Source organism: Notolepis coatsorum, assembly GCF_963971535.1.
Source record: "Notolepis coatsorum genome assembly, chromosome: 5".
Lineage (NCBI taxonomy): Eukaryota > Metazoa > Chordata > Actinopteri > Aulopiformes > Paralepididae > Notolepis > Notolepis coatsorum.
In genome coordinates, this window is record NC_140169.1 from 54,570,117 (window position 1) to 54,642,205 (window position 72,089).

Below are 72,089 nucleotides of genomic sequence, written 5' to 3' on the forward strand. Positions count from 1 at the left end.
CTAGAGAACACTTATAAATTCACACACTTTAATGAAGCAAACAAATGCCTTAATAATCAAACTTTATTTGTATAGAACCTTTCATACAAGAGTTGCAGCTCAAAGTGCTTCACAGCAGTAAAAAAAAGACAGGCATAAAATTTGCACAAAATTGGCCGATCAAGAGCAATGCATAACGTGCAGACATAAAATAAGCATAGATTAGTTGATTAATCTAAACCATTAATTTACCAGAAAAATCAACTACAATTGATTATATTTGCAATTGAATATTTCAAAATGTTTAATGAGTAACACAGCCTAGGGTGTAGGCAATGGAGTCAGAGTTCAGAGTTTGTATGGTTGCAGACGAGCGCAAAGTGCCCATATAGTGTGTATCTATGTTCTATCTATGATCATCTGTCTTTGTTCAGGTTCCATCAGGAGAGACCAGTCTCCCCTGTACCTAGCTGTGTGTTCATAAAGAGTGACTGGTCCATGGATAAACCAACTTCAAAGATGGACACCAGTCACAAGAGAGGTCAGATCTCATGACATATTTAGTCTCTCAGTTCCAGATGTATTTCTATAAGGGACCAGTGCTCTGCATGCTGTACTGTTTACCATGTATGTTTTCTGAGAGTTTCACATCTGTGATTGAATTGACACTTTCCTCAGATGTTGTTGATATAGTGTATTAGTAGTAGGGGTGTAACGGTACGTGTATTCGTCATGTGAATTTACGGTATGGGCGTTACGGTACATTCAGGCATACGAAGAATACGTCTCATACCACTAGGTGAAACTAGGGTTGCACATTTGACAAATGTATGCTCAATGGGCCTCATTCAACAATACTCTTATTATTTTTCTTATATTCTTGCTTACCTGTCTGTTAACACTTTGAATGCCAGGAGGTGGCGCCAGAGGTATCGCTTCAATGCCACCATCGGCGCCAATGTTACGCTTAATATCGCCTAATCTATGTTTTAAATTATGGCTATGTGTCTAATCTGCCCGTCGCTTATCAAAGAATACTTTTCCAGTCAGTGCTGTCAAGGCAGATTGGTTTTTTATCGCTTCATTTCCATTTGAGAGCATTTTGAAAAGCACCCGTTTTGAGGTAAAAAAACAGTTCATTCTGGGCCATTCTATGATAATCGTCTTTTACTGGAATATTCCAGAACGTTGATATTCGTCGGCCTATTTATGAATCGTTTTCAAATAAACGCTAGATGATCAATATTATACGTGCGGATAATCGCCGTGTTCATTTCCTCTTGGACTTTTACAGTGAAACCGAAAGAGCCCATTTCACAAAACAGCCTATATCTTCATCAAAATTAGTCTGATTATCCTAACACTGATAACATAGATTCTAGAGCCATATGAAATCCGTTTTATTATTTTCCAAATTCCATTTTATTTTTTCCCAAATTCAGTTTTTTCCGTTTTAATATTTCAGATTCTGTATTTTGCTTTTTATGCTCATTTTACCATCAGAAATAGTGTCTAATAAGTGGGAATGAATAAATGTCCACAATTGAATAAGATATAACAGTCCATTTAATGTTTTTAAGTGCTGCAACTCAGAAATACAGTTCAATTTTACACAATATTTTTCAATTAATATTGTGACAAAATAAAAATACACATTTCAAGTGTAAACAATAGATACAGCTAGCTACTACTGACATTATCACAATGACAATGTTAGCCTATCTATTATATTGTGATGAAATATAGTAATGCATCATTTAGGCACCTTTAGTTTAGTTTATTTCGTTTATAAAGGACAGTGTATAATGACAATCGTTTGCATTAAACAAATGAATGGGTGCACTAGAATTAGCAAGAAGCTATCATTTCCATCTATAGTCCTATGTACTGTAACGTTTCATAGCTATTTAAGTTTATTTAGATTATAAAGGGCAGTGTATAATGACAATCGTTTGCATTAAACAAATGGATGAGTGCACCAGATTTAGCAAGAAGCTATCATTTCCATCTATAGTCCTATGTACTGTAACTGTTACAAAGGGTCAGATTAAACCGAATATATGTATTTACTGATTGATATATATTGCATAATATTTGTATATCGTTTGATATCCCTTGTATATTCTTTGTACATATACACTGAATATCCCTTTAGTCTACTACAGCCCAGAATAGTTCATTCTCTCATTGGACAAGAACCTGGCGCCAGCAGACAGGCCCCTTGAGTCAAGTTCAATAGTGCCGACGAACATGTCCCAACTAGCCCCGGTTCCGCGTAGGAATACGGCTACCGAAATACGAATGGTACTATTTGTTCACCGTGCATATAAATAGGGCGCAAGAAATGTAGAATTCCTCTTAGTCCCTTGTCCCGTTCAGTCTCGTTCAGTTCCAGTTATCCAAGTGACGTCTCTCCCCACTACGCAACGTGGGCAGAGTAGGGCTCGCATCGCCCCAAGATAGAGTCTCGTGTTTATCCTACTACGTTTGTTTAACGTATCGTTCGCTCCCTACTAGTAAAAGCCTTCATTACGAGTCAAAGACCACGTGAAGTGGGTAATTGTGTGTCTACATAGAGCACTTATTGCCGCGTGCTAATAAGGATAGTAACGTCAAGTTCAACTGTGAACTACCGTGCACCACGGAGGATACCTACACCGGTGATTGCAGAGCCACCTTCCGGCAGGATTATTGCTTTGACTGTGGCTGCTGGAGCAGAGAACCACCTACCCCGCTGCTACTGTGGGATCTACACAGGCCCTGGTAGGGATGCTGGGGTCCCAAAAGGAAAAGGGTATCTACGAACTGTACGCTAACTCCAACGTAGAGAGGATATTAGAGAAGCTCCCTCCCGCCCGACAAGAGCGCTTCAGGCGACAGAGAGACTACCGCGACCCCAACGGTCCAGAGGCATCCCTCCTAGACCTATCTGAGTTCCTCGCCAGGGAGGTCAGTAGCCTACGACTCGACACGTTCGTATGGAGTGGACCAAGCCCAAGACTCGGACCTCGGGGACAAACGGATAACCGCCGGTTGGTGACCGTTATGCACCAAGCCGAATCAGTACCACACAAGAACCACAACACCCCCTCGACGAAAGAGGACCAGTGGAAGATTGAGTGCCAGTACTGTGAGGGAGAACATCGGCTGTATCAGTGCGAAGATTTCAAGAAGCTGACCACGGATGATGTGAGTCAGTGGGTCAAGGACCACCGCCGCTGCTTCCGCTGCGCGCGCAGCCACCTAGCAGCTGAGTGCCGCCTGAAAAAGAAGTGCAGCAGGTGCGGTGGCACCCACTTGGAGGTCCTGCATGACATCAACAGGCGTCAGCCAGGACAACAGAGTGGGCCCGTCGCAGTAATGTACCATGCCGAGGCGGTGGCACCAGCACCGAAGAGCCACCAGACCGCTCCCTACTGTACCTACTGCGACGGCGGACACTGGCTGGCACAGTGTGCCGAATATAAGACACTGAACCCCGTCCAAGTGGACCAGTGGCGTGAGGCGGCCCAGGCGGGCGCCGCTTACCACGCAGGGGAGGCCCAGGCGGGCGCCGCTTACCGCGCAGCACAGTGCGGAGCCCACCAGAAGGTCCAAGGCAACCAACCAACAGGAGTGCTCCACATGGACCAGCATAGCGGGACCCCCCGTGTGCTTCTCAAAGTGGTCAGAGTGCTCCTGAGCTACGAGGACAAGGTCCTGGACACTTACGCCGTCCTGGACGATGGGTCTGAAAAGACTCTCCTCCTCGCTTCCGCAGCAGCCCAGTTCGGCCTGCGAGGTGTCAAAGATACAATGACCATACGCACCATCAGAAGGGACCAGAAGACCATAAAGGGTGAAAAGGTCTCCTTCAAGATGGCAGCGGTGGACCAGCCCGAGAAGCAGTATAGTATAACGAACGTCTTCACCAGCCACGACATAGGCCTGTCTCAGTACACCTACCCCATCCCACAGCTGATGGAGAAGTATGTGCACCTACGTCAACTACCTATACCGCTTATCGACGGCGCCGCACCGACCCTGCTCATCGGCTCCGACCACGCAGACCTCATTCTCCCAATTGAGGCGGCCCACGTCGGACCCAAAGGATGCCCAGTCGCGGTTCAGACCCGACTGGGATGGACGCTCCAGGGCCCCCTCTACGGACTTGACAGTCAACCCACGGCTACACGCTGCCTACACACAGAGGCGAGCGACACCGGCCTCTCCCCCGTACAGCAGAGGCTATTGACATTAAGCGAGAGGCCCGTGAGAGAACCGTGGGTACCAGAGGGAGTTCGGAACTCCACCCCCCTCAGCTGCGCTCCAGACGTAGCTGACCTCGAACCCAGCACCCCAAGCGACTCCTTGACGGGGCGGCCGGGACCGGCCCCTCCTCAGATGGGGTACAGAGCAAACAAGAGAAACAGACGGAGGAGGAGAAAGCACAGCCAAGCACAGATCAAAGCAGTTTCAGGCCCGCTCCCTCCTAAGCCCCCCTTCATCCCGTCCAGTCGTCATGACCATAGACCAGTCACTACCCCGAGCTGCGTGGCCGGCCGGCCGCGTAAGCAAAGTGACTACTGGTGCCGACGGAAAGGTCAGAGTGGCAGAAGTGCTCGGCCAAGGGCGGACCTACAACCGACCCGTGGCGAAGCTGATAGAGTCGCCAAGGCTCCCCGACTCGCTTAATGACGACCATGACCCCCTGACTTTGTGAACTGACCGACCCCTCACAACGGACATTGAGTAGTGGACAGTGCGGTTAATCTGTCTCTGCTTAGCTAATTAGGTGGGACTAATTAGGGGGCGGCTGTTACAAAGGGTCAGATTAAACCGAATATATGTATTTACTGATTGATATATATTGCATAATATTTGTATGTCGTTTGATATCCCTTGTATATTCTTTGTACATATACACTGAATATCCCTTTAGTCTACTACAGCCCATAATAGTTCATTCTCTCATTGGACAAGAACCTGGCGCCAGCAGACAGGCCCCTTGAGTCAAGTTCAATAGTGCCGACGAACATGTCCCAACTAGCCCCGGTTCCGCGTAGGAATACGGCTACCGAAATACGAATGGTACTATTTGTTCACCGTGCATATAAATAGGGCGCAAGAAATGTAGAATTCCTCTTAGTCCCTTGTCCCGTTCAGTCTCGTTCAGTTCCAGTTATCCAAGTGACGTCTCTCCCCACTACGCAACGTGGGCAGAGTAGGGCTCGCATCGCCCCAAGATAGAGTCTCGTGTTTATCCTACTACGTTTGTTTAACGTATCGTTCACTCCCTACTAGTAAAAGCCTTCATTACGAGTCAAAGACCACGTGAAGTGGGTAATTGTGTGTCTACATAGAGCACTTATTGCCGCGTGCTAATAAGGATAGTAACGTCAAGTTCAACTGTGAACTACCGTGCACCACGGAGGATACCTACACCGGTGATTGCAGAGCCACCTTCCGGCAGGATTATTGCTTTGACTGTGGCTGCTGGAGCAGAGAACCGCCTACCCCGCTGCTACTGTGGGATCTACACAGGCCCGTGAGGACATCACTCGAGCCCGTCTCTGTCGGAGCAGAGACTCCACGGCTTCATCTGCGGCGCGCACCCTAGGATTACAGCTGCTGCTTTCCCCGCTGACACAGGGGTGATATCGCCTCCGTGGACCCTTGACTTTGTATAGAGCATTGCCTCCCCCTGCTGGCTTACAACCGGTAGTACCCCCCTTTCAGTATCTCCAGTATCTCTCCTGAGTACCATAGATAATTACTAATATTCATTATTGATTTGCCTATGCACATTCTATTTGCCTTATAAGCGCAATTAAAGTATTGTTATAATATCCTTTGCTGTAATAAATATTCTAAACGAGTATTTGTGTGGAAACCGTGTTATTGTGGAGAAGTTCTCATCATATACCTGTGTACGGTATTGGCCAGTAATGTACATAAGACGGTAGTAGTTTAATGATACTAATACTTGATTAATACAGTCAGGGAATTGTACCCCTCAGTTACAGTAACGTTTCATAGCTATTTAAGTTTATTTAGATTATAAAGGCAGTGTATAATGACAATCGTCTGCATTAAACAAATGGATGGGTGCACCAGATTTAGCAAGAAGCTATCATGTCCTAACGACGTTATAGCTATTTAATCACAATAGTGTCGCAAGTGTTTTTGCGGGTCCAGTCCAGGGAACGTTGACAGAATTAGCAAAACACCTTATCACCGGAGGCATAAAAGTCATTAGGATACTGCTCTGCTCTGAATTGAGGGCTTATTGCAGAATTTCTTAGCTTCTTGACGATGTTAACACTGAAGCAGCCAGACGCTTGGAGACTGCTGTGTTGTGTGTAACGCGCTATAGCGTCCCCGCCTCCCCGGTCGCGTGTGCACCACAACGTTCCACCCAAAAACGGAATTTCAGTCCAGATTAGGCCAAATTCTGCAATATTCCACGTTTTGCAGTTGATTCCATTTTTATTGCTTAATTCCGCGATTCCGTCCGCGATTCCGTGAACGTGGATTTCATATGGCTCTAATAGATTCCTTACCTGACATCAGATGGTATCCAACTGGTATATTCCAATTCCTGATCACCATTCGAAAGAATCGATAAGTGTATGGATCCAACATGATACAGTAGTACACATGATTCCGCGGGGCTGAGAGGCTCCAGAATGAACTGTGGTAACCCCGGCTGGATCAGTGGACTGGAAAATGTGGAGTATCGGATTTTTTTCCCCATCCATTTTCATTGAGTCCATTCCAAAATCCCTTATGTCATCTGGGAGACGATAGGGGGCGCTTTTTTCCACATATGATCGCCGGCGGCGCTCGGGTATACTCGGGTAGGCTCGCGTGATGCAATATGATTTCAGATCGCTAAAAAAAAAAAAATCAGAGAAATCTCGTGAGTGGCTTTCAACATTCATCAAGCCGTTCTTAACGTCGAAATCTGTGCGTACCCAGGAGATTTGCATGATGAATCCCACTCATTCTTAAACTCAAAAGCGCGTTCGCGCTAAATTCATTTGCATACAGACACGCCCACATATCTCCTTATAAGGCGAATGAGGCTGGTGTAAAACAGTCGAGTTTCGCCATCTGATCCCTGTCTGATATATTCAACAGGAAGCGCTTTGCGATCTCAAAATGACACACACACACATGTCTCACGACTTGCAACTCAGTGCATGTGTGTGTGTTCCTGTGGGTCACTCATCGCATGTGTGTGTGTTAATCTGATGACAAATAAAGACTTATACTTGTACTTATACGTACTGTATAGTGCGAAATAAATCTGTCAAAAGTAGGCTTTGTCAATACTGAACGACTGGCTGCGCGCTTGTCAAGAACCAATCGCGGCGCACAGTATACTGATATATATATGCCGCTGATCCATATGCTCTCTCCTTTCAGAGAGAGATGTCATCTCTCTCTGAAATGTCCGTGGCTAAAACTCAGAGTGCGCTCAGAACTTTAGGTGTGGAGTGGAGCAGAGTTTTGATTGATTGAACATTTTATTAACAGATTGCAGAATTGGTACAATACAGTACAGCTCAATACACACAATTGTTAAGGGGATGCAGACCAGAGAAAGACTTTTGTCTTGTTTACATCGGGGTCCCCCATTTTCAATTCATCATAACATATATGACATACATGCCATACAGATAGACGGTACTGCTACATCTTCATCTATACAGAGAAGAGGAGAGGTTGTAAATATGCGTTCTGTATCGTTAGTGGCTTAGCTTGGCTTCGCCTTCTGCACTATCTCGCGTACGTGCACGCGTACTGAATAAACCACAAATGTACCTCTAATACCAGTATTAGTCTGACCACACCCCTCATCAGCTTACCTTCATAAGCAGGTGTGTGGTCACCTGCTCTCCTCCTTCTCGCTTTCACCACAAGGAAGAGGTGCCTCGGTAGATCCCCACACTTGACACCATGATGGAAGAAATTGGATTAGGAACAGCTTGGGAAACAAGGATACGTTGACATCATATCTTTATTTTCTCTCTCACTATTTTCGAGAAAATACGGCGATATTGTCTTCGTACTGGAGTGTCTAGAAGATGATGATCATTCTACAAACCCTCCACCGGTTTTCGTATTGGGAGCACGCCGCTGCATGCTTCTCAACTGCAGTTCCTTGCTGTGTTTGTTGGGGTGAAACCTGTCAGGCCACAGCTGAACTGTCGGACATGCCGCTGTTGTGAGGAGCGGTGCGTTCCAGGTTGGGTGAGTAGTGTTTGCTGGCGGGCTCCACTTGTCTGTTAGTGCTATGGGGGCTACTAGACAAAGTTTATGGAAACCGGCCCCAGGCTAGGGTCCTTTGTTTAGCCGTCTAGGCGACAGAAGGCCTTGGTCTGGCGACCATTATAGTTTTAACTAGTGGGCCGCGACCATTGACACTGGTGATCCCTGTGTGTTCTGGACGAGTGGATTCTCTCTGTCACCGTGTTAAGACCCCATCTTTCATATCCAAATGAGAGTATTCCTTCACGAGGGGATATGTGCATGTAATGTGCGATAGCGGCAGATTCATGTTCAAAGTCAGCTATACAGGCCAGTTGGTACTGTGCTGATTCCGCCGGACGTGTTAATGTCACCGTTGTGAAGCGGTGTTGACGTCTTGTTTTCTCTTTTCTCTTAAAAAGTGAGGAGGGTTCAGAACGGCGGCCTGTCTGGGTGAGTGTTATGTCATTGTTTACATGTTCATAGCTTACGGTTAGCCGGTCGGTGGCCTGGCGCGGGGTAGCTTAGGCTTCTCGCGCGCCGCCGGGAGCTCGCTCCTGATCGCGTGCGTCGTAGATCGGCGTCTCGCGAGCGGAAGCGATAGCACCAGAACGGTTGGAGCAGCCGTTAGCTTGATGCTATTCTGTTGAACGTGCTTTGATTTTTAACATGTTTTACACTCTTGACCGCGACGTCATCTTTGACAGGGGATGTTCGTCAACCCTGCCTGAGCCTAGACGGGGATTGCGTCAACAAAGAGGGCTGTGTTCTACGGTGGCTTATGACTGCACTTCGCTGATCTGCGTTCCGGGCAGGTACGGGGTTGGCCAGACCCTCATAACACGTCTTCTGGTTTTACCTTGCTAAATGTATTGTGAATGACGGTGTTTTTTCCCAAAACGTGTGTTGTTGCAATGCATTTGAGATACGTTGCGGGTTGTGTGTGAGCTGTTTTTGTCACTGGCAGTAGCTTCTCCGTGCAGGTCGTGATGTATTGATCTGGTTGTTGTGTGAGAAACATCATGGTGTTTATGTGTACCGTGTACTCACTACTAAGGCAACTAACCTATGAAGCTATGCTTGGTGACGAGTGAGTAAAAGAATGTTCTTTCTCAGACTGTAATGACAATGGACAGTGAGTTCACACATTAACAGGTTTTCCTGTTTTAACTGGCCGTGTTGAGGGTAAAATAGGAGGATTGTGTTTTTCCCCCCCCGGTTCCCTGGGGACTTTATCACCTCCTATCAGACATGTTGTGCATTAATTGTGTCTTTTGTGTGGTAGGGATACGATGTAACTCTCAGCTTGATTGCTGAGGTTGTGCTAAATCTGCTGGAGAAACTTATTTCCTAAAGGGAAATTGGTTTGGTTGCTGTCGTGTGCTTAGCAAGGCCTGTGGTCGATACTAATCGAGAATGATGTATTCTCTCATTGTGATGATGATGGGTTGTGTGTGTCATGTGACCTACAACTGGGTTGTACTGGCCACAGAAGCACATGTGTATGTTGGACCGGGGTTCTTAGAGCCCTCTCTATTCTGTGTTTTTACTTAGTAAAAATCAGATAGCAGGTTAGCTCGTGCGCTGTGTGGAGCTGTGAAACGCTTCATAGAGCTGACTATGACTGTGTCATATTCTCTTTTTGTCGTTACGTCGTATCATGGGTGTGGGGTCGTAAAGGGGTGAACTGGTAACCTTTCCTCTCCCCATTGTTCTGTCGGTCAGGGGTACACCCCCTGTCCTTCAAGGTTCCCGTCACGTGGCGGTTCGGCACGTTACGGGGGGGGGGGGGGGGGGGGGGGAGGGAGTTCCTGGTCCCACGGCCTGGTATATTGGGCGTGTGCACCGCAGGAATTCCCCCGCCATAGAGTACGTCACCGTGCGCGTCTCTGTTGGTAGGACTTCCGTGTGCTGTTCAGGTCCATGTGATGGATCTGTTTTCAGGGGGGGTGGTCAGGGCTCCTCCTCACCAAGCGCCTACTCAGGCCTTCTGTGAGTTCGGACTCCTTCTTCCATGTGATCCATGTGAGGAAGCCTCCATCAGAGTACAGAGCCTTCCTCCTCAGATTGTCAAAGTGAGTGGACCCTCTAGAAGGGTCCTTTTCTATTGTATGTATATTCGATTCAATTCGTTTATTGAGTGTGTATGGGTTCGGTGCCTCTTCCCCGGAGGCCCTAAAACCAGTTTTTTACATGGCTCAAGGTGCAATATATTCTTTTCAATCTGTACAGCTCGCGTGGGAAGTCTCTCTGGGGATCCCCGTCTCTTTCCTATGGGAGGGTGGTGGGATGTAAAAATGTGAAATTTTTTTACCCCGGCTGTGTAGACTGGGATACATACTGTTGATGCTTCCTTCTTTCTATTCCAGAAGTGTTGGAGTTAGGGAGTGTCACACCCCTCTTGTCGTTCCCCTGGGCGCCTTGGGGATTCAATGGCAGGTCTAAATAGCCTGTTCATTGATGGGGGTGTGTCCCGACGCACGTATAGTGCTAGCTCGCTGTAAACAGGCGATTGACTGGCACGCCTTAGTTGCTTGTGGTTGAAACAGCGTTTTTATAAAGCAACTGAGATGGGGGTTTTTCCTCTTCCGGCGACCACATCCCATGACCTGGGTGGGTTGTCGACGGATCCTCGTTCATGTCTGGGGGATGATGACGGGATGGATCTGAACATATGTAGTGGGGTCTCACGCCCTTGGGGTGGGCCACCAGGCGCGGTTCGTCCCGACGTCTGGGTGGCGCCTTCTTTTCATGTTAAGATCAACACGCATATCTGCCCTTTTCCTGGGGCATGTCGGCGTGGTTAGGGCACGGGACTGGTTCTGGTCACGCTGGTCCAGATCAGTTGAACCCGTTGTCCGCCGGGGATGCAGATCTGCTGTTCTGGTACCCTGAGGGACTTGGGCTTTTTTCAGGGGGAAAAATGCCAGGTCGGTCTGGGTGTCACAGGGTTAAGCGCTATGGAGACCCTGGTTGGGTATGTTTTTTACTCAGCACTGTCGTCATGGCTTACAGCCATGCCATTCTGTACGCGCTCGATCTCGTCGGATCTCGGCCGCTACACAGGTTGGTCCTGGTTAGTACTTGGTTGGGAGACCGCCGGGGAATACCAGGTACGGTGTGCTTAGGGGCTGGTTCTCCATTGTTTTTCGCTCCTCTCTCACGCATGGCGAAGAGGGGCCTGTGGGGGTGGTTTTTTGACCTCCTCTGGTGACCCTGTGCTTCCCGTACCGCCAGGCCCGGTCCGAAGTGATGTTTGCGACCCGTAGGCCTGGGTTAACCCTTTTTGGAAACTGAAACACTTGTACTGCGGTATAGCCGGTGTATACCCGCAGGTGTGTTTTGGAGTTTTTTCTTGAGGGGTTATAGGAACAACCACCGCATTGGGTAACACCGAGGTGGTTGGTTCCCTGGTGTGTTGGAGCAGTGTCAACTCCCGGGTTCACCGGTTGAGGGTGCCCCTGCACGTTCATGACGTCTGCCAATCGTGTCAGCCTTCTCTGCCTCGACCCCTCTGGGTGGGGGTTGTTAAATGGAGGCTTGGTCATGCAACACCGCCAGCTTACGCTCCTTCCGCCGGGGCGGCTGTGTTCAGCTGTCCCCTCTGGCGCCTGTCTCGTCCGCAGTCTCCAGGCTAGGGTTAACAGCCTGTTGCCTGGTTTTTCCCCGGTGCGCTGCCTGCTTCCGTTGGTTAACCTTTTTTGTGTGCTTACGGCCATGCTGACTGCCTATTCTGCAGGGTCAGTGTGCCAGGCGGTGTACTATTGGGGGGACGGGGCCCGCTCGGCTTACTGGCCTGGTTGGTTCCGCCTGGGAATACCAGGTGCGGTAACTGAGGGGCCTTTGTCCGAATACGCTGGCGATGTGGGGGGCGGGGCACTACGTGCCCACCTGGTGGGGTCTTGATGCTGGCATCATGGACTTCTCCGGGCCCCCATTCCAGGGAGTCCAGTCCTTTTGGTGGGTCTGGGTCTTCCTTCGTGCTCCGCTGCTACGGCCTTGCCACGGGGTTGGGTTTGCCCTTGACCCCGTGATTCTGGGGGCAGTAACGAGGTTGTTCCTCCGTTCGTTCCCGGGTGGCATGCGGGTTGTGCGTGTGTGTAGTCGTGGGTCAAGCCACGGTCTGCTCACCCTGTGCGTTGAGTTGCTTGAGTGCCTCTTCGCACGGTCGGGTCCGTCGCCCTCCCGTGACGTCCCTAATAGGGGGGCTACCCTCCATTAGGGGGGGTCGGGGGGGCTCGGCCCTCCCTGTTCTGATGGTTTTGGGGGGCTGTCAGCGGGGTGTATTTGTCAGCCAAGTGGCTCCGCTTGGCCTCCCTTGTGCAGAAGGCGAAGCCAAGCTAAGCCACTAACGATACAGAACGTTAGGTTATGACTATAACCAAGTTCTGTTAGTTAGGGGCGATGCTTGGCTTCGGACGGCCGCTGCAGCCCTTGACCTCACCTTGTGGTGAAAGCTTGGGAAGGAGGAGAGCAGGTGACCACACACCTGCTTATGAAGGTAAGCTGATGAGGGGTGTGGTCAGACTAATACTGGTATTAGAGGTACATTTGTGGTTTATTCAGTACGCGTGCACGTACGCGAGATAGTGCAGAAGGCGAAGCCAAGCATCGCCCCTAACTAACAGAACTTGGTTATAGTCATAACCTAACGTTATATGCGTACGGCCTGGGCAGCCAGCATCTAACTGTTCTAACAGCAATATATAATCCATTTCAGAAGCAGAACGTTATAAGTAATAATAAGTTAATAATTAATATAATAATAAGTTATAATAATAATAATTATTGAAAAGTTCAGCATGGGTTTATAAAGTCGTATTTGGGGGCAATTGACCAATGGTTTGCTTTCAACCCATGAACTCCTTCCTCTCACCATTTTATATATATTTTTTTATTGTATCTACTAAAACTGTTGTATTATATTGTTTGTTTTGTAAAGTGTCTTTGAGAATTAGGAAAAGCGATATATAAATCTTATGTATGTATTATTATTATGAATGTTAGGCTTTTTTAAATGTTACTCATCTGGGTAAGAATTTCTTGCTCTCGACCACTCTTATAATTTGTTCTTGCCTGAGAAAAAAGCAACAATAAGAAAACGTTGCTGAATCCAAGAGGAAATGCTAGTTAACCCTTTTCTCGCCAATGACGTGTTACCACGTCATTCCTCCCCATGCGTAATCTGCCAATCACATTTTACAGCGTCTTTGAGATCAATATTAAAAATTTCTGTCATGGTATTCATATTTCACCCACGAATCCTTGACTGGTGCTGTAGATCTCCGCTCAACTCTCCAACTCTTCAATAGCGCCACCTGGTGGCCGATCGGCGAGTTGCCAAAACCGGAAGTGCTTGGTGTTTCCCCTATGCCGTCCGGCCACTCGCTAGCGCTCGCGGGACTCCATCTTGACACACTGGATAGCGATCCGTTGCCATAACTCAATAAACAACATTATTTGGACGTATATAGTATTATACAACCTGGAAATGGATCGCATAGATCAACATCCCATAATAGCGATTTTTTTGCTCCACGCTCATCACCCAACAGTAAGAGGAGACCGGGGTGAGTTTCAGCGTTTTTGTTTACCATTTTCGATACAAACTGCTCTGATCTATATATCACCCATACTACATAAATGCTTTAACGTGGGCCACGGAATTATAAACGACCCCCCCCCCCCCCCCCCCCCCCGGTCAACATCAGATGATAAGTCATAACGTCTAGGACCATGTACAGTTGACATTTTTAATCTGGCGTCAATCGGTATCAAACTGCATTTGATGATCTAATATATGCATTATTGCTATAACTCACGTTCTATGAAATACTGCAGAAAACAATAAAAACATATTTATACTCTAGACCGTATTTTTGTATGAATGTGTGAATGAAAAAGTAAAACGTTCCTACATCCTGAACGATAGATAATTGATGTTGAATGGGCCATAGTAATGTCAATTTAGCAATACAATTTAAAAAGTTATAGCCCTGCAAAGAAGGTGAACATCTCCATAGACAAGTAGAGCTGGCAGAGAGGCTACAAGGATGAGAATAAGCTCCGGCAGATAAAGGGTTAAGAACAAAATCTGTTCTTATATCGCTTCATGCATGAGGCCCAATATCTTTACTTTACTTTACACTGGCTTACTAACAGTCTTAACACAGAAGGTCATTCATTTAACGTTGAATATCAAGCTTGTATTGCCACATTTAGATGATGAATAAAACGTTGAAGCTTGTAAAGGCAGGATGACAAGCCGACATAACAAATTAACCGCACACTCTGCACTGGGCTGTTTCCTCCACTCCCCCCCCCCCCTTACTACAGGTGTCGCTGAAAATAAAACCATGAATAGGGTTGGGCACCGAAAACCGGTTCTAATAGGAACCGGTTCCTAACTTCCGGTTCTTGTTATTTGCATTTCGATTCTTAATTTTGATTATTTATTTTTTTTACTTTGTTAATTAATACCCTAGTTACACTACATCAACCAAATTAAACTGTATCAAGTCAACTGAAAATGTGAATAGTATGAAAACAATTTAAAATGTTAAATTTTTTTTGAATTCTCCTGCGAAATAAGCTGTGACCTGTTTTGACCTGCACCTCAAAGAATCGGAATCGAGAATCGGTTAGAACAGGAATCGATATGGAGAATCGGAACCGGAATTGTTCAAATCCAAGCGATGCCCAACCCTAACCATGAATGAATGATATGTTTGTAATGTAACACAGCAGCAGGGTCATTACACAAGGCTGAAAATTCATTATTTTCTTGTTCGCCTAATAATGTTAACCAATGGAAAGACACACACGCATGCGCACACACACTAACGTGTGCCAATGCTACTTTCCCTTCACAGTTGATTCGAGCGAGAAAAAAACGCAAACATGCTTTTTCTGATCTGGACTGGTCCTCTGAGCTCCTCCAGTTAAGCTGCAGTGTTTAAATCCAAAATATTGATAAATCCTCTGCCATTGTTGTGTAACAAGGTCTCTGCTTCACGTGAAGTAAAATGTACTCTAGAAGTGAAAGTATAGACCAGTGGGGGGGGGGGGGGGCACTAGGCAATTAATTTACTCAAGTGGATTCCTGAACACAAGAATGACACCGTTATCACTGACTGACTACCGCGGCAAGCCTAGGTGGAACTAAGTATAACTTAATACAAAAATATTATATTTAATAATAATAATAATAATAATTATAAATATATAATAATCATTCTTTTTTCTTCCTGTTGTACCGAACAGTGACCCCAAAACCGAGGTACATACCGAACCGTGGCTTCTGTGTACCGTTACACCCCTAATTAGTAGTGTAATAGAATAAACATGGTCTTAATAATAAACTGAATCTTAAATTAGATTCAAATGTATTGTCATTATACAGCACAAGTAGAGTACAACAAAAAGAAGTTTGTCATCCAACCAGAGTGCAAATGTAACAGTACAGTGCAATATACAATGTACAGGTGATTAAACTTGGTAGAAAATATATAATTTAGTTCTACTGCGTGTTGTACTAATCGGATGTATGTACAGAGTTGTAGTATTAATATGTACAGTGATACAGGTATAAAGACGGTATATTAGTAGTAGGGATGGGACTTTCTAGCAAAAGTGCTATTCGAAAATCACTGGGCACTATTCGAATTATCTTCAAAATTCGCCCACACGCACACAGAGCAGGCATTTTCTGCCCCCCTCAGTTTTGTATGTACCTTATTGTTCTGTGGCTGCGGATGTCGCTGCCCCAACGTTGGTGTCTGCTGGGTGTTTGGCCCTCAGATGCGTGTGCATAGTAGGGGTGGGCGTGAGTAATCGATTGATCGATTACTTGCGGCTACGAGAACTCGAGCCAGCTTGTGAAAATTCGTTGTAGCCAGCTAGCGTTGATGCTATTCAATGCTATCATCAACATTAGCTAAATAGCTAACCAACTAAATACAATGACAGTACCCAACTAACGTTAATGCCATTCAGAATGTATAACATAGCTACAACACACAATAACGTTAATACAATTACATCCATCATTGTTTGCAGTCGAAAGGACTTGCAGGGCTCCAGACTAACTTTTTACATTGGTTGCACCAGCACATCATTTGGGTGCACCAAAAAAATTTCACTGCGCCTTTTGCCGCTGCAATAATACATTTTAAGTGTTACCTTTACCATTACCTTTTTTGTCAGTTCCCATACACATTAGTAATTTCTTAAGATGTTATGTAAATGATTGTAAAAATAACATTGTATTACAGTTAGCTCACAAAGTCCAATCCTTCACTTGTTTATGTCTATTTTAACACATTCAGCTCAGCTCCAGTTAGAGCTGTCCCCAAGCCTGTTTTTGGGATTCGAACATTCGCCAGGGTTTTTCGAACGGATGTTTGAACCATCGTTTTTAACCATGCAAATGTTGATGCTTTATTTGTTTTAAACGAGATGATTTAGAAATGGCCGGAAACAGCAATCATGTAACCACTACATATCCCTATACTACTAGTCTTTCGGGTATGTTATTTTGGAGAGCAGTAAGAGACTGTCTTCACTAGTTTAATATGATGATATGTCTCTGGAGAGCAGTAAGAGACTGTCTTCACTAGTTTAATATGATGATATGTCTCTGGAGAGCAGTAAGAGACTGTCTTCACTAGTTTAATATGATGATATGTCTCTAGAGAGCAGTAAGAGACTGTCTTCACTAGTTTACTATGATATGTCTCTAGAGAGCAGTAAGAGACTCTGTCTTCACTAGTTTAATATGATGATATGTCTCTGGAGAGCAGTAAGAGACTGTCTTCACTAGTTTAATATGATGATATGTCTCTGGAGAGCAGTAAGACTGTCTTCACTAGTTTAATATGATGATATGTCTCTGGAGAGCAGTAAGAGACGCTTCTTCGCTAGTTTAACTTGTATTTAACTTGTATTTTTTTCCGTTGGATTTAAGCTTAAAGGGGAACTCCAACATTTTGGGAAATTAGCTTATTTAACATCTTCCCTGGAGTTAGACAAGAAGATACATACCTTTTTTGTCTCTGTGCGTGCATTTTAGCTTTGGGAATAGACGCTCCGTTAGCATAGCTTAGCTTCATCACTGGAAGTGAGGCAGGACAGTAGCCTTACAGTGCATTGCAAGGTCTGACATTGACCAAACTTGATATGCATGACCTTGGTGGGCTCTAGGTCAACTCCTGAAAAGGGGGTCAATGTCAGACTTTGCAATCAAAAGTTAGGGGGCTAATAACCCTTGCCATAATTTCAGTGCGCCCCCTAACTTTTGATTGCAAGGTCTGACATTGACCCCCTTTTCAGGAGTTGACCTAGAGCCCACCAAGGTCATGCATATCAAGTTTGGTCAATGTCAGACGTTGCAATACACTGTAAGGCTACTGTCCTGCCTCACTTCCAGTGATGAAGCTAAGCTATGCTAATGGAGCGTCTATTCCCAAAGCTAAAATGCACGCACAGAGACAAAAAAGGTATGTATCTTCTTGTCTAACTCCAGGGAAGATGTTAAATAAGCTAATTTCCCAAAATGTTGGAGTTCCCCTTTAACCACAAAAAAACAATACAAAATTATGTTTTTAACTACCGGTAACTTTAATAACGGCACATCTGCCGTACAACAGTGCCAGTGCAGTTCAATGAATTTTTTTTGTTCAGTTCAATGCAGTTAAACTGCCAGTGCAGTGCAATAACTAAATAATACAAAATAATAATTTGTTTAAAATAAATCAGAATTAAACTAATGTAATCTCTTTGAAAGAGATGTCCTTTAAAGGTTCATGCTTCTCCACATCTCTGGCTGACATCACCATTGTGATGCATAATGGTTCGGCGCTTTGTGTTTTCCTCAAGTGAGGGATTCTCTTTTGTCGGGTCAGCAGCGTTTTGTACTTGCTGAAGCTTCTCTCTGTATAATTATTTTTGAAGTTTAGTCACTCTTCCTTTGGAACGAGAACTCGGGGAGTAGCCATAGTCGTTAGACGGAAGTTGAACATTGAATTGAAGGGAGTATGGTCTGATGCAGATGGTCGGATAACTATAGCTAAGATTTTACACAAGAACAGGAAAATAGCGTTGGTAGCGGTATACGCCCCAAATTTATACAAAGTTAGTTTCTTCACTACACTTACCAAAGTAATGTTAGACCTTCCCGAATACTCATTTATAATTGGTGCATTGATGCATTTTAATGCCATCTGGAATCCAAGGATGGACAAATCAAACCCCTCCTTTTCCAACGAACAAAAAAATTCATCTAATGCATTAAAGGATTGGTCGAAGATTACAGGTGTAAATGACTTTTGGCGATCACTCAACCCCACGACCCGGAAGTACTCCTGTCGATCTGCGAGACATAACACATTATCCAGAATAGATTACATTTTTACATCCCCGAGACTATTTGATAACTACGATGTGGAAATGATACCCAATGCATTATCAGATCACTGTTATTTACTCCTAAAAGGAACATTTGGTATACTATCAACCCGAGCCCCAAGATGGCGATTTAACACGATGCTGCTTAATAACAAGGAATTCATTACACAAATCAAAGAAGCTCTTACGGTATTCCTACGGATGAATGCGAATACGGTGCAGGACCCCAGAATATTATGGATGACGACAAAGGGAATGATCAAGGATTTCACTGATAGCTTTTCCTCCCAAATACGCAAGAATCGATGCTCAAAACTGGCTGAACTGGAAACGCTTTACTCAACGTTATTTAATTCTTTACAATACAACAACTCAGTTCGACTGGAAAATCAAGTCAATATACTAAAAAAAGAGATTAACGCCATATACAGACAACAATCTGAAAAGCAAATACGTAGCACAAGACAACAGCAGTACTCCCAAGGTTCCAAACCAAGTCACCTATTAGCTATGCGATTAAGAGTCAACGCAAAATTTGCAGATATAACTACCATTAGAGCACAACAAGGACTTGTTACAGAACCCAAAGAAATAAACACGACATTCAAAGAATTCTACTCCAACTTATACAAATCAGATACGACCTTCGATCAAAACAAAATGGACACATATCTTAATCAAATTAATCTCCCTAAACTTTCAGAGGATGACGCTAAACAGTTAGAAACACCGATCACACTAGATGAACTTAGGGAGGCCATATCTGAAATGCAAAGTGGTAGGGCTCCTGGAAGAGACGGTATCCCACCAGAAATGTACCTCTCTTGTTGGGACATAATTGGACCCTTATTACTAAATATGATTTTATACTCAGTCAAGGAGGGGAACTTCCATAAGAATGACAATAACAGTCCTCCTTAAAAAAGACAAAGACCCCACAGAGTGCGGTAGTTATAGACCTTTAAGCCTCCTCGGAACCGATATCAAACTGTACTCTAAGGTATTAGCCATCAGACTACAAAAGCATATGACGTCTTTAATTCATCCGGACCAAACTGGCTTCATAAGAGGCCGCTTGATCACTGATAACATAAATATTATTATTTTTTAAGTTTAAATATCAACATTATCTGGCCATCCTCAGTAAATACTATCAAACTCCTCTGACCTCATCTGCACACACACTATAAAAACAAACTGGATATTTGGACTAACGTTTGGCTACTTGAGAGAGACTGAGGGAGAGAGAGAGAGACGCAAGTCTGACTATTACGGAGCGAGCACTGCGTTCTGAGAGAGAGAAAGAAAGAGACTCATTTACTGCGTTCCGTTGTCCCGGAATGGATTTGGTAGCTGTCATTTCATCACTCCATGCAGTAGACCATAGGTGTCAAACTCACGGCCCGCGGGCCAAATCATTTGATGTGGCCCCCCAAGAGCTCAGGTAAAAAAAAAATTGGGTTAAAAAAATAGCAGTGTTAAAATAATTGTGGGTTAATGCGTTAATAAAGCTTTAACTTTGACAGCCTTAGTTATTACACATTCTTACACATACATGTATGTTGAACATCTGAGGTAACAAAGGAAAAAAGCCAAAAGCACTTACTCCTCAGACATTCTTTGACAATTTTACAGCCCAAAATACAAAAAAGATCCAGGCGGAATAGGTAACAAAGGGTTGAAGAAATATTGTCTGAACTGTCAGATGCAAACTGGCTGTGTGACATAACCGAGCATCTCGCTCAATTGAATAAGAAGCTGTTTGTTAGCAATTTCATTACGAATTGAAAATGGGGGACCCTGATGTAAACAAGTCGAAAGTCTTTCTCTGGTCTGCATCCCCTTAACAATTGTGTGTATTGAGCTGTACTGTACTGTACCCATTCTGCAATCTGTTAATTAAAGTTAATTAAATCTTCCATTAGTTGGATGTATGGCCTCTGCAAGGTTGTGTGCAGCCATTTGTTTTTGTAACATCTGCTACCTCTGTCCCACGTGTTCTTTGCAGCTCACAGTTGTTAGTTCTGCCCCTCTTGACTGTGACAAAAAGGTTTTGAACAAACTTAATGTCATAGCTTGTATTTGATGATATTCTTCTTTGTTATTTACTTGAATGGTTTGATCATTGATTGGTGGAGTAATATGGGGTTCTGATAAACTAAAATTATTTGTTAAAATAACATAAGCTAACATATATTTTTACATTCATGCAAATGAATATGCAATATGTATAACTTGAATAAGTAATAAATACAGAAACACCATGTTTAACAATATGTAAATGTGTAGCTACATTTATTTTACATTACATTAACATTTATACGGTCTTTGGCCCTTTGAGGGCAACCATAATGCTGATGTGGCCCTCTGTGAAAATGAGTTTGACACCCCTGCAGTAGACCGTGCAGCGTCACCGTTTTAGAGTCGTAGTGAAGATTGATTTATATGAAAACCGATTTATGTATAATTTAAGCAAATTCCACACCATTCCGCGATAATTCAGAATTCTGTGAAATCCTCCGTGATTCTGCGATCGCGGATTCCATAGGGCCCTACTTTACACCTGTATCACTGTACATTATAATAAAACACAAGATACTTGTGCCCTAATTAGGACGATAAATTAACGCTCAATTAATGACCGAATTCAGTCTTATACATTCTAGTGTTGTCACGATACTGGAATTTCGACTTCGATACGATACCTTGAAAAGTATCGATACTTCGATACCATTTCGATACCAAAAAAATATATATATATATATATATATATATATTTTTTTAACAAATTTAGCTTTTGTTGCTGGTTGATTCTCCTCAGCTTCGAGTCTGGTACTATAAGAGAAGATAAATATAACACTTTTAAAACCCTTTGTTTATCTTTAGATCACACATTTAAAAATAACTGTTCATCTCACTTCAATAATTTTTATTGCAAATGCAGAACATGGTATTTTCTCAAGCAGACAGGTGTAAACACTGTAATCTGTGTTGCATGTACCTCACAAACTGAACAGTTAGTAACAGTTTTTATTTAAAGATAACGAGAGCAAGCGAGAGAGAGAGAGAGAGGTATCGGTAGATAGAGAGAGAGAGAGAGAGGTAGCGGTAGATAGAGAGAGAGAGAGAGAGAGCGAGAGAGAGAGAGAGAGAGGTAGCGGAGGTAGATGGAGAGAGACACAGAGAGAGAGAGAGGCTATGCTCGGAGCATTTTAGTAATGTTACATTTTCAACAAGATTGCTGCTATTTAAACACTTGGTGGAAACGGGGTAACGTTAACCTTATGTCGACTGTAGTATTGTATGACCTTGACATAACGTTTACACGTTAACGTTACTCCGTTTCCATGCAGTATTTATAACGGTATGCCAGCTAAGCTAAGGGGGCTAACTGCTAGCAGTAGCTAACGTTTGTTGGTAGCTGTAACGTTACAACGAAGCAGCTGTTGATATTATGCGCCATCAGTAGACAACGTATCATGTATTAAACTAGAGTTAATGGTTTAATGCTTCAGTCACAGTGACGTTGAAAGAGCAGCTGTCACGAACCTCTTTCATTTCTTTATGGAGATCGGCGCTGGCACTGCTATAACACCGCTTGCAAATAGCATTGGGGCATTTGTAGCTTGTCCTTCGTTGTTTACTTGAAACCCGAAGTACCTCCAAACAGCACTTCTGCTGCTTTCTTTATCCACAAGCACAAGTTGCGGAGGCTCTGCATTTACCATCTTCAGCTAAAATGTTTGTTTACTAACTGAAGAAGACGGCTCTCTGTGACTCTGTGAGGGGGAGGGCTGGACTCGGAGGAGCCGGGGGGGCAAGCACGCTGAGCGCTCTGAACAGCGCGTCAACAACTTGCGGTAGAACACTCGCCAGCTGGTACCAGACCACGTGAGCGGATCGGCGCGGCCGAGAAATCCGCTCTTCGCTCTTTAAAGCTTGGTCCGCTCCGCTAATCACTCATGTTGACCCCGCCCCCAAGTCGCTCTCCGCTCGCTCCCCGCTCACCTTGAATCGAGCGCTCCCCGCTCCCCGCGCCAGATCGCTCGCAGTTTTTTTTCTTCTTTTTTTGGAGCATGGTGTAAATGAGCTCAAACTACAACAGTCTACACCCCCTGGGCCCCTTAACAATTGTTTGTATTGAGCCGCATTGTAATTGTAGCCATTCTGCAATGTTAAATAACGTTGTTTATCCATTCACTATCTCTATTAAGCGATGATAGGCTAGCCGAGCCACAATGCTATGGTCGCTGCCATTAACGTTAGCATGTAAGCTAACGTCAACAACAATGGCGTCGATACTTTTTCAACTGGAGTGAGTGTGGGCGTCTCTACAGTGACAAAGCCTGAACGAACAGCCTATCACAGGTTCACCCTTCTCATTGGTTGAAAATGGCCTTCATGTTTGTACATCGCCATCTGTTGCTTTGGCATTGTACTGCATGTATATATTACATCAGTGTTAAACCACTGTGAGCGGCCTGGAGTGGATTGGAGCGGAGGAGAACTCTCGCTCCGGACGTCGCGCCGACTCATTTTAAAACCCACTCCTCGCTCACGTCAAAACCGGCCGCTCCGCGCCCCGCGCCGCTCACGCTCCGATCCGCTCACATGCACTGGCTGGTACCGATACTGCAGAAAGTATCGGTACTTCGGGAAATGAGTATCGAAGCCTTTTTAAATATTCAGTATCGATATGTATCGATACTTCGATATTTTTGACAACACTAATACATTCAAAACATTCTTGGTAAATGTATATATTCCCCAGTTAGACATGGACATTTCCAGTGGTTATTCTGATAAAACTAGATTAGTTAATGTAGGTATAAAATGCTTAGCACTCAAATCTACCATAGAATTCATTAATTGATGTCCTGTTTTCTATCTTCATTCAGAAACACTTCGTGTGAAGTGTCGTCGTAAACTCAAATCTAGGTTGAAGACGAGGTTCCAGTGTTTGTTTGAGGGAATCGCTAAAGAAGGAAACCCAACCCTTCTGAATCAGATGTACGCAGAGCTCGACATCTCAAGGGCAGGGAGTGGAGAGGTCAACACTGAACATGAGGTCACACAGATCCAAGCAGCATCCAGGAAACCAGTGAGCCCAGAAACGCTGATTAAAAGTAAATACATCTTTACAGCCTTATCTGGACAGGATAAAGCAAACCGAACAGTGATGACAAAGGGAGTGGCTGGCATTGGTAAAACAGTCTTAACACAGAAGGTCACTCTGGACTGGGCTGAAGGAAAAGCCCACCAGCATGTACACTTCATGTTTCCATTCACGTTCAGAGAGCTGAACCTACTGAAGGGGAAACAATACAGCTTGGTGGAACTTCTTCATCACTTCTCCTTGGAAACCAAACAAGCAGGAATCTGCAGCTACGATGAATTCACAGTTGCGTTCATCTTTGATGGTCTGGATGAGTGTCGACTTCCTCTAGACTTCCACCACAATGAGGTCTGGACTAATGTCACAGAGCCAACCTCAGTGGATGTGCTGCTGACAAACCTAATCAAGGGTCATCTGCTTCCCTCTGCTCTCATCTGGATAACTTCCCGACCTGCAGCAGCCAATCAGATTCCTCCTGAGTGTGTTGACATGGTAACAGAGGTACGGGGGTTCACTGACCCACAGAAGGAGGAGTACTTCAGGAAGAGATTCAGAGATGATGAGAAGCTGGCCAGCAGAATCATCTCGCACATCAAGACATCAAGGAGCCTCCACATCATGTGCCACATCCCAGTCTTCTGTTGGATCACTGCTACAGTTCTGGAGAACATGCTGAGAACAGATGAGCGAAGAGAGCTGCCAAAGACCCTGACTGAGATGTACGAACACTTCGTGGTGTTTAAGTCCATACAGGGGAATAAGAAGTACCATGGGAGAGTTGAGACAGATCCACACTGGAATGAAGAGAGCACTCCGACTCAGATCATTCTGTCTCTGGGAAAACTGGCTTTTGAACAGCTGGAGAAAGGCCACATGATCTTCTATGAAGCAGACCTGACAGAGTGTGGCATTGATGTCAGAGCAGCCTCTGTGTACTCAGGAGTGTTCACAAAGATCTTCAGAGAAGAGAGTGGGCTGCACCAGGAGAAGGTGTTCAGCTTTGTCCATCTGAGCATTCAGCAGTTTCTAGCTGCTCTTCATGTCTTTCTCTCATTCATGAACAGTGGTGTCAATCTACTGTCTGAACCAGAGTCAACCTCCTGGTGGTCGAAGCTGGTAAAACACACATCTGCTGTGGACAAGGCCTTACAGAGGGAGAATGGACACCTGGACCTGTTCCTCCGCTTCCTGCTGGGTCTCCCACTGGAGACCAATGAGCTGAATGACCACTCTCTGGTGAAAGAGATCCAACAGTACCTGAGCTCAGGAAGGCTCTCCACTGAAGAACTCTCCCCTGCTCAGTGGTCAGCTCTGGTCTTTGTGTTGCTGACATCAGAAGAGGAGCTGGATGTGTTTGAGCTGAAGAAATACTCTGCTTCAGAGGAGGCTCTTCTGAGGCTGCTGCCAGTGGTCAACGCCTCTAATATATCTCTGTGGGTACATTTATGTTAATACATTGTATTCTCTTAATGCTTTTTATTATTATTATTATTATTATTATTATTATTATTATTATTATTATTATTATTATTATTATTATTATTATTATTATTATTATTATTATTATTATTATTATTATTATTATTATGTATTAACGCTTTGGGTGCCGGTCAGAAATCCGGAAAGTGACTGTGGATTGCCAGCTCTATTTGTCTATGGATAAGTTCCCCTTCTTTGCAGGGCTATAACTTTTTAAATCCTATTGCTAGATTGCCATTATTAGGGCCCATTCAATGTCCTATATGTAATGTTCAGGGTGAAGCAATGTTAAACTTTTTCATTCACATATTCATACTAAAATATGGTCTAAGATATGAGTATGTTTTCATCTCTTTCTGCAGCTTTCTCCAGAACGTGATCTATAGCCCCAAATGCATTATATTGATGATGAAATACAGTTTGATGGCAATCGGCGCGATATAAAAAAATCCAACTGGACGTGGTTCTAGAAGTTACTACACCTCATCTGATGTTGACCGGATGGGCGAGGGGGCGTTTATAATTCCGTGGGCAGCGTTATACCATTCATCTAATGTGGGTCAAATGTTCATCATAGCAGTTAGTATCGAACACGGTAATTTTACACGCTAAAACTCACCCCAGTCTCCTCGGGCCGTTGGGCAATCAGCGTGGAGTAGACAGTTTTCTATTATGGGCTGTCTAAATACCCGGTCCATTTCCAGGTTGTATAATGGTATATACGTCCAAATCATGTTGTTTATCGAGTTATTGGCAACGGATCGCTATGTATTGTGACGAGCTAGAGTGCCGGGAGCTAAACCGAGTGCCCGGAAGTAATATGTGTGAACAGCACATCGTCCACAGCACTTCCTGTTTGGCGATTGCGCCGATCGGCCACCAGATGGCGCTCCTGAACCGCTAGAGAGTTTAGTGGGTCTTTTTGGTGGATCTCAGGCCAGCGGATGGGAAATATGAATCCGATCACAGATTTCTGAAATTTTGATATCAAAGACGAGTTACGGTGTCTTCGGCAACTTGAGCATGGCGGGGAAGGACGCCTAAACACGTCTTCTGGCAATTAAAGTGTTAAGAAATAATACACCACTTTTCAACAATTAATTGTATCTATTGCATATCCAGACTTGGTGACTGTAGCCTCTCAGAGAGATGCTGTGAAGCTCTGGCCCCAGTTCTCAGCTCCAAGTCCTCCAGCCTGAGAGAGCTGGACCTGAGTAACAACGACCTGCAGGATCCAGGAGTGAAGCTGCTCTCTGCTGGACTGGGGAGTCCACACTGTAGACTGCAGACTCTCAGGTCCGTTTAAACTGTTCTATTCCATGTTGATCTTATATGATTATATTATATGGAAGATTTATGCTGTTCTCTCTGGTCGGTGTTCTTCCTCGTCATATTTGTAGCCATATTCTATTATATTCTCTACTGTTCTATATTATTCTTCTTCAGGTTGAAGCAAAACAGCCTCACAGTGAAATGCTGTAAGGCGTTATCATCAGCTCTCAGCTCCAAGTCCTCCAGCCTGAGAGAGCTGGACCTGAGTAACAACGGCCTGCAGGATTCAGGAGTGAAGCTGCTCTCTGCTGGACTGGGGAGTCCACACTGTAGACTGGAGACTCTCAGGTCAGTGTTCCTGGACCAGTTCAACAGACAACCATTTAAAACATCTTTTAAAAACATCAGATTAAAAAGAAATATGTACATTTGGTGTGTTGGTTGAATAATTAGTACCTGTGTATCTGAATGTGTGTGTGTGTAGACTGTCAGGCTGTCTGGTCACAGAGGCAGGCTGTCTTCATCTGGTCTCAGCTCTGAGCTCAAACCCCTCCCACCTGAGAGAGCTGGATCTGAGCTACAATCACACAGGAGACTCAGCAGTGAAGGTGCTCTTTGCTGGTCTGGAGGATCCACACTGGAGACTGGAGACTCTCAGGTAGGATGTGGCACTTTTTAAAAACATCAGATGAATAGGAAATATGTACATTTGGTGTGTTGGTTAAATACTAGTACCTTTGTGTCTCTGTGGTTTTAACTTATGTGTGTGTATAGGCAGGGCTTGAAAAAAAACTTTTTTACTCTGTAGCACTGGTGCTCCCAACTTCAAAAAGTTTGGAGCACCAGCAAAAATTTAGGACCACCCACCAAAATCTAAGGAGCACCAACAATATATATGTAATAGATTTTTTTTATTGATAGAAACGACTATAACTACTGTAATGCAGTAAACAGTGGAAGTAGCCTTAAACTATAGTATATTGTAGACCTAGTAGTGTAGCCTGTAGTGTAGACTAGGCATGTGCCGGTATGACATTTTGAGGGTACGATAACCTTTGGCGAAAATACCACGGTTTCACAGTATATCACGGTATTCGGTACATAATATATATATATATTTTAAACAAAACATCTTTTATTACCAAAAATTATTACCAAAAATTGGCAATTGAGCCTCTTAGAGAGTACTTTACCTTTTCGGATAAAAAATATGACATCAAGTCCTTGAGCCAGGAGGTGGTGGACGGTGAGCTTGGGCTTTTCCACTGCAGGAGAATACGTCTACGGGCTATGAGTGAAGCGAAAGCTATGACATCTAGTTCCTTCCTGGAGAAACCAGCAGGTGTAAGGGGCACCCCAAAGATGGCTACCAAGGGGCATGGCTCTAGGTTGATGTTTAGGGCTTTGCCTAGCGTATCGAAAAAACAAGACCAGAACTCAGCCAGTTTGGGGCAGGAGAAGAACATATGGGTGTGATTGGCTGGTGACAGGCCACACCTGTCACAGATATCGGGTGTGTCTGGAAAAAGGTTGTTAAGTCTAGCTTTTGTAAAGTGGACCCTGTGCAATATCTTAAACTGAATTAAACTTAGACGAGCACACGATGATGTGTTATTGACCCTAAAGACTGCCTCGTCCCACTGTCCATCAGCCAGGTCGAGCTCAAGCTCCGCTTCCCATTTACCTCTAACCCCTGCAAGTGAGAACACTTCCAGTGAAGATATGAGATTGTATAGGGTAGAGATCCCGCCTTGTGCCTTGGGAAGAGAGAGTATTTTGTTCACCACTGAACCTGTTGGGGACTGAGGAAAGGGTACAAGATGGGTACGAGCGTAGTCACGGGCCTGAAGATAGCGGAATAGGTGAGAATCAATGGGGTAAGTTAAACTTAGCTTGGAGATCTTCGAAAGAGGCAAATGAGCCCTCTAGATCAGGGGTGGGCAATTATTTTTCCCGGGGGGCCGAATGAGCAACTGAAAATATGTTGGAGGGCCGGGCCAAAATTTCAAACTCAATTATGCATAATATACATTTTATTTCTATATAAAAAGCAGTAAATGGCATTGTTTTGACCCCTGGTAAGAGTGTATGTTATTATTTGGCAATTAAAAGGTGAGGTTAGCTTTCAAAAATATCATTTATTCAAATAGAATTTATTTCCAAAATGATAAACAAAATGTGAAACATTAATAACAAAGGGCATGTATGAAAAAGTGCTATACAAATAAAGTTATTATTTTGAGTTTCATATACTATTGAAACAAGGATTTTCTTAGCTTTCTAAAGACATCACATCATTTTATAGCCAAAATAAACAAGACATGTCACTGAACTGTGTAAAGAAAAGTGTCCCAGTAGCCTTTTTTACTTTATATGCCTATATTAAACGTTTAATGTTTTCAGAACTGTGCAAAAAAAAGATCAAGTGTCCCATTTCACTTGTTATATTTCCACATTTTAGTGTTCTTCAGCTATTTTTTTTTTTTCATTCAGTGTGATAAATCCAGTCTCTGTTGAGCTTTAACAAGTCCATCAAAGTCAGGTTGCATGTCTGAGGTGGAGATGCGAAGCACAGCTGCCAGATGTTCATCAGTGAGAGAGGATCTGTACCTGGACTTGGTAAACGTCATGACTGAGAATGTCTGTTCACATATAGGTGGATCCAAAGAGAACCAACATCTTCTGAGCATGTCTCCTCATGTTTGGAAAGTTCTCCTCCTTAAGAGCAGAGTAGAACTCTAGCAGTGATGCTGACTTAAAGTGCTCTTTCAGTAGTGAATCAGACTGCAGGTCAATGAGTTCAAGCTGAACATCAGTGGGTGCACTATCAACACTGCAGGTAAAGGGAGAGGAAACCAGCTGCATTTCATCCTCAACCTTTTTGAAATCTTGAAAACGCCTTGAAAATTCATCATGCAGTGCTCCCAACATGGATGAGTACCTGTGCCGGTGATCAGCTGATGGTTTGACTTCTTTCAGGGTTTTCATGTGTTTGAGATTGTTGCTGCCTAGTTGCCTTGAAATTAATTGCAACTTTGTCATGAAGGCTTTCACATGGCTATGCATTTCATGAGCAAAAATGCCCTTGCCCTGCAGTTGTGTGTTCAGTAGGGATGGGTACCGTTCACATTTGAACCGATACGGTACCGGTACCTGTGAATTGATACCGGTACCCAACGGTACCTTTTTTCTGTACTTTAGTCTCTAAAAATTGAATCTACCTACCTCAGTTGTGAAAAAAGAAATCCAAACTTCAAATAACCACACTTTCCACCGTTTTCGGCTTGCCCCGACTGCTTTGTTGTTGAATCAAGTCAAATCCTAGGTAAGCGTATATTGTGCGTGTGAACGTTGACATGAAAAGAAAAAAGTTTAAAAAAAAAGAAAAAAGAGGTTGCCTTGGGTTAAATTCATGATATACCATAGATTGCCAGCTCTATTTGTCTATGGAGAAGTACCCCTTCTTTGCAGGGCTATAACTTTTTAAATTCTATTGCTACATTGCCATTATTAGGGCCCATTCAAAGTCCTATATGTATTGTTCATTGTGTAGCAACGTTAAACTTTTTCATTCACATATTCATAGTAAAGTATGGTCTAATGTATAAGTATGTTTTCATCTCTTTCTGCAGCTTTCTCCAGAACGTGATCTATAGCCCCAAATGCATTATATTGATGATGCAATACAGTTTTATGGCAATCAGCGCGATATAAAAAATTCCAACTAGACGTACTTCTAGAAGTTACTACACGTCATCTGATGTTGACCGGATGGGCTAGGGGGCGTTTATAATTCCGTGGGCAGCGTTATACCAATCATCTAATGTGGGTCAAATGTTGATAATAGCAGTTAGTATCGAAGACGGTAACGTTACACGCTGAAACTCACCCCAGTCTCCGCGCGCCGTTGGGCGATCATCGTAGAGTTGAAATCTTATCATTATGGGATGTAAATTTACCCGGTCCATCTCCAGCTTGTATAATGGTATATACGTCCAAATCATGTTGTTTATCGAGTTATTGGCAATCGATCACTGTGTAGCGTGACGAGCCAGAGTCCCGGGACCTATAGCGAGCGCCCGGAAGTACTACGGACGTCTAGCACAACCTCTATGCCACTTCCTGTTAAAGCGATTGCGCCGATCGGCCACCAGATGGCGCTCCTGAACCGCCAGAGAGCTCAGTGGGTCCTGCTGGTGGATCTCAGGCCAGCGGAGGGGACATATGAATCCGATCGCAGATTTTTGAAATATTGATATAAGGACGCTGTACAGCGTCCTCCGGCAACTTGAGCATGGCCCGCAATGGCGTCAAAACGCGTTTCATGGCAGTCAAAGTGTTAACACTATGATCGCCGATGACGAGTTTAGACGTCATTCCTAGCCATGCTCATTCTGCCGAAGATGCCGTAAATCGTCTTTGATATCAATATTTCAAAAATCTGTGATCGAAATCATATTTCCCCTCCGGAGCCCTGAGATACACTGCAAAGCTCCACTCAACTCTCTAGCGATTCAAGAGCGCCATCTGGTGGCAGATCGGCAGATCGCCAACAGGAAATGACCCTTTGAACCGGAAGTGCTCATCCATATGTTGTCCGGGCACTCGCTATCGTTTGAGAGACTCCGTCTTGACACAGTGAACATCGATCGGTGCAAATAACTCGAAAAAACAACATGATTTGGACGTATATACTATTATACAACCTGGAAATGGATCGGGCATTTCTCCATCCCATAATAGAAAAAATTCTGTTCCACACTCATCTGCCAGCGGCGCGAGGAAGCCACGGTGAGTTGTAGCGTTATATTCTAACGTGTTCCATATAAACTGCTATGATGAACATATGACCCACCCTAGATGAATGATATAACGCTGCCCACGGAATTATAAACGACCCCCCGCCCATCCAGTCATCATCAGATGATACGTAGTAACTCCTAGAAGTACATCCAGTTGAAATTTTTTATCTCGCACAGATTCCTACCAAACTGTATTTGATCATCAATATAATGCATTTAGGGCTATAAATCACGTTCTGAAGAAAGCTGCAGAAAACGATAAAAACATACTTATACTTTAGACCGTATTTTAGTATGAATATGTGAATGAAAAAGTATAACATTGATACACCCTGAACAATACATATAGGACCTTGAATGGGCCATGATAATGTCAATTTAGCAATACAATTTAAAAAGTTATAGCCCTGCAAAGAAGGGGAACTTCTCCATAGACAAATAGAGATGGCGAGGGATGGTAAATTATGAATTTTAACCATGGCGATCAAAGTGTTAAAAAATAAATATTTTTTTTATCTTTTTTTTATTTTTTTTTATTATCATGTAATCTTTCGCGGGCCGGTCAGAATGATACGGGCCGTACAATGCCCAGGTCTGCTCTAGATATAAGTCTAAAAAATACATGTTTAGCGTTGTCTATCCTATATTATCCTTCGGCACTACACTTTCATGATTATGAATATGTAACGGAACGTAGGCCAATCTCGATAATGTTATTCCACCGAAATCAATTGGAAACATATCACCGTACTACTAGCTAGCTGGCTAACGTCAAAACGTTACGTTATTTATACTTGACATTGGCTATTTATGGGTGGAATATTCCAATTCTAGCTCACTAGATCAGTCACATTAAACTTTCTTTTTGTATAGCTTACTAGATATTAGGGCTGGGCAATATGGCCTAAAAATTAAATCCCTGATTATTTTTTTTTAAATCCGATTTACGATTTGAATAGATTTTTTTCTCTTGAGAGCAAAAAAAAACGTGTCTTTATTTGACACAAAAAAAGTATCAAACCAAGATGAATGTCCCTATTGGGATTGAAGTGCAAACCTAACTTTCACCAATCTTCACTTAAAAATATTTTTATAATAATATATATAATATAAAAGGTTACTCTTGATCAAACAAAGATGAATGTCCCTATTGGGATTAATAGTGCAATAACCTGCTTTTTCACCAAACTTCACTTAAAACAAATAAAAGGTGCCTCTTGATCATCAAACAAGAATGAATTTCCCTATTGGGATTAATAAAGTGCAAATCTAACTTTCACCAAACATCACTTTTTCTAAAATAAAAGGTGACTCTTAAAAAAAAATCTTTTAATCGATTTTAGTTTTTCAAAATCGTCCCAAATCATTAATTCGAATTATCTAGATATGTAGTTAACGAAGCTGTAGCTAACGTTACTTTCCGGGCAAACCACTCGGCGAAGGGCTAATGCTAATTAGCCTAGTTAACGCGTTAGCTCTCTCTCTGTGGAGTGCCACGAAAGGGAGTGATTGAAGGCTTGGTTAGAATGGTCACTGTCAACTCACAAGGCGCATACTGAGTGTAGAAACTAGCGAATGTACAAAGAAAGGGACGTTCGGGGATGGGGGGAGGAGGTCGCACCAGAAGAATTATTTGCACTCGCACAAATGCTCCCAATTATATTTTGAGGTCGCACAGATTCAATTTCGGGACACTATGTGCCCAAAACGGTCGCAATTTCGAGCCCTGATATATGTGTGTATATATGTGTGTGTGTAGGCTGTCAGGCTACTGCCAGTGGTCAAAGCCTCTAATATATCTCTGTGGGTACATTTATATCTTAATACATTGTATTCTCTTAATGTTCTTAATGCTTGTATTATATTCTCTACTGTTCTATTAATCTTCTTCAGGTTGAAACAAAACAGCCTCACAGTGAAATGCTGTAAGGCGTTATCATCAGTTCTCAGCTCCAAGTCCTCCAGCCTGAGAGCGCTGGACCTGAGTAACAACACCCTGCAGGATCCAGGAGTGAAGCTGCTCTCTGCTGGACTGGGGAGTCCACACTGTAGACTGCAGACTCTCAGGTTAGTGTTCCTGGACCAGTTCAACAGACAACCATTTAAAACATATTAAAAAAAAAACATCAGATGAATAAGAAATATGTACATTTGATGTGTTGGTTAAATACTAGTACCTGTGTGGTTTTCACTTTGTGTGTGTGTGTGCTTGCGTGTGTGTGTATATATATATATTAGAGGTGGGCATAGATAAATTTTTTTAATCTAGATTAATCTATCTGCAATCCTGGATTTGATTAAAATGGCTCAACATTTTTTTTTAAAAACCTGCCGAAGGCATTCAAAATATGTGTGTTCTACCCAAATAATGACCAGAAGTAAGTCCTTACTTTTTCCTCCTTATGTTTCTCAGGCCAGGTGGCCCATTACACCATGAGCCCATCTCCCGTTTCCAAAATGCATTACAGACTGTTTGAAAAAGCTGTTTTGCTATGATAATTGGTAATGAAATATCAAAATAATGTTCATTATTACATGGCGTTTTCACATTCGCCGAAATGCTTGCTTGTGATTGGTCAATAGCCCCCCGACAGCGGTCATTATTTCAATAATGACAGCTGTTTTTTCAATAATGACCGCAGTGCGCAGCTGTTGGCAATCAAGCCCACTGACACACACTGTTTCAGTGCGGTGTTCTGCTGCCGGCGATGACAGGGGGCGGAGCGACGAGCGGAGCCAGAACACAGCGGAGCCAGAACAGAGCTCGGCTGCCCGCGATAATAATAATCACTTTATTTGGGCTGACAGAGCCACAGAACAACTGCGATTTGTCAAATGAATTAGGTATATTGTTAGTAAGTTAGCCATGTAATAAGCGGGATAATGTATAGCTTTACTCGGTCATTGTCGCAAAATAATTGACCTTCACTGACGTTTAAAACACCTCGCCGAAGCGGCTCGGTATTTTAAACTACGTGTCGGTCAATTATTTTGCGACAATGACCTCGTAGCTATACATTATCCTTTACATAAGATGTACTTGTGTTTACATGCATTAAAGCGTTCCGTCTCCAGACGGATTTCAGTCTTTTTTTTATTTTATTTTCGTCCATTTGATTTGGAGTCTGACGGAATTGGCTACCTGGTATTATGATTTGTAGATGCGTAGGGCATTTTGACCATTCTAACCAATCAAACGTGAGCTTGACGCACACACACTGATCACAGTGCCCTCCCCCTCACAGACCTGTCTTGTCACACACAGACCCGTATCATTTGCACCGAAGATAGCAAGCGTGCAGGTCCTCTTTTAACACCACTGAAGCATTAAACAATGGCCCAGTAAACTATTCACTTTAGTTTACTACACGAGGCGTTCTCTAACGTTATCTAGCTGGCTAGCTGATAGCTCATAACATAATTGAAATTAGTTTTTGAAGCTGTGGCTAACGTTAGCTAGCTACCGATCTTCGGGTGGCTAACGGTTAGCTACCTAGCAACTGTAGCTTGCTAATACGGGCTGTCCTGGCTGGCTAACTTTTATTTCGCAATGGAGTGGAGCTAACTAACTGTACAAATCGATGTGATTGGCTGAGACTGTATTTTGTACGGTTGGCTGCCTGGCTGTTGTGGATTTGGGTAGCCAGCTAGCAGCTAACATTAACTCAATGTCAACACTATGTTGACACTCTGAGCGAGTTTGCCGACAGCAATGTAACAAACAATTATGCTCTGTGCGGAACCATTATCCCCAACACATAGTTATTAGCTAACGTCAGCATAATAACGATAATGGAAGGAGTAAGCCGGCCACTAAAAAGAAAACACACGCAGTGTTCTCAGACGAAAAGGATGAGCGGCACCACCCCAACAAAAGAAAGTTTTGAGAGGAATGGAAGTTTGAAGATAGCAGTGTTTCAAGAGACTGGCTAGGCTACAGTATGATGCGGGGGCTGTAGACGGTGGTGAGTTGTTAACTTGTTCCGTGTTCCGCAACTATGTCAAAAAGAAAAACAGAAACAACACATTTGTCATTGTCGTGTTACTTCACAGTACAAATATGTGAGTCCTCTGCTGTGGTTGTGAGTATCCTTTATTAGCTTAACTCCGTAGCAACATCACACAGGTGTATCTGTAGACGGTCTCCTCCCCACTGTATATTCTCTCCCCACCGTATGTATCTTTTTTTCTCCCACCCACCCTAATGTACAGTATCCTCCCCATCATAATGTATATAATCTCTGTTAGGATCTATGGGTAACAGTACTGTATATTTCCATATCGTATATGTCACAAATGTAACATTACTATATACCTGTCCTGTAGTATGTCATGTATGTCCCTATGCCATAAATGTTGTGTATGTCATAAATGTCACTATGCATTGAAAATGGGGGACCCTGATGTAAACAAGACAAACGTCTTTCTCTGGTCTGCATCCCCTTAACAATTGTGTGTATTGAGCCGTACTGTATTGTACCCATTCTGCAATCTGTTAAATATTGATTGATTGTTATAACAGATTGCAGAATGGGTACAATACAGTACAGCTCAATACACACAATTGTTAAGGGGTTGCAGACCAGAGAAAGACTTTCCTCTTGTTTACATCAGGGTCCCCCATTTTCAATTCATCATAACATATATGACATACTTGACATACAGATAGATAATACTGCTACATCTATACATTTATGACGTACCAGATTTACAAATACAGTATTGTTTGTGATACAATAAGAGTCTAAAAAAGAGTGTATATACATTTGACGAAGACACTGTACATTGGAGGAGGTTGGGTAGGTTGGGTGGAGGGGGGGGGGGACTGTACATTGGAGGTGGTTGGGGGGGGGAAGGGTTGTGTAGGAGGGGTGGGGTGGGGGGGTAACTGTACATTGGATTATCGACGAAACCGAAACAAGTAGGCTCCCTTAAAACGCCAACGCTATTAAAAAGAAATACAGTGGAGGTTAAAATAAGAATATGACTTGGCCTGAAAAAAAGTTCAGTCAGGAGATTTTATTTTGCTTTAATCCCTGTGTTTAATAAATTGTTTTATTCAGAAGTTAACACAAATAAATAATATTACCAGTACAGTATCTAGCACACTCTCAGGAGCAAAACAGAAAGAAGCATTTCAAACTTATGTGACATGGCTTGACTCAATCAGTCCAATCTCTATTTCTCCTTCTTCCACCAGTCACTCAGGCAGACCAGCTTGTTTTATGTAGCGATGTCTACTTATAGTGCCTATAATATTTTTCCCGTTGGGTGCCAATGCAAATCAACTGCAAATAATTTTATTTTTTTATAGATTAATGCGTTAATTATATTATCGCGCGATAATAGTATCGCGTTGACGCAGCACGTTAACACCGTTAACGGCCCAGCTCTAATATATATATATATGTGTGTGTGTGTGTTACGACCCTGGCTCAAAGGGAAGCAACATAAGTGCACACAGACTGTTTAAACCAAAAGACTATTCTAATTATGATAACTAGCACAAACTAAAGATCAAAGTGGTGGAAAGGGTTAGAGACACTGTTTCAACAATCTCTTCTAGCAACCGTGACAGTGCATGTGTGGGTGAGGAAGTGCCTTTGAGCCTCCCAGGCAGGTGTCCAATTAGCAGCAATCAGCCAATTAGCAGCAATCACCTGCATGCACAGTGACACAGGAGTAACCAAGATCATGGTACATAACATCTCCCCCACCAAAATGGTTGCCCAGGAGGCAACCACTACACATCAAACCACCAAACAGTGAGTCACTACCACAAAGCGGCAATGGGTCGGCCCCTGTCGAACACGACCATCAACATTGTCGAATTCTCCCCACACGAGAACATTTGACAATGTTGTTTAATACGAACAACATCTCCCCGACTCTTGGGTAAATGAACCCCCCCCCCCAAAATGTACATCCGATCTTTCTTCACCACCACCTGTTCTACTGAGGCGCCAGGCCTAAAAGCCAATCCACCCATGAACAGATCATCCCAAAACAAAAACTTTGTTTGAACAGGCCGCTCCACCGATACCGACCTGTCAAAAAGAGGCATCAAACTGGAAACAGCTATGACATTCTCATGATTCAAGATGGCGGCACATAAACCAACGTCATGACTCAAAATGGTGGCACACACATCAACTACGTCACGATCAAAATGGTTGCCTCATTAGACTAGGTCGTGAATCATCATTCGAATCATCAACTGACCTACTGGGATCATCCCTGCCTACAAGTGAAACATCATGAACAGTAGAGCTACTGTGGGAAGGCTGGCAGCTTAAGTCAGGCCTTGTAGCCTCTTCAACCAGAACGGTGCATGAAACACCAGAAACACTAACAGAAATGTTGCCACCTGAATCAGCAACATTTCTCATAGCATCCTTCCCACACTCATCCTCCAATTCGTCCGTGGCCTCAGCCACCGTACAGGCTGGGAAGACCTTGAGACACTGCGCTGCCAGATCATCTCCTGCCACATGCGTATCCGGCACGCATGTCGCCTTCGGTTCCACCACCGGGCCCGACACTAGGGCACAAAGAAGAAAAGCACTATGCAGAGGTACATTCATAGTGTGCATTCCAAAACCTTCAACAACAACGCCTGCACCTGCATTACTTAAACTACACCGCGCCATCTCACGGTTAAATGCGGCCACTTCAAAGAGGGACGACAAGGAGACATCTCTATTTTGCTCTAGCGCTAGCTCCTCATGAGACGGTATCACCTTCCCAAATCCCTCAACAGAGTCACTTTCCAAGTCAACAAAGAACGTATCACCAAGTATCAATGAAGTATCAACAACATCACTTTTGTCTTTTGACATTGCCCGTGTCACAGCACACACAGGGAACACTCCTGGATGTTTCTGTGCCAGCTCATCAGGGACCTCAGAAACCACAGGAATGGGAATTACAACTGGAGTAGCCAGCACTTTGTCACCAGCCAAATCATTCCCTAGAATGAAGGACACCTCTTATGGGAATGTGAGAACATACCCCCACGACAACATTGCCTGATAATAAGGGAGAGTTGAGTGTGACCTCATGCAAAGGTGCATCCACAAAGCCTCCTCCAAAGCCTTGAACAACGGCACCGGAACGCGATGAAGACTTTTCTGAAAACAGTCAAATCCCCTCCAGAATGAGGGACTGAAAAGCTCCTGTATCTCTCCATATTGTTATAGCCTGCTTTGACTCTAGGGCATCAGTCAGGGAAACAAAGCCATCCATCATAAATCTTGAGGAGCCCTCGAGCTCTTTGTCCACACCTTTGATACTCCCCCCATCACCCTCTAACGTCGGCATAGGTGTTCTGCATACGGTTTCTACCAGAGCCACAGTTTTGAAATTTTTCTGTTCAAGCACAGGGCACCCAGCAACGATATGACCAGGCTCCTTACAGTAGAAACATATAATCCCCTCTGGGAATGCACTAGCAGAACCACCATGCCTAGGAGGTGAAGTAAACTGACCAGCAGACACAGGTTTTGGGAAACGCCCCCCCCCCCCCTGAAAAGGACGCCTACCCCTGGACTCAACACGGTATTCCTCCACAAAGACGGACTTGTGTGTCAACACAAACTCATCAGCCAAGACAGCAGCGTCGCCTATCTTCAACACCTTACGCTCGTTTAGATGAGTGGAAACAGTATCAGGAACACATCTTTTAAATTCCTCTATGAGAATCAACTGTCTAAGCTGCTCCCTTGACTGCCTTCTGAGAGGTGCACCATCTATCAAATAGGTTCTCCTTCTCTTTTCCAAATTCAACATACGACTGTCCCTCCGACCTGCGATAGCCTCTAAAACGCTGACGATAGGCCTCTGGGACTAATTCATAAGCCCTCAATATGGAAGCTTTAACAAGCTCATAGTCAGCACTTTGTTCAAGGGACAGAGCAGTATACGCCTCCTGTGCCTTACAAACTAGAACACACTGCAGCAGCAGCGTCCAGGCCGTATTAGGCCACTTCAATGTGGTTGCCACCCGTTCAAAAAGGGGAAAGTACCTATCCACATCCTTCTCAAAAAAAGGAGGCACCATCCTAATATTTTTGCCGACATCAAAACCGGAACGCGACTCTGAATGCAGAGCACCCGCCTGCAAGGCAGCATGCTTATATTCTAGCTCCTTCAGCGCAAGTTCGTGCTCCAACAACCTAACCTCTCTCCTCTCCTCTTGCTCTCTTGTGCTCCTTTCCTCTCCTCTGACGTGTCTCCTCTCCTCTTGTTCTAGCTGTTTTTCCTTAAACGCTAACTCTCTAAGCCTCCACTCACCGTCCGCCATACCAGATAGTAGCGGAGACACGTCAGAAAAAAGAGGCTCCTCCACCCTCGCCACAAGCACCTGCTCCTTAATGAGTAAAGCCCTCAAAGTACTCAAGGCAGTTGTTTTTAAACGCTTCTCACTGGCAGTAAGCTCCACATTGTAGTGCACAGCCAGCTCCAGAATCTGCTCTTTGGAAAACCTCTCTAACATCTCGTCAGAAGGGTTATCAACAAAATCCTTTATGGTAGCCATCCTTACTGTACCAGCGCCACAAACTACTCACTTTAGAGTTACCAAAAGCTGCCAAAAGCACCCTAGCACACACATGCAACTTATCTGAAGAACCACTAAAGAACCACTAAAGAACCACTGAAGAACCACGAAGAACCACTAAAGAGCCACTGAAGAACCACTGAAGGGGAGTTAGCACAGAGCAGAGTTAGCACAGGGCAGAGTTAGCACAGAGCAGAGTTAGCACAGGGCAGAGTTAGCACAGAGTTAGCACAGAGCAGAGTTAGCACAGAGCAGAGTTAGCACAGCAAATGGCACACAGCAAATGGCAAACCACACAAGAGAACCAACGCCCTTCAGTAACACAAACCAGTGAGGCAAAACCCCCTGTGTTACACTCGAAACAAAAATTAAATACAACAAACAAATTCAAACAGGTGCCCTTATAATCTGATATGACTATTTACAGCTTCTACATCTACACTGCAGCCAATTAAGAACTGCCAGGCCCACCACATGTCTACACCAAAAAAATACGTACATCAGGCCCTAACACACTACCTGTATTTTCTGGCACCCTAACCTACCTATACTGAAGCTAAAGCACTGTAGACCTAACTCTCTTCAACGACACCTGCTACCAGCCAAAGATCATATTGACCACCAACCCGTCAAGTATATGGTATGGTACAAGACAAGTAGATGGTACTAATCCCTTCTATGACTGCCCCAGGGGTAAGTGGTACACAGGAAGCTACAACCAGCCAGAAAATAATGACATTACCTACATGTGATGTCCACTAAACTAAATATTTGAACAGTAGTCATATCAAACCACAAAATAAAGGCAAGGCATACTCACCTGTTTGAAGACCGGCTCAAGCCCCCATCAGTTTACACAACACCTGAACACTACCCAAACTACAGCACCAAGACACACCATGCAAGAAAAAAAAAAAAAAAAAGAAAAACAATAAAAAGAAAATCCTTTTCTCTTTTTTTTTAACAAACATCTAGGGCAGGGGTGGCCAACCAGTCAGAGACTAAGAGCCACAAAAAAATGACTGTGGTACCACAAAGAGCCACACCATATACCAGCGTTTCTCAACCTTTTTTTTCAGTCACGGCACCCTTCATGTGTTTATAGGTCTCACCCTCTGGCCTCTGAAGTTGCTAATGTCTTTTTTATTTGGGCCTCACAGGGTTAAAAGTACCCTGTGAGACCCACGGTTGCAAAATTACAAAATCACTTTTAGCCATTTAAAAAAATAATGTTTATTTAAAAAATGTTAAAGGGGAACTATTTTACTATTTCTTTCACTATTTGGGCACTTTTACACAATTCCTGTAAGTCTATGGAACACCTAGGTTTTTTTCAAAAAAAATGCATTGTTTTGTATTTCTAATCAAGTACTAAAAACCGCATTTTTCTACCTCAAGATCTTAAGCCGTTTTGAGGCTGGGCTCCAACCACTGTGTGGCCTGGTGCCAACTGCCACATCAACTGCCACATTATTATGCAGCTGAGAAATCTCTGACATCACAGATATGCACATTTTCAGATGACTCAGTTCAGTGAGGGTGAATATTGTGAGAGGAGAATTGGAAGAATTCGCCAATATGAGAATTAGAGACATATATCCTATTAATATAAGTCCACATAGCTAAGAAACAATGGTAAACACTGAAAAAAGCCATTTATAAGATAGTTCCCCTTTAAGCACATGTATAGTCAATTGGTCCTGTTGTTCAGCCTCACAATGCTATTTGATAGTAAATGTGTTTATATGTCCCACCCTCTGGCCTCTGAAGTTGCTAATTTCTTTTTAATTTGGGCCTCACAGGGTTAACCTCTTAAGCCCGAGATATACAGTAAAAGTGTATATTTTCAGCATTATGTTTGTTTACCAATTATTTTAACTGTTATTAGTGAAATATAAGATTATAGAAATCTCAGGGCATTGAGTCGGAAACCGGCGCATATTGACAGGAGGAAGTGGCACAGCCAAAAGTGAGTGTAGTCTTTTGAAGGAAGAGACTCAGGGCTTTCAAATTTCGAAAAACTACCCTACCCAGCTCACACCAGCCCCTGTCAATCATCTGACTTCTGGATTTACTTTTTAATTTCTCTTATTTTTTGGGATTATCTCCCACAAACCTGAACGTTATTGCCATAAAACAGAACGCAGTTAGTTTCTCTACCTTTCTGTGAACGTCTTGCAAAAAACGGTGTTGCAATACGATGAAAAATGGTGGAGAAATTTACATTATAAAAAAGATGGCAGAATTCAGTACTGTATCTACAAAACCTTCTGTTTAATCATCTTCCCTTTATTCATTTGCTTAGATTTTTCAGGTCTGGTCAATTTTAGCATGGTGTTATTTACAGTCAAAGATAATTTTTTTTTTTAAATAGAATTGATATTCTCCTTTGGTTCATTACAATTTACTCAAGCCTAGTAACAGACACACTATTTCTGACACTGATCCATATATGTCCCTAGATTCAGATACCAAGAACATGCAAATGGACCATTTAAAAAAAATTGTAAATGTTTATTCTACGTCCTTATGGAATGGGTGACATAAAAAAAAAGTAAAAAAAAGTAAAAAAAAAAAAAAATTAATTTTTTTTTATGGATGGAAGAGCCGCACATTGACGGGCAAAGAGCCGCATGCGGCTCGCGAGCCGCGGGTTGGCCACCCCTGATCTAGGGGTATCTGCCCAATTGTTATGACCCTGGCTCAAAGGGAAGCAACATAAGTGCACACAGACACAAATGGTCTGTGTTTAAACCAAAAGACTATTCTAATTATGATAACTAGCACAAACTAAAGATCAAAGTGGTGGAAAGGGTTAGAGACACTGTTTCAACAATCTCTTCTAGCAACCGTGACAGTGCATGTGTAGGTGAAGAAGTGCCTTTGAGCCTCCCAGGCAGGTGTCCAATTAGCAGCAATCAGCCAAATTAGCAGCAATCACCTGCATGCACAGTGACACAGGAGTAACCAAGATCATGGTACATAACAGTGTGTAATATATATATATATATATATATATATAAATGTGTGTGTATATCTGTGTGTAGGCTGTCATACTGTCTGGTCACAGGGGGAGGCTGTGCTTCTCTGGTCTCAGCTCTGAACTCTAACCCCTCCCATCTGAGAGAGCTGGATCTGAGCTACAATCACACAGGAGACTCTGGAGTGAAGCTGCTCTCTGCTGGTCTGGAGGATCTACACTGGAGACTGGAGACTATCAGGTAGGATGTGGTACTTTAGGGGTTAATGGATGGTCAAAGACTAATATATCTCTGTGGGTACATTTTCTTAACACATTCAGCGCCAGATGTCTCTGTGGGCCGTATGGCCGTGTATGCCAGCGCTTTAATGAATGGGACTACATGCCGGTGTTTACAGGACTAAAACTATATTAAATATCATAGCTATGGATATAAAACGATTGCCCATTTGACATCGAGTATCTATTGTTCAATTTGTGAAAAATTAATATTTTTTTCATCCATACATTCCCGTTTTATACCGTGGTGAATATGAGTATAGTTTTAGAGTAATTCTGTGTAATCCCATTCCTCGCCTGGATCAACAATCAATCTGAAATCAACGCTATATTATCGGTATTATGTTTCATCATGCATGCCTGAAAGGGTGGGGGGGGTTCTATGCTTCGATCGTCACCAACGGCATACGTTGTGGAGTAACGTTACAGGACATACGGATCACAACGAAGGCATGCTCGGATCAACGCAAGATTGATACCATATAGCACTTACCTTGACTAGGATGTACTGCAAAAAGAATATTCCAATTATCTGATCGCCATTCCAAGTATTGATGTTGATCGTGTTGCCAACATAATCCACCAAATAACATGAATCGGCGGTGCTTGATTCTTCCCAATCCATGTGTTATAAACGTTACTACTGCCCGACTAGGAAAACCCGGACCGGACTTTTTAGATCGACGTACAGGCTGAGCCAGAGAGATTCCAAGGATGTGCAATACCGGCCGAAAGGCGTTAGGCGGCGGTATTTGACGCTTGCGATCTCAGACCCATTCCCAATGATAACATCAGGCTGGAGGGATGGATTATGAATGGAAATGGCGAATAAAAGAAATAATGACCAAAACCCGACTTTTCTCGGGTTTGGCACTCAAGCGATGGCGAGTTAACCCAACTTATCTCGGGTCTGGCGTCCAATGTGTTAATACATTGTATTCTCTTAATGGTTTTATTATGTATTAAGAAATAATATATCACTTTTCAATATAATTAATTGTATCTATTTCATATCCAGACTTGGTGACTGTAACCTCTCAGAGAGATGCTGTGAAGCTCTGGCCTCAGTTCTCAGCTCCAAGTCCTCCAGCCTGAGAGAGCTGGACCTGAGTAACAACGGCCTGCAGGATTCAGGAGTGAAGCTGCTCTCTGCTGGACTGGGGAGTCCACACTGTAGACTGGAGACTCTCAGGTTAGTGTTACATTTACATTTACATTTAGTCATTTAGCTGACGCTTTTATCCAAAGCGACTTACAAGTTCTGTACGACAAGTCATCAGGAAGGGCACAACTAACAATGTTCATCAAAGTGTTGAGTGCTACGGTGTAGGTTAGTTTATTTTTGTTACTGGACCAGTTCAACAGACAACCAGTTAAAAACATCAGATTAAAAAGAAATATGTACATTTGGTGTGTTGGTTGAATAATAGTACCTGTGTATCTGAATGTGTGTGTATCTGAATGTGTGTGTGTAGGCTGTCAGGCTGTCTGGTCACAGAGGAAGGCTGTGCTTCTCTGGTCTCAGCTCTGAACTCCAACCCCTCCCACCTGAGAGAGCTGGATCTGAGCTACAATCACCCAGGCTACTCAGGAGTGAAGCTGCTCTCTACTGGTCTGGAGGATCCACACTGGAGACTGGAGACTCTCAGGTAGGATGTGGTACTTTAGGGGTTAATGGATGGTTCTGTGTGTGTTTGTGTGTCTCAAGGTCTCTTGTGTCTACCTCTCCTACAGTGTTGACCATGGTGGAGAGTGTTGGTTGAAACCAGGGATCAGGAAATGTAAGTTGAGCTTGTTGTTCTGCACATTTACAGACTGAGCTTCCCTTCAGGATATGGAGGCATTTCATTAATAACAGAAGAGCTCAGCTGATCAATTATACAATAAATAGAACAGGTTTATTCAGTTGATTAAGTTAAAGCTGCATTAACTGTTTTTGAAACGAGGACCATGTAGACTCAACCACATATCTTCTACATGATCCTCGTGTCAGAAACGGTTGATGCAACTTTAAACATTCTAATGTGAATGAAGATGATTATGATGTATTGTGTGATAAATCGTGTCATGTTCTCTCCATCAGATGCCTGTGAACTCACACTGGACCCAAACACAGCACACAACAGCCTCTCTCTGTCTGAGAGGAACAGAACGGTAACAAGTGCAGAACAGAGTCAGTCGTATCCTGATCACCCAGAGAGATTTGACTTCTATCCACAGGTGTTGTGTAGAGAAGGTCTGACTGGACGCTGTTACTGGGAGGTAGAGCGTAAAGGAGTGGTTCATATAGGAGTTACATATCGAGGCATCGGAAGGAAAGGAGAGGCTGATGGCTGTTATCTTGGAGCTAATGATAACTCCTGGTCTCTGATATGTGATGATGATAGATACACTGCCTGCCACAATGAGAGAAGAACAGACATACCTGCCCCCCCCCCCTCTGGCTCCCCCAGAATAGGAGTGTATCTGGACTGTCCTGCTGGCACTCTGTCCTTCTACACAGTCTCCTCTGACACACTGACCCGCCTACACACCTTCCACTGCACATTCACTGAGCCCCTCTACCCTGGGTTTATAGTTTTCGGTGAAGGCTCCTCTGTGACCCTGTGTCAGAAAGAGAAGCTGGACGTGTTTGAGCTGAAGACATACTCTGCTTCAGAGGAGGCTCTTCTGAGGCTGCTGCCAGTGGTCAAAGCCTCTACTATATCTCTGTGGGTACATTTATATATTAATACATTGTATTCTCTTAATGCTTTTTATTATTATTATGTATTAATAAACAATATACCACTTTTCAATATAATCAATTGTATCTATTGCATATCCAGACTTGGTGACTGTAACCTCTCAGAGAGATGCTGTGAAGCTCTGGCCTCAGTTCTCAGCTCCAAGTCCTCCAGCCTGAGAGAGCTGGACCTGAGTAACAACGACCTGCAGGATTCAGGAGTGAAGCTGCTCTCTGCTGGACTTGGGAGTCCACACTGTAGACTGCAGACTCTCAGGTTAGTGTTCCTGGACCAGTTCAACAGACAACCATTTAACACTTTCAGTGCCAGCCATTACCCTTATCCCTGTAGCTAATGTGCCAGCTTTCTAGCGGTGGGGAAAAATATCGATACATAGTAATATCGCGATACTTTGCGTGGCGATACTGTATCGATACAGGGACGCCAAGTAAACGTTTAATTTTGTATATATATTTTTTTTTGTATAAGGAAGTTGCATTGTTCATTTCAATACCTGTAATTGTACAGTAGTCCATTTTTAGATCTAAAGAAAGCCTTCGACACTGTGGATCATGGTGTCCTGCTCACCAAGCTTTCTCGGTACAACTTCTCCCCTAATACCATCACATACATGAAGTCTTATCTTGAAGGTAGAACTCGGAGAGTAAGGGCAAATGGTGAGCTATCCTCTGCCCTTAGCTGTGGTTTTGGTGTCCCCCAAGGATCTATATTGGGACCGCTGTTGTTTAGTTTATATACATTAATGATCTTCCAGCTCTATGCAATAAGTCTGACATCCAGATGTATGCAGATGATACGGTCATTTATGTCCATGCAGAAACCAAGCAGCAAGCTGCAAACAAGTTAACAGCGGTGAAGACATCGGTCACTGAATGGTTGACTAACTCGTGTCTGCATTTAAACACCAAAAAAACTGTTTGCATGTTTTTTTACAAAGAGGCTGATGAATACTGTCTCACCTGATGTCTATGTCAGAGGAGAAAGGTTGACAGTTGTATCCGAATATAGATACCTTGGGATAAAAATGGACTCCAATCTTACATTTAAAAAACAAATCAATCGGTAGTAAACAATGCAAAGTTTCACTTATCAAACTTCCGTCACTTCAGAAACTCTCTGTCAACAAAAGCAGCAGCACTGTATTTTAATGCCATTATTATGTCACACTTAACATACTGTCTGACTAGCTGGACACAAGCCTCCTGTACAACACTACGATCTGTACAGGTAGTTTACCATCAGGCTGTGAAAGTTCTGGACAGGAAAACAAACAGCCACCACCATTGTTATAGCATAGCAAACCAGAACCTACTGAGCTGGGACAATCTCGTCAAATTCAAAGATGCCTGCCTTACCTATAAAATCCTACATGGCTTGGCTCCTCCCCCCCTCTGTACTTTCATAAAACAGAAAGCATCTGCTGACAGATATACCAGGTCTGTAGTCAGAGGGGACTGTGTAGTCCCAAACAGGAGGTCTGCTTTTAGTCAGACAGCCTTTTCCGTGAGAGCAGCCCACACCTGGAACAGTCTGCCAACACGGCTCAGGGAGTTTACATTTCAAGTTACATTTAATTTAAAACTAACTTAAAATCATGGTTGAGAGATGGTCAAGTGTGCGACCATTTTAACTGAGGGGTTGTATTGTAATGTATTTTAATGTATTTATTTGTATGTACTTTAGTGTATTGTAACCTATACTGATTCCTACTGTGTTTTAATTATTGTACTATGTTTTAATTATTGTTGTGCTCATGTCACCTGCCCCAGAGACTACAGTTGAAAATTAGCCAACTTGGCTAAACTGGCATATTTACAGTCAAATGTTCCTTAATATGCACTGTCTCTGTATTTTAAACCAATAAATACAAATACAAATACAATATTCAGCATATCGCAATATATTTAGTATCGCAATACTATCGTATCGTGACTCAAGTATCGTGATAGTATCGTATCGTGAGGCCTCTGGTGATTCCCACCCCTACAGCTTTCAATAGCCTAGTTTCACTGCGTCACTATGTTTCGAGAGCTATATCTATATTATAGCTATAGAGACAATACTATGGTCATTTGACAGTGACTCTCTCCCGTCGAACATGCAAAAAAGAGATTTTTCATATATACGTTTGCGTGTTTTCCCGTGGTGAATATTGTATAGTTTAGGAGTGATCCGGGCTAATTCCTGAAAAGCTGAGTTATAGGGCGCTACGTGAATTCTGCTATACTCGCCGTTGGCATTTCTCGTCTGGACACGCTACTATTTCCAAATCAAATGTATATAATAAATATTATATTTCTGCATAAAAGGGGGGGGGGGTCTTTTTTTGATGCTTTGATCGCCAGTAACGGCATTCGCTTTGAACACCACACACGCTGATCAGCTGGATCGACATGAAATCATTGTAGGATCAAGGTGAAATTGACGTTAGATAGTCCTTACCTTTGATCGGGGGTATTCCAAAAAGAATAATCCAATTGTCTGATCACGATTTCCAGTATTGGTCCAGTATTGGTCCCCGACATAATCCGGCACAACGCATGCATCGAGTGTCCTGGACCCGTTCCAATGTGATCGAGTGAACCGCTAGACTTGCCTGTACCAAAATTATCTGACCGGAGGAAATTAGATGTAACACACGGTGTGAAATAAGGTTTCAAAGGGTGGGTGATACTGCCACCTAGCAGGATGCGGCCGGTATTGCACTCTAGCGATCTCAGAATGATTTCCTATGGTAACATCGAGGTCCATGAACCTGTAATGAATATAAAAAAATCGAATAAAAGAAAAAAGGTTCCAAAAACGAGTTTACTCGTCCTTGGCGCTCAACGCATGTCGGCCAAAAACTAGTTAACTCGTCCTTGGCGCTGAATGTGTTCAAACATATTTTAAAAACATAAAAAGAAATATGTACATTTGGTGTGTTGGTTAAATATTATTACCTGTGTATCTGAACGTGTGTGTGTGTACTGTGTAGGCTGTCAGGCTGTCTGGTCACAGAGGAAGGCTGTGCTTCTCTGGTCTCAGCTCTGAGCTCCAACCCCTCCCACCTGAGAGAGCTGGATCTGAGCTACAATCACCCAGGAGACTCAGGAGTGAAGCTGCTCTCTGCTGGTCTGGAGGATCCACACTGGAGACTGGAGACTCTCAGGTAGGATGTGGTACTTTAGGGGTTAATGGATGGTTCTGTGTGTGTGTGTGTGTCTCAAGGTCTCTTGTGTCTATGTCTCCTACAGTGTTGGCCATGGTGGAGAGTGTAGGTTGAAACCAGGGATCAGGAAATGTAAGTTGAGCTTGTTGTTCTGCACATTTACAGACTGAGCTCAGTTGATCAATGTTGAGAGCCGACGGGTGTCTCTTATCTATCTCAAATCACCTACTCGAGATAGACCCCTGTGGCCGCCCGATATCCCCCAGCGAGGTGCTAAACTCGCTAAGTTCTCGGGTCAATTACTATTCTTAATCACGCTTACTTCATAGTCACTAGTTAGTTATATCCAGTTGATATGAAATATAAGCGTAGAAGAGTTGTTAACCTCTTCTTTGTTTGTAATAAACCGAATGTATGTCTGGGAGAACTCTTTGCCTATAATAATAGTAATTATATTATCATCATCATTATCATCATCATTTTAGGAAAGGCCTGTAATGCTAATCATTTGTAAGCCTGATGATATTACTACTCTTTTAATAAGTATTACTACTGCTAATAGTGTAATATTAGCGTACTAACACTAATAATCATTTGCAAGCCCCATAACCTCTTATCAGTTCGACAGGTCCATCAATCCGTGGCCCGATCGTCAGTCTCTGCAGTGGCTAGACTCTCAGTTTCCCACAAATCCAATGGAGCCCGTCGAACACAGTTGTTACCGGCACTTGCAAACAACAAACAGTGATATATATATATATATATTATATCCTTTATATAACTTTAGCTAAAAGCAGTAACCAGCAATTGATTTGATCTGCATGGCTTCCAGAATATAGCTATACCGAGTTACCTCAGATGAGAGCAGGGCGAGGCCAGCGCCGTGACCCATTGTGATAGAACAGCACGAAAAGAAAGCAGTCCACGAATTCAATAAGTATTTTAACAAAGTTGGTTTAATTAGAAAAAGTAAGTTACAAAGAGACTGCATTGGAAATGTCCAATTCAGGCATAATAAGTATAAAACAAAGCATCTCTCTCGAGCATAGCATAGCATATAAAAAACAGAGTTTTGTCATAGGGACTCCACTCTGAAAAATAAACAAACTCTGTTCCATACAACGCTAACCCGTGTCTGTTGCTATAAGAATGGTGTCAGAAGTCTAAAAATCAAAAATCTAACTCGGATCAAGCGAGCTGGGCTTTATATACAGGTTCTGCATCATATCAAGACCTCTTACTATTGGTCTAAATACAGTGATGTCATTTCTACCATCCAATCAACACATAACACACTCAGTAAGGATGAACTCCTCCCTTTCTAGTCGTTACAGTTACTGGAGAAGTAACAGATTACTTTCTTTTGGGAAAAACCCTATTACGTCACTAAACATTTATGCATGTTTGCAGATATAGCATATATATACATTTACAATTCAATACTCATATACTTAAACACTGATTGATATGTTCACACATCATATATGTATTTTGTAGTTTAAAGTGTATAATAGCTCTCTGCCCCATAACGGCAAGGGTTAAAACCCTGCCGCAGCGATTCACCCACCGTCAAGGTCACATTCCTGGCTTCAAGAACTGTAAGAGAAGAGGCCCCTTCTCTTTCCATTCTCCAGGACTACACAAGATATGGTAGTTTACACAAGTTACTGTTTTTAGAGTCTATAGTTATAGTTCTTACAGTTTTACACAAGTAGGAGGAAGAATACACAAAGACATTCTTCATAATCACTGACGCTTAAGTCATCTCTTAACATATGCTTAGATTTAAAACAGATATATACAATAAACATATGCTTAATCCTTTACATCCTACAAGTGACAGAGAGAACAGGATGTCATAATAAAAAGTGTCACTAGTTGTTTGTGGGACTTCAACAATCAATTATACAATAAATAGAACAGGTTTATTCAGTTGATGAAGTTAAAGCTGCATTAACTGTTTTTGAAACGAGGACCATGTAGACTCAACCACATAAACATTTTCTTTCCTCTACATAATCCTTGTGTCAGAAACGGTTAATGCAACTTTAAACATTCTAATGTGAATGAAGATGATTATAATGTATTGTGTGATAAATCGTGTCATGTTCTCTCCATCAGATGCCTGTGAACTCACACTGGACCCAAACACAGTAAACCGCTTCCTCTCTCTGTCTGAGAGGAACAGAATGGTAATAAGGGAACAACAGCATCAGTCGTATCCTGATCACCCAGAGAGATTTGACCTCTATCCACAGGTGTTGTGTAGAGAGGGTCTGACTGGACGCTGTTACTGGGAGGTAGAGCGTAAAGGAGAGGTTGGTATAGGAGTTGCATATAGAGGCATCGGAAGGAAAGGAGCGGTTGCTGACTGTTATCTTGGAGTTAATGATAACTCCTGGGCTCTGGTATGTCATGATGATGGATACGCTGCCTTGCACAATGACGGAGGAACAGACATACCCGCCCCCCCCTCTCGCTCCACCAGAGTAGGAGTGTATCTGGACTGTCCTGCTGGCACTCTGTCCTTCTACACAGTCTCCTCTGACAAACTGACCCACCTACACACCTTCTTCTGCACATTCACTGAGCCCCTCTACCCTGGGTTTATAGTTTCGGATGAAGGCGACTCTGTGACCCTGTGTCGGATAGACTAGGTAGAGTAACTTCCTGTGTCAGATGGAGTAGCTTCCTGTGTTAGGTAGAGTAGCTTCCTGTGTCAGATAGAGTAGCTTCCTGTGTCAGATGGAGTAGGTAGAGTAGCTTCCTGTGTCAGATGGAGTAGGTAGAGTAGCTTCCTGTGTCGGATAGAGTAGCGTCCTGTATCAGATGGAGTAGGTAGAGTAGCTTCCTGTGTCAGATGGAGTAGATAGAGTAGCTTCCTGTGTCAGATAGAGTAGGTAGAGTAGCTTCCTGTGTCAGATGGAGTAGAGTAACTTCCTGTGTCAGATAGAGTAGGTAGAGTAGCTTCCTGTGTCAGATGGAGTAGGTAGAGTAGCTTCCTGTGTCAGATAGAGTAGGTAGAGTAGCTTCCTGTGTCAGTGCCCCCCCCCCCACACACACAGGAAAGTGAGAATATTGATCATGATTGAAAATGAAATGAATGAAAATTATTTACTACTTTTATTTTACCTTTATTTTACCAGGTAGTCACTTGAGATCAAAGATCTCTTTTTCGAGCAAGACCTGGCCAAAATGGCAGCAAAAACAAACATACAAAAATACATAAAAGGCAAAGTGGGGCAAGGGGATACATTTGAGCTGCAGCAAATCAGATTGAATGGGATTGGGGGAGATTGGAGGGCAGGGTAAAAAGGTAGAAAGAGGAGGGAAGGTGAGGCTTTGCAGGAGGTTGCTGGGGAGAGAAGGTCAAGTTAATAAATATAAAATATAACAGCACATTATGCAGTGAAGCAGCGACATTCTCCCATCTCATTCTTTAAAATGCCCTTAATTTGAACTTTAAAATCAGATATGGTAGTGAGGGCCTGCAGTTTCAAAGTTTTTTGAAGTCCATTCCAGGCAGAGGGAGCAGAGAACATGAAGGCCCTTTTCCCAAACTCTGTGCGGGTTCTGGGTACTGAGGCATATAAATAGTCCTGGGATCGTAAGCTGTAAAATGGGTTTGATGTGATGGTGAGGTATGAACCGAGGTAAAAAGGGAGCTGACCAATAATTGCTTTATAAATGAAGGTGTACCAATGAAGCAGTCTACGGGCAGTCAAGGACGGCCAGTTAACTTTAGCATACAGAGTGCAATGATGGGTAAGTGATCTATATCCAGAAATAAATCTTAATACACCATGGTAAGCAGTGTCCAACATGTGTAGTGAGGTGGAACAGGCATTCATGTATAAAACATCACCATAATCTAATACTGGTAAAAAAGTGGCAGCAACTAGTTGCTTCTTTGCATTAAAAGAAAAGCACGATTTGTTTCTGAAAAAGAAACCCAACCTCACTTTTAGCCTCTTGACCAGGCTTTCAACGTGTGGTTTAAAAGACAAGCTGTCATCAAGTAAAAAGCCAAGGTATTTAAAAGTCGACACAATCTGAATAGGAATGCCTTGCGATGTGTGTATAGAGGCAAGACAAGGCATTTTTGTTTTGGATTTAGTAAAAATCATCATTTTTGTTTTTTCCGGATTTAAAACAAGCTTTAGTTGCTGAAGTTGGGATTCTATTTCTTTAAACGTATTTTGCAAACTTTCCAGAGCTTTTGTCAACGTATTAGCACAACAGTAAATTACAGTGTCATCAGCATAAAAATGAAAGTTTGCATTTGGAACATTTTTGCCTAGATTATTGATATAGATTGTAAATAACAATGGTCCTAGAACAGAACCTTGTGGCACCCCCTTGTGGACAGATAAAACATCAGAATAAAAACCATCAGCCTGAACACATTGAGTCCTGTCAGCAAGATAATTACAGAACCAGCCAACAGCAGAGTCAGACAGTCCTACATTAATTAGCCTATGCTTCATTATATTATGGTCCACTATCAAATGCCTTTGAAAAATCAATAAAAAGGGAAGCACAATGTTGTTTCCTATCTAAAGCCCCAATTATGTCGTTTACTACCTTTGTAGCTGCTGTAACGGTACTGTGACATTTCCTAAAACCAGATTGATCACAAGATAAAATAGCATTGTTATATAAGAACTCCTTCAGCTGATTACTTACCAGAGTTTCCAGTATCTTGGCTAAAGCTGACAAATTAGAAATTGGCCTGTAGTTGTTGGGGTTTGAAGGCTCACCACCTTTTAACAGGGGTAGAACATGAGCCTTTTTCCAAATCTTGGGTATTTCATTACAAGTCAAGGTTAAGTTAAAAATATAAGTTAGCGTCCTGTATCAGATGGAGTAGGTAGAGTAGCTTCCTGTGTCAGATGGAGTAGATAGAGTAGCTTCCTGTGTCAGATAGAGTAGGTAGAGTAGCTTCCTGTGTCAGATGGAGTAGAGTAACTTCCTGTGTCAGATAGAGTAGGTAGAGTAGCTTCCTGTGTCAGATGGAGTAGGTAGAGTAGCTTCCTGTGTCAGATAGAGTAGGTAGAGTAGCTTCCTGTGTCAGTGCCCCCCCCCCCCCCACACACACAGGAAAGTGAGAATATTGATCATGATTGAAAATGAAATGAATGAAAATTATTTACTACTTATTTGAATTAAGACATATATTTTGAAAATGTAATAAATTAGATGTTTACACAGTGTATTGACAGAATCCAGTTATTGTTGTTCAGCTGAGCATTCATGATATTTGTGATTGACTGATTAAAATTCTTTCAACCTTTGTTTTATTTGGTATTTTTCACCCAAGTATCTCTTTATTTCTAGAAATTTCCCATAATTACACTTTTAAAATAACAGAATGAACATAACGTTTACCTACTCATAGCTGGATGTGAAGTTTATGTGAATACATACCAGAGGTGGGACCAAGTGTTTACACTCAAGTCCAGAGTCAAGACTGGCAAGTCTCAAGCAAGTCACAAGTCTGAAACGTTGGGTTTCCAGTCCTGAACAAGTCCTAATGCATTCTTTACAAATGTAATGCCATTTCCAAACGGTAAGGTAAATTTGTATAGCACTTTACAGGCAGTAAAAGGTTAATCAAAATAACATAACCACAATATGTTACACGTTACATCACATATAATATCAATTGAAAACTTGTAAAAAATACTTTACAATAAGTTAATTAAAAACAACCACATACACAAATGTTACACCAAATACATGATCAATTATAGGCCTGACTATATCGAAAGGTTTTAAGACTCTGTTTAAAGGACTCCACACTATCGGCAGACCTGATTCCACAGTTTAGGTGCTACGGCTGAAAAAGCCCGGTCACCTTTGGTCTTAAGTTTGGTCTGGGGGACAACGAGCACCCCTTGGTCTGAGGAGCGGAGAGCCCTACTGGGGCAGTAGGGGGTCATGATGAGCTCACTAATGTAGCTTGGAGCTTCACCCTTTAAAGCCTTGTAGGTGGTGAGCGCCATTTTAAAGCCAACAGAGTAATAGTTAGTTAGTATATCAAATGTAAATCATAACTTCCTTCTCTGCTCACGCTGCACCCTGATTGGCAGCTGGTGGATTGGTCCAAAGTGGAACTGTAATCAGGGACATTAAGTTGACTAGCTTTATACTCATTATCGCATAATTAATTAACATTTTGGGCTTAGGGAGAGTATGGAGTCTTTCAAGTCTCAAAGAGTCAACAACTACACATTAATCTGTAGTGGTCATTAGGGTAATAGCTAATGAACCGTTTGTACCACGTTGAAATAAACAACACTGATATGTGCTTTAGTCTGCAATTTCAACCCTCCTTTCTCAACATACTTGAGACAGTGGCTCAGGAGGTAGAGCGGTTGTCTGGTCATTGGATGGTTCCCGGTTCGATTCCCGCTCCTTGAGCGAGACACTTACCCTAATTGCTCCCGATGTGCAGTTCGCCTCCGCCGTCGATGTGAATGAATGGGTGAATGTGAGGAACAAATTGTAAAGCGCTTTGGATAAAAGTGCTATATAAATGTACCATGTACCATTTACATACTTGTGTATAAAATAGATACAAACTATTTCTCTCAATGATCATATTAAATAGATACAAACTACTCCTCAATGGTCATATTAGATACAAACTACTCCTCAATGATCATATAAAATGGATACAAACTTTCTCTCAATGGTCTTATTAAATGGATACACAAACTACTTATCTCAATGATCATATTAAATAGATGCACAAACAACTCAATGATCATATTAAATACAAACTCTCAATGATCTTATTAAATAGATACACAAACTACTTATCTCAATGATCATATTAAATAGAATGACAAACGACTCAATGATCATATTAAATACAAACTACTCAATGATCATATTAGATACAAACTACTCAATGATCATATAAAATGGATACAAACTTTCTCTCAATGATCATATTAAATAGAAACACAAACTACTTTGAATGAATGAATTTATTCACACACGATATATCACATATACATATCGTCATGTGAGAACATCATCATCGAGATTGTCTGCGTGTGCCACGTCTCCCAAGAAGCTATTTTATATTAAGTGTCTTTCAGATCGATTTGAACCATCTGCTCCTCTTTTCAAGAAACTAAACATTCTGACTGTCTGAGGTTAATTCTTTACAGATATGTATATTTGTGTACAAATGCATTCATGATCACAATCTACCAAATGGTTTTAATAGTTTTTTTTCTTTGAATTCTGATGTTCATTCATATGCTACACGTCAGTCCAGGGACCTGCATATACCTTATTGTGGTACTTCACTTAGGCAGTTCTCAGTGAGGTATAGAGGGTCCAATCTTTGGAATGCAGCTGATCCTATGCTGAGGAAATCTCCATCTCTGCTTATTTTTAAAGCAAACTACAAAAAAATTCTCATCCAAAAGTAGTAGATAGATAATAGGTCATACATGTAGGTATGCATTTGGTTATGTGGGTGGGTAGGTTTGTAGGCAGGTGGGTGGGTTGTTATATATTATGTACACAGTATATGCATGTATGTACTTATGTATGGTTGTATTAACACAAATCCTTTTAATGTATTCTGGTATTTTATAATATGCATATTTTTGTATGTTTGATTTTATAAAACGGGAAGTTCTTGATAAGCCTCTAGGCTTCTAACTTCTCCTTCACAATCGTTATAACTTATTATGTATTGTTTTTACTTCTGTTTAACTGTGTTAATAAACAAACAAACAAATATTAAGTGTCTTTGAGCACCTGGAAAAGCGCTATATAAAATAGATGTATTATTATTATTATTTAAAGCTTTTGGAGGGAGCCTGATCACAAATATAAACAAAAAACATACAACGTGGGTAGGCTTACACACCTACCTACTAACATACATACAACATAGATTCATAAATACAGACAATTAATATTCCTAATTATGGATTCTATTTAGAGATATGTTTTGAGCAATTCCTCTTTCAGTGATTTTTTTAAGGTTGAAATGGATTTTGACAGTTTCAGACTCTCGTCGAGCTCGTTCCAGATCTGCGGGCCCCTGCATGCTATGCTTAGGCTGCACATTTGAGTTTTCTCTTGCCAAAGATAAGATGCCTATTTCTTATGGATGTGCAGTGGACGGCAGACTCAGTGGGACAAGCTCAGACAGTCTGTGATTCATGTTATTTACAACTTGATACATAATTGATGCGTTTGTGTACATTCAAATCAGCAAGCCTCAGGAGACCAAAGCGATGGAACAAAGGACGTGAGGGCATATTAAACCCGGATCATGACACTACTCGTATTTTTGTGTGTAAACTTTCAAGTTTCTTGAGATGGCTGGGGTAAGTGTTGCACCATATGACATTACAATAATTAATGAGGGGTCCATACAACGTTTTATAGAGAGTGAGAAGGGCAGAGTCCTGCTGGTTCTCCTGAGTTAAATTTAAAAAAAAGTCACACAGGCCGTAAAATTGAACATAGCTAACTTTAAATACATCCGAGACTGCCTCAACATGGAAACAGCCAAACTCTACTTCAATTCAGTAATTATGTCCCATCTGACATACTGCATACGCAGCTGGCGTCTATGCCAAATACAACACAGTTCGGTTTCCGGGTTCCTCTGATTGGCCACTAAGCCCACGTGACCCTTATCGCCCGCTGCCGCGCTGTGAAGCGGAAGAGCCAGCGAGGTGACGCGGTTTCAGCAGCAGCGGCCGTCTTCTTCCGAGGCGGCTCGTTCTTATTAATCCCTAATGTCATGTATGTTGTGTATGTCATAAATGTCGATATGAATTGAAAATGGGGGACCCTGATGTAAACAAGATGAAAGTCTTTCTCTGGTCTGCATCCCCTTAACAATTGTGTGTATTGCGCCGTACTGTATTGTACCCATTCTGCAATCTGTTAAATAAAGTTTTCATTCATTCATTTCTCCCCCACTACTCCCAAAAGTAACACTAAATAGATAAAGTACAACAACGCCAGACTCAAGAAACTGTGTTCCCTTTGGATGTGTTCTCATAAACAATGTTTGTTTACACACACTGCACACGACACTCGAGGCTGCATGGGTGTAATCTCTCCTCTATCAAAGAGTTTGCGTTCAGGAATCGACGTTGTGATGTCCTATGGATCTTCCTTTCTAAAAGTCCCACGCAATACAGCATGTCTTGAATGTTCAGGCAGGAATTCACCGCAAGAAAATGTGTTGCTAATCTTTGTTCAGTACAATATGATTGGAAAAATAAGCTACATCTGGAATGAATAAAGTGATTTTTTTTTTTTTAACTGTCAAGGGTACCAGCGTCTTTTTCTCCAGTAGCGCGACTAATATCCATATCAGTTACATCATCCAAGGTATTGTTACTCAATGTTTGTGAGCGTGGTTTGGAGATATTCACAGTAATTGTTAATTCAGTAAAGTAGTCAGATCTACTCTTTATTGAAGGTATACTGATATGATATGATTCTACGATTAATACTACAAATGTAATGGTCCTCAATGAGTATAACGATTACACAAAACATTAGCTTTATATCAGCCTTTCTGAAAGAAGAAATGGTTTCTTTATACATAGTCCTATATATTGAAATAAAAAAAATACCATGTTCCTTAGTCCTGTATTATGATCAAACAATTACACAAAAATGCATCCTATATATATAGACTCATATGCCAAAACATTCAGAAATACCCAAATGATGCGAGTTTGTTTTTTTATGACATGCACAACTACAAGCTTTTAAGAACACTGACATAACCGCTGAATATCACTGAAATCCAAGTTAATGTATATCTTAGAAGTTCTTTGTTTCATCGTACAAACAGCCAAAGCTGTCATGTATGTTGTGTATGTCATAAATGTCGATATGAATTGAAAATGGGGGACCCTGATGTAAACAAGACAAACGTCTTTCTCTGGTCTGCATCCCCTTAACAATTGTGTGTATTGCGCCAAAGGGAACACAGTTTCTTGAGTCTGGCGTTGTTGTACTTTATCTATTTAGTGTTACTTTTGGGAGTAGTGGGGGAGAAATGAATGAATGAAAACTTTATTTAACAGATTGCAGAATGGGTACAATACAGTATGGCGCAATACACACAATTGTTAAGGGGATGCAGACCAGAGAAAGACTTTCGTCTTGTTTACATCAGGTCCCCCATTTTCAATTCATATCGACATTTATGACATAAACAACATACATGACATTAGGGATTAATAAGAACAAGCCACCTCGGAAGAAGACGGCCGCTGCTGCTGAAACCACCGCCTCGCGTCGCCTCGCTGGCTCTTCCGCTTCACAGCGCGGCAGCGGGCGAGGGGGGCGTGCTAGCGCGCGGTCACGTGGGCTTAGTGGCCAATCAGAGGAACCCGGAAACCGAACTGCGTTGTATTTGGCATAGACGCCTCCTGGTGATGGAGGCTCGTCAGGTAGTGACTGACATGTGTTTTCTAGCTGCATGTAGAGAGTGTTTGAGGCAATAGGGGATATCTGCAGAGCCCAGGCGTGGACGGGTTTGAGGCGGGGCTTCGTGGCGTAGACAAGTATTAGTGGCCTGGACAAGTATTTGCACTACTGCGCATGCGGATGAGGGGGGGGGGGGGGGGGGGCTCTCTCGCTCGCTCCCTCTCTCGTTTACGACACACGTACACAACTTAACTTTCGTCTCGTTTACATCAGGGTCCCCCATTTTCAACTTAAAGGGGAACTCCACTTTTTTTTGGAAATTAGCTTATTTAACATCTTCCCTGGAGTTAGACAAGAAGATGCATACCTTTTTTGTCTCTGTGCGTGCATTTTAGCTTTGGGAATAGACGCTCCGTTAGCATAGCTTAGCTTCATCACTGGAAGTGAGGCAGGACAGTAGCCTTACAGTGTATTGCAAGGTCTGACATTGACCAAACTTGATATGCATGACCTTGGTGGGCTCTAGGTCAACTCCTGAAAAGGGGGTCAATGTCAGACCTTGCAATCAAAAGTTAGGGGGTGCACTGAAATTATGGCAAGGGTTATTAGCCCCCTAACTTTTGATTGCAAAGTCTGACATTGACCCCCTTTTCAGGAGTTGACCTAGAGCCCACCAAGGTCATGCATATCAAGTTTGGTCAATGTCAGACCTTGCAATACACTGTAAGGCACTGTAAGGCTACTGTCCTGCCTCACTTCCAGTGATGAAGCTAAGCTATGCTAACGGAGCGTCTATTCCCAAAGCTAAAATGCACGCACAGAGACAAAAAAGGTATGCATCTTCTTGTCTAACTCCAGGGAAGATGTTAAATAAGCTAATTTCCAAAAAAAGTGGAGTTCCCCTTTAACTTTCGTCTCGTTTACATAGACAGTAATGTTACATCTAGACATTTATGACATACCAGATCTACAAATATACAGCACTGTTTGTGATACAAAAATATAGTAATAATAGAGTATATACATTTGAGGGGGAATACATTTACATTTACATTTAGTCATTTAGCTGACGCTTTTATCCAAAGCGACTTACAAGTTCTGTACGACAAGTCATCAGGAAGGGTACAACTCTATCAGCTGAGTAACAATGTTCATAAAGTGTTGAGTGCTACATAGGGATGCTCGATATTGGCTTTTTTACCGATACCGATATTCCGATATTGTCCAACTCTTAATTTCCGATACCGATATATGCAGGGTTTCGCCCCAAAAAAACTGAATAATTTCAGGTAACTAATAATTTCACTGGATGCATTCAAAAGGCTTTCTAAATGTAAGCATTATCTGTGCAAAATATGATAATTAAAAAAGTAAAAATTAACATTACATATCTCTTGTTGTTGAATTAAACCAACATGCATACTTTTGACAATAAATAAAATAAGAATTGGTTCTTACTTGCTTGCCTGGGTAAATAAAGGTTAAATAAATGTATAAAAAAAAAAAAAAAAAAAAAAAAAAAAAAAAATTACCGATACCGATATTTTCCAATATCACATTTTACTGCCGATATCGGCCGATAATATCGGTCGGCCGATAATATCGGACATCCCTAGTGCTACAGTGTAGGTTAGTTTATTAGGACAAGTGCATGACAGTAAGGTTAGTTAGGGTTAGATTTTTTTTCTTTTTTCTTTTTTTATTCAGATAATGGTTGAAGAAGTGCGTCTTTAGTCGATGGCGAAAGATTGGACGGGTTTCGGCTGTCCTAACTGGGGTGGGTAGTTCATTCCACCATTGTGGGGCAAGGACTGAGAATAGGCGACTTCTCTTTGATGACCCTCCCGGAGCTTGGATAGGAGTAGGAATAAACTGTACATATACAGCACTGTTTGAACCTGGCACACAACATACTTCACATGTCATTGGTTGAAGATGAAAGAACAAGAAAGAACTTGTTCTGCCAGCGCAGTGCACGCACACCACACTGTGAGAAAGAGTTAGGAAAAAATTGACTCTTTATACTCTCACGTGCTCCAGTCCACACGCATGCGCACACACATTGCGCACTCCAACACATACTTGTCCAGGCCACTAATACTTGTCTACGCCACGAAGCCCCGCCTCAAACCCGTCCACGCCTGGGCTCTGTGGCTCTGCAGATATCCCCTATTGGATGTGCAATTTTTTTTTCGCGGGTTTGAGGCGGGGCTTCGTGGCGTAGACAAGTATTAGTGGCCTGGACAAGTATTTGCACTACTGCGCATGCGGATGAGGGGGGGGGGGGCTCTCTCGCTCGCTCCCTCTCTCGTTTACGACACACATACACAACTTAACTTTCGTCTCGTTTACATCAGGGTCCCCCATTTTCAACTTAACTTTCGTCTCGTTTACATAGACAGTAATGTTACATCTAGACATTTATGACATACCAGATCTACAAATATACAGCACTGTTTGTGATACAAAAATATAGTAATAATAGAGTATATACACATAGCCACGCCTGGGCGCGTGTTGCTTAATAACAGCGCAACAGTGCAAAAATGCTTCCGCTTTCGTCACCGCAGGCCACTACGGTAAAGCGCCTTTCTTTTCAGGCCCGCTTAGACAAATTGTAACTGAGGGGTACAATTCCCTGACTGTATTGATAAGTATGGTATCATTAAACCACTACCGCTTTATGTACTTTAATTACTGGCCATACAGTACACGATATCTAAGTATGATGAACACTTTCCCACATATGAAATCAGGTCCACACAAAGGTAATAGTCAAATATTTAATATATAGCAAAAGGTACATATAATAGTTACTTATTACATTTATGATTTGAATTGAATGCTCTTGTAAGGCAAATGAGTACTCGTATGCAAATCAACACTGAATGTCCAATCTCTGGTTACACAGGAAGCAAGTATACAACCTGGCTCTTAGGGGATTATAGCGATGGTCACTTAATGATTATAGCTGGATAATATACTGAAGGGGTCCCGCCGGTTGTAAGCCAGTAAGGGGGGTAGGAGAGCCGTCGGCTGTATCCCGTCTGGTCAACGATTTCTAGGGAGAGTCCAGGTACAGAACACAGTGCCCGTAGAACCTTGATCCGCAGATGAATACACTTGGGCTCTCTTGTAGACGATAGCTGTAGCTGTCGCTGTCGGTCCACAACGAAGAAGAAGCGAGGCGACCTCAGTCTGGTCTGAGCGCCGTCTCACCTTGGCTCCTCTCGGGGTAAATCCAACACTCACCGGTGTTGGCGATTATCCGCTCCACAAATCAAAGCACCAAAGCAAATAGATATTCCATGCCGTATAGGGCTCAGCAGTCGTCGGGGTAGGTAATCCAATGTGCAGGTCCACTCGTCCTCGCCCAGAACTCCTCGGATGAAAGCACCACGCGTGGTCTGACCAACCTGGTTAAGACTCTAGATAACGCGAGGAAACGATGGGGGTGCTGCTCACTTTAGAACTCTAACCGAACGATGCACCATACATAATAGACTATTATTACTTAATAGAAATACGGTGCCAAACTCTGGCAATTCAGCTATTAATTCGCACGAGGTCTCACTGCTATTCTAAGGCCAAACAGGCCGTACTACACCGCACGCGGTATCGTGGGGTGAGGCTTCACGTCTTGTTACTTAGTTGGGTAGAAGGGTAAAGGACTAAGAGGAATTCTACATTTCTTGCGCCATATTTATATGCACAGTGGACAAGTAGTGCCGCTCTGCTTTCGGTAGCCGTATTCCTGCGCGGAGCTGAGGCTAGTAAAGGCATGTCTCGTCGGTACCTTTGAACTTGAATGCCAGGGGCTTGTCCCTGGCGCCTGGTCCTTTTGTCCAATAAGAGAATGAACTATTATGGGCTGTAGTAGAATAAAGGGATATTCAGTGTATATGTACAAGGAATATACAAGGGATATCAAACGATATACAAATACTATTAAATATATATCCATAAATAAATATATATATTCGGTTTAATCTGATCCTTCACAACAGCCGCCCCCTAATTAGTCCCACCTAATTAGCTGAGCAGAGACAGATTAACCGCACTGTCCACTACTCAATGTCCGCTGTAAGGGTCAGTCAACTCACAAAGTCATAGGGTCATGGTCGTCATCAATAGTATCAGGGAGCCTTGGCAGTTCTATTAGCCTCGCCACGGGTCGGGTGTAAGTCCGTCCTTGGACGAGCACTTCAGCTGCTCGGACCTTTCCATCGGCACCGGTGATCACTTTGCTTACGCGGCCAGCCGGCCACATAGCTCTGGGTAGTGACTGGTCGATGATCATGACGACTGTTCCTTCTGTCAAATTGTCTCTCTCTTTCACCCACTTCTGGCGGGTCTGTAGAGACGGTAGGTAGTGGAGTAGGAAGCTGTTCCAAAACTTGTCAGCCAGTACTTGACTGTACCTCCACATTCTTCGGCCGTTCGCTTCTTCAGGCCTGTACATTGTCTGTGGTAGCGCGGGGTCCAGCCGCCCCATCAAGAGGGTATTGGGGGTGACTGGGTCGACATCTGCTACATCACTTGAGACGTAACCGAGGGGCTTTGAGTTCAATACTCCCTCGATCTCCGTGAGGACTGTCATTAGGACTTCTTCCGCCACAGTCTGGGCCCCAAGCACGGCGTACAGGGCTGTCTTTATGGAACGTACTTCTCGTTCCCAGGTTCCACCGAAGTGAGGTGCGTTCGGGGGATTAAACTGGAAGTCAATCTGGGATGGAGCGAGGTGGGTCTTAAGTTCTGGGCCCATAGCTTGGAAGCTCTCTCTCAGCTCTCTTTCTCCGCCTTTGAAGTTTGTCCCGTGATCAGACAACAATGTAGACGGTTTTCCTTTCCGTGATGTGAATCTTCGGAAGGCCATAAGGAATGGTTGGAAGGAGTTCGATATGTATCGCTCTGGTGGTCATGCATTTGAATACAATACCCCACCGCTTCTCGGTTCCTCTTCCTCTCTTTATATACAGCGGGCCAAAACAGTCCATACCGGTGGAGTGGAAGGGCTTGTCGCCGAGTCGGAGGCGACAGGGAGGTAGGTCAGCCATCCGGGGTATACTGGGCTGCGCGCGCCACTTACGGCAGTCTAGACAGGTTCGCTGGAAGCGCCGCACTGCTTCTCTCCCTTGCAGTATCCAATAACGACGTCTGATCTCCGCGAAGACTCTCTCTGCCCCTGCGTGGTGCACATCCTCGTCGTATTTCTTTATGATCAGCTCTGTGACCTTGTGTCGGCTGTTCAAGACTATCGGGTACTTAACGTCATCCGGTAGGTCTGGGGCTCTCCGCAGACGACCACCCACTCTGATGAGATTATGGGCGTCGCTCTCGGGGGCCAGGTGAAGCAGTCTGCTGTCTGATGGGACGGGCTTTGCTCCCTGTAGACAAGCTAGCTCATCGGGGAACGAGTCTCTCTGGGCTCGTTGTAGTAGAAGGAGTTCTGCTTCTTCGTAGTCAGCTGCTGAAATGTCAGTTGTGGGCTGAACCTCTGGGTGGTGCCACAGAAATGTCTTTAGCTGCGCACTCTCTAGGGTGAGGCAATCGTCTAGAACCGGGTCTGTGGGGACGAGTGTGTGTGTCAACCCACAGAACATAGGTTTCTTGTTCTCTGCCTCCTCTTTGCTCGCCTCCCGTGGGGTGGGTGTAGGCCACTCTTCTTCGGGGAGCTTGAGGAACTCTGGCCCGTCACTGTAGAGGTTGGGACGGGTGAGGTCATCCAGGGACATTCCCCGGGTGATGACGTCAGCTGGGTTGTGTTTGGTGTCCACATACCACCAGCTGGTTACTTCTGTTAACTCTTGAATCTCGGTGACTCTGACTCCCACGAAGACCTTGTATCTGCACGAATCAGACCGGATCCATGTGAGTACGGTCGTGGAGTCTGACCACAAGATTGTTCTTTGCACCGGAATGGTGAGTTCACGTTGGATTAACGTGGCGAGCTGCGCTCCTGCTAGGGCTGCGCAGAGCTCTAGGCGCGGGATAGATTGTTGCTTGCGTGGGGCTATTCTTGAGCGAGCCAGGATGAAAGCAGTATGTATTTCTCCTCCCTCCTCTCGGGCACGCAAGTAAGCCACCGAACCGTAGGCTACTTCGGAGGCGTCGCTGAATACGTGCAGGTCGATCTTGCATGTCTCTGGCCTCACTGTGGGTGGGAAGTAGCTGCGGCGTATATTAACACCTGGGAGTGAGCGGAGTTCCGTCTCCCACTCTCTCCATGTGGATGCAAGGTGTTCGGGTATGGGATCGTCCCAGCCCTGGTCTTTGTCCCATAGCGCTCTTACAATCATCTTTGCCCTGGTGGTGTAAGGTAGAATACATCCCAACGGGTCATATTGTCTGGCGAGTGTTCTGTATACACTCCGTCTGGTGGTCGGTATTGCCGTCGACCTTCCCTGCTCCTTGATCAGGGGTTTGTGTCTATAATGGAGCGAGTCTGTTTTGAAGCGCCAGACTAGTCCTAGTGTCATTTCTTGGGCTTCTCCTGGGATGGTCGCCATCCAGGTCTCGCTGCTCGCTGGCTTGTCCTCTGGGGAGAGGCTGCGCAATACTGGGGGGTCGCTGCTGGCCCGCTGCCGGAGATCAAAGCCGTCTTTGATCAGGGAGGCGCGGAGCAGCGCACGACGTCGCCAGTCAATTTTCTTTATGTGTCCCGCTGTGATTCGTTTGTTAATCTCAGCGCGGTACACAGCTTCTTGAGCGGGGTCTTTGGCTAGGCGCCGCTCTGTGTTCAATAGATACCGCTCCGTCGCCTCTTTTGTAGCATGAAAGGTGGGCATTCCCTCTCGCCTCAGGAGTGGAGTTGCGTATCTCATCACTCCGTTGACGTTGACTCTCTTTGTCCCGTGCTCGAGGAGGGCTATAGCGTAGATATCTTCCTTAGAACGAATGTCTTTCTTTTCGTTCTTAAAGGGCATTGTCTCTAGTGTCCATAGCCTCTCTACATGCTGCAGGAGTGTGGTGTCTCCTTCTGTCGCTCTGGAGTGGAGGCAGCTAGTGGCTGCTGTTCGGTTAAGAGACTTGGCGAGGGGGCCTTGTAACGTCCATCCTAGGCGGGTCTCGACTGCTGCAGGACAACCTCTGGGTCCTGTATGGACCCGGTCTATCGGGACTATGAGGTCTGCATGGTCGGAGCCTATCAGCAGGGTCGGGGTGGCGCCGTCTATGAGCGGGATAGGAAGTTGACGCAGGTGCACATATTTCTCCATCAGCTTGGCGATGGGGTAGGTGTACTGCGATAGTCCTATTTCTTGGCTGGTGAAAGCATTAGTAATCCTGTACCGTCTCTCTGGCTGCCCGCTTGCTGCGATAGTGAAGGAGACATTCTCGCCCTTTATCGTCTTTAGATCTCGTCTTATTGTCCGAATAGTCATCTGGTTCTCGCTCCCCCGTAGCCCCAGCTGGGCCGCAGCGGACGCGAGGAGAAGGGTCTTCTCTGACCCGTCATCAAGGACGGCGTAAGTGTCCATGATCTTGTCTTGGTAACTCAGGGTTACACGGACCACCTTTAAGAGCACCTGGGCGCCGCTGCTGCTAGCGGGGTCAATGTACATAACACTTGCCTTTGTGCTGTTGGATGGTGCAGGCTTTCTTTTGTTACTGTCGTGTAGGACATCCAGATGGGCTCCGTCACACCGACTACACTTCTTCTTTAGGCGGCACTCGGCTGCCATGTGACTGCGCGCACATCGGTAACAGCGCCTGTTGGACTTTATCCAGTGACTTACTTCTTCAGCGGTCATCTTCTTGAACTGGTCACATTGTGACAACCAGTGTTCCTTCTCGCAGTACGGGCACACCATCTTCCACTTCTCTTTCGTCGAGGGGGTACTGTGGTTCTTGCTGCTCGGTACTGATTCTGATTGGTGCATGACAGTCACCGATCTTCGGCCATCGTTTACTCTCCTAGGTCCCTCTCTGGAGCTGGGTGTGCTCCGCACGAACGTATCCAGCCGTAGGCTGCTGACTTCTCTCGCCAGGAAGTCGGCTAAATCTAGGAGGGATGGCTCGGGACCGTTAGGATCACGGTGGTCTCTTTGCCGCCTGAAGCGCTCCTGTCGGGCGGGCGGCAGCTTCTCTAAAATCCTCTCGACGTTCGAGTTTGCGTATAGTTCGTGCATACCCTTTTCTCGTTGCGCCCCCAGCATCCCTACCAGGGATTGTACTTTTATAGACAGGTCGTCTAGTGAGCGATTGTCTGTTGCTGGGGGTAGGCGGTCGATATGCCTTATCTCCTGTATTACGTAATCCCATATACGTCCATATCTCTGGTCCAGCGCTGCTAGAGCCGCGGTGTATGGGGTCGTAGAGGTGGCATAGGCCAGCGCTATGTTGTGCGCTCGGGGCACTTTCAGGTGCTTCAATAATATTGCATACTTGTGGCGTTCATCAGCGACATCCACCATCATTGTCTCTAAGCACATCCGGAGCTCCGTGTACTGTGCTCGATTCTCATGGATGAAGTCTGGAAACGTCGGTGTGCCAATGTATGACGCCATGGATGGCTGGCACATCGGTGAGCGTTGGGAGAGAGGCCTCCTGGGCGAGTCTCTTCTTACGCCTCTCGGTGGGCTGGTACTGGCAGGGTACCATGGCCCGCTGGTCCAGGTGCTATTCCTCGGGACTGGTCGTGCGTCATGCTCACCCGTGAATCGAGTCGGGGGTCTGTAGCGCAGAGCCGCGGGGGTATAGCCTGGGCTGTACTGGACCTCCTGGTCCTGTGGAGTAATGTGCTGCTGTCGGGCTTGACTCTCCTCTTCTCCCTCTTCTTCTTCTGCCAGGTCATCTAGATCCTGTAGTCGTTTATTTAGCCTCTCCGCGGTGTCCGCCGTTCCTTCCTTGTAGCTGGGTCTCACTTGGACCGGTCGGGGAATGAGTTCGGAGGGGGGTGTAGACTCTCTCTGGTGGTCGAGTTCAAGGTCGCCTGCTCGGTTAGGGGAGGGTGCCCTTGACGTGTGTCTTGACGAGGCTCTGGAACCCCTTGTGGAGGGAGGGGGTGTTGCCCTGGTGATCAGCTGCTCCATTAGCTGCGCTTGTAGTCTGTCGCGCTCGGCTTCGCGCTTGGTGAGATCTGCTTCTCTTTGGGCACCGGCAGCGGCGCGCTGGGCGTCGGCCCGGTCTCTTGCCATATTCTCTTCCGTCTGAAGGCGTCTCAGCTCCAGACGTATGTGCTCTTCTTCGCTCCGTTGCTGTGTTTGGAGTCGATCGCGTTCACCCTGAAGTCGATCGCGTTCACCCTGAAGTCGATCGCGTTCGGTAGAGGCTGCCAGGCTGGCGAAGAACGCCTGTGACAGCATCCTCTCCGCTTCGCTGGGGGAAGACGCTTGTAGAGGTGAGCCGCTCCTGGCTGTACTCGTTGGGGAGTCCTGGAGCTCTATCTCCTCGGCGCTCTCCTCATCTTGTTCCGTGCAGAGTTCCACCTCTGGAGGGTTGTCTTCCTCCCGGAGCTCTAGGGGGACTACTTCTTCGGTATTGGCGGGGGGTAAAGTCGTGTCAGTTCCCTCCTGGTCCCCACCGTGAGCTTGGTCAGTTACATTAGAACCCACTAGGGCCTCTGTGGTCGGGGTATCCTGGTTGATAGGGTCGGACATAATTTTACTTTCTACTTTTACTGCGTTTACTGTTTGTAGAAGGCTAGGTAGTTTACTGACGGCGTAATCCTCTAAGTACTGAGGTGGCTGTCGTCTACGTTGCGGGCGTTCTACTTTAGGAGAACCGTTTCGTGGAGTGTTCATCATAGGCCATTTCAATATTAATACCACTATATTAATATTACACTAATTACCCTCCGGCTCGAAGGACCAATTGTAACTGAGGGGTACAATTCCCTGACTGTATTGATAAGTATGGTATCATTAAACCACTACCGCTTTATGTACTTTAATTACTGGCCATACAGTACACGATATCTAAGTATGATGAACACTTTCCCACATATGAAATCAGGTCCACACAAAGGTAATAGTCAAATATTTAATATATAGCAAAAGGTACATATAATAGTTACTTATTACATTTATGATTTGAATTGAATGCTCTTGTAAGGCAAATGAGTACTCGTATGCAAATCAACACTGAATGTCCAATCTCTGGTTACACAGGAAGCAAGTATACAACCTGGCTCTTAGGGGATTATAGCGATGGTCACTTAATGATTATAGCTGGATAATATACTGAAGGGGTCCCGCCGGTTGTAAGCCAGTAAGGGGGGTAGGAGAGCCGTCGGCTGTATCCCGTCTGGTCAACGATTTCTAGGGAGAGTCCAGGTACAGAACACAGTACCCGTAGAACCTTGATCCGCAGATGAATACACTTGGGCTCTCTTGTAGACGATAGCTGTAGCTGTCGCTGTCGGTCCACAACGAAGAAGAAGCGAGGCGACCTCAGTCTGGTCTGAGCGCCGTCTCACCTTGGCTCCTCTCGGGGTAAATCCAACACTCACCGGTGTTGGCGATTATCCGCTCCACAAATCAAAGCACCAAAGCAAATAGATATTCCATGCCGTATAGGGCTCAGCAGTCGTCGGGTAGGTAATCCAATGTGCAGGTCCACTCGTCCTCGCCCAGAACTCCTCGGATGAAAGCACCACGCGTGGTCTGACCAACCTGGTTAAGACTCTAGATAACGCGAGGAAACGATGGGGGTGCTGCTCACTTTAGAACTCTAACCGAACGATGCACCATACATAATAGACTATTATTACTTAATAGAAATACGGTGCCAAACTCTGGCAATTCAGCTATTAATTCGCACGAGGTCTCACTGCTATTCTAAGGCCAAACAGGCCGTACTACACCGCACGCGGTATCGTGGGGTGAGGCTTCACGTCTTGTTACTTAGTTGGGTAGAAGGGTAAAGGACTAAGAGGAATTCTACATTTCTTGCGCCATATTTATATGCACAGTGGACAAGTAGTGCCGCTCTGCTTTCGGTAGCCGTATTCCTGCGCGGAGCTGAGGCTAGTAAAGGCATGTCTCGTCGGGACCTTTGAACTTGAACGCCAGGGGCTTGTCCCTGGCGCCTGGTCCTTTTGTCCAATAAGAGAATGAACTATTATGGGCTGTAGTAGAATAAAGGGATATTCAGTGTATATGTACAAGGAATATACAAGGGATATCAAACGATATACAAATACTATTAAATATATATCCATAAATAAATATATATATTCGGTTTAATCTGATCCTTTACAACACAAATGCTATGGCATTTCCGCGTACATTGCAACGAATCACTTGAAACCTCGGCTGTCTTTAACTATGAGTGAACACAACTGTCTTTAACTATGAGTGAACACAACGCAACATTGTAACGTTAACGTGTAATTTACTATGGATATGGAATATAGTATATTATCGCGACGATTGTAACGTTAACGTGTACTTTGCGAATATAGTATATTATCGCGACGTGTCGTCGGAGGCGACTAAACGCTGTTGTGAACACAACACATTGTAACGTTAACGTGTACTTTACTATGGAATATCAGAAGAAACTACTCAACCTCGGCTGTCTTTAACTAAACAGTGTTGTGAACACAACACATTGTAACGTTAACGTGTACTTCGCGACGCGTCGTCAGACTAAACAGTGTTGTGAACACAACACATTGTAACGTTAACGTGTACTTTACTATGGAATATCAGAAGAAACTACTCAACCTCGGCTGTCTTTAACTATGAATGAACACAACACTCTAACTCACCAATGTACAGTTTCTACGCCAAATGTATATACACTCCTTTTTCTGGACACTTTTGTATCACAAACAGTACTGTATTTGCAAATCTGATATGTCATAAATGTATAGATGTAGCAGTACTGTCTATCTGTATGTCATGTATGTCATATATGTTATGATGAATTGAAAATGGGGGACCCTGATGTAAACAAGACGAAAGTCTTTCTCTGGTCTGCATCCCCTTAACAATTGTATGTATTGAGCTGTACTGTACTGTACCCATTCTGCAATCTGTTAATAAACTTTTCAATCAATCAATCAAACCATGTTTAGATAATAAAGTACTCAACCTCTACTTGTCTACTGTCTGACTGAACACAACACTCTAACTAACTTACCATGTTTAGATAATGAAGTACTCAACCTCTACAGTCTTTAACTATGAGTGAACACAACACTCTAACTTACCATCTTTAGATAATGAAGTATGCAACCTCTACTGTATTTAACTATGAAGGAATTACAACCTTTATTTAATGGTTAATAGTTTGATAAAAGGTAATTTACTATATTTGTATGGCATTTACACTTAAAGTAGAAAAACAAAAGTAATCTGTAAAATAATAGTGAATTTCCTGTGAAAAAACATTTATTTTTTACAGTGTACGTTACACACACACAAATGCTACAGTCATTATGACACATTTTACAAAGAAAGTCTTGTATGAACTACTGTTGAACCACAGTAAAAGGTCTAAATGCTCTGGTTCTGTGCACTGCTACTAAAACTGTTGAACCACAGTAAAAGGTCTAAATGCTCTGGTTCTGTGCATGGCCGTAGCCAGCTATGAGGTCACCGAGGTCCGGACCTCGGTAACTATTTGTAACAAAAAAAAAAAAAAAATTATAGAAATATCACAATATAAATGTACACTCGGGAGTTGAAAATGTCCGGTAATGTCTGA

At 43.6% G+C, this 72,089-nt stretch overlaps 1 protein-coding gene across 1 annotated transcript; it reads left to right on the forward strand.

Moving 5' to 3' along the window:
* Positions 1-23,611: 23,611 nt before the first annotated feature.
* On the forward strand, positions 23,612-51,658 carry LOC311228195 (uncharacterized protein; the record flags this gene model as incomplete). Its single annotated transcript, XM_084314106.1, has 11 exons — positions 23,612-25,167; positions 26,336-26,509; positions 26,660-26,833; positions 33,181-33,354; positions 42,892-43,065; positions 44,122-44,295; positions 44,579-44,752; positions 45,932-46,105; positions 48,828-49,001; positions 49,087-49,133; positions 51,123-51,658. The coding sequence occupies exons 1-11, from the start codon at positions 23,627-23,629 to the stop codon at positions 51,656-51,658; spliced, it is 3,516 nt and encodes a 1,171-aa protein (XP_084170232.1). The 5' UTR covers positions 23,612-23,626.
* Positions 51,659-72,089: the final 20,431 nt, after the last annotated feature.